This window comes from Monodelphis domestica, chromosome 4 (genome assembly GCF_027887165.1).
Source record: "Monodelphis domestica isolate mMonDom1 chromosome 4, mMonDom1.pri, whole genome shotgun sequence".
NCBI lineage: Eukaryota > Metazoa > Chordata > Mammalia > Didelphimorphia > Didelphidae > Monodelphis > Monodelphis domestica.
Window position 1 is genome coordinate 379267016 of NC_077230.1, and position 61478 is coordinate 379328493.

At 45.6% G+C, this 61478-nt stretch overlaps 3 protein-coding genes across 3 annotated transcripts; 2 read left to right on the top strand and 1 right to left on the bottom strand.

Moving 5' to 3' along the window:
• The first annotated feature begins 12805 nt into the window (after positions 1 to 12805).
• Positions 12806 to 26731, top strand: GPATCH3 (G-patch domain containing 3). Its single transcript, XM_007491380.3, has 7 exons — positions 12806 to 13304; positions 16717 to 17138; positions 19635 to 19809; positions 23899 to 23958; positions 24709 to 24830; positions 24934 to 25061; positions 26001 to 26731. The coding sequence occupies exons 1-7, from the start codon at positions 12839 to 12841 to the stop codon at positions 26224 to 26226; spliced, it is 1599 nt and encodes a 532-aa protein (XP_007491442.2). The 5' UTR covers positions 12806 to 12838; the 3' UTR covers positions 26227 to 26731.
• Positions 26732 to 27165: 434 nt separating this feature from the next.
• GPN2 (GPN-loop GTPase 2) lies at positions 27166 to 34206 on the top strand. The gene is made up of 5 exons (XM_001370353.4): positions 27166 to 28796; positions 30462 to 30618; positions 32416 to 32576; positions 33204 to 33334; positions 33805 to 34206. The coding sequence occupies exons 1-5, from the start codon at positions 28389 to 28391 to the stop codon at positions 33878 to 33880; spliced, it is 933 nt and encodes a 310-aa protein (XP_001370390.1). The 5' UTR covers positions 27166 to 28388; the 3' UTR covers positions 33881 to 34206.
• A 17709-nt stretch (positions 34207 to 51915) lies between these two features.
• SFN (stratifin) lies at positions 51916 to 53368 on the bottom strand. Its single transcript, XM_001363747.4, has one exon. It carries the CDS (start codon positions 53267 to 53269, stop codon positions 52499 to 52501), a length of 771 nt encoding a protein of 256 aa, XP_001363784.1. The 5' UTR covers positions 53270 to 53368; the 3' UTR covers positions 51916 to 52498.
• Positions 53369 to 61478: the final 8110 nt, after the last annotated feature.

The window sequence follows — 61478 nt, forward strand, 5'->3', positions numbered from 1 at the left end:
GTCATGGCTTCCTTGTTCTTTCACATGGGAGCCATTCTGATCTTCCAAAAGTCTAGCTGGCTTGGGCCCAAGCAGTAAACCCAGATGCATGGGGAACATATCCATCCATATAAGCTTTGATGTTGAACACTAACAGCAAGACTTGTAAAACAGGAGAGAGTGTAGTTTGATTCAAAGGATATAAATAAACAGTTTTCAGATGAAGAAATCAAAGCTATCAATAATCATATAAAAATGTTCTAAATCACTCTTGATTAGAGAAGTGCAAATTAAAACAACTCTGAGATATCACTTCACACCTATCAGACTCATTATGACAGTAAAGGAAAATGACAAATGTCGGAGGGGATGTGGCAAAATGGAGACACTAATGCTTTGCTGGTGGAGCTATGAACTGATCCAACCATCCTAGAGGCAATTTGGAATGATGCCCAAAGGGCTATAAAATAATGCATATACTCTTTGATCCAGTAATAATACCATTACTAGTTTCAATAATAATAATAATACCATTACTAGGTCTGGATCCCAGAGAGATTTTTTTTAAATGGAACTTGTACAAAAATATTCATAGCTGCTCTTTTTGTGATGGCAAAAAAATGGAAATTGAGGATACATCCATCATTTGGGGAATGGCTGAACAAATTGTGGTATACGATGAGGATGGAATACTATTATGCAATAAGAAATGATGAACAGGATGATTTCAGAAAGAGTTGGAAAGACCTACATGAACTAATGCAGAGTGAAATAAGCAGAACCAAGGAAAACATTGTACACAATAACAGCAATATTGTTGCAATACAATGATCCAGAACAATTGTGAGGGATTTATGACAAAGAACACCATCCACCTCCAGAGAAAGAACTGTTGGAGTCAGAATTCAGATGAAAGCATGTGATTTATAGGTATTAAATTTGTTAATAACAAATTTTCATATAAGTTTTCCAAATTCATATGATCCATATTGTTTCTCTCCCTTCTTCCCTCCTTGCTCCTGGACCTGACAAGCAATTCAATCTGGGTTATACATGTATTATCATGAAAAAATATAAAAAACATGCAATTTTTCAATAGTTTATTTGGGTTTTTATTTTAGGGTTTAGGTTTTATAAGATTATTCACTTACAAAAATGAACAATATGGAAATTTGTTTTGCATGGTAATACATGTACAACCCAGATCAAATTGCCTGCCAGCATCTGGAGGGGGAAGGGAAGGAAGTAACAGAGATAAGTTCAATCATGTAACTTAGGAAAGCTTATGTGGAAATTTGTTATTACATGTAATTTGTAAAAAATAAAAATGTTTTTTAAAAGGAATAGGGGGTCTGCAACTTGTTTGCCCAATTCAAGGCTGATATGTGTGTAGCTGGTGCTTGCTTGTGGATTGAGTTTGATAGGGTTTGGTGTGTGTATGACACTATCCCAAGGTGCATTCTACTCCTCATACCACCAATTAAGTGAAAGGTCAAAACCATAGCCTTTCTCAACAACAATTAAACTTGACTCTTCCATGTGGTTCTTGGGGCACTCCCGGCATCATTGATGCCAGGAAAAATGAGGCTAACCAATAAGGAAGATCACAGGGAAGCAAAGAGCTTTGCACACTAGAGTATCCCAAAAGAGAAAATCTGTTGCTATTGCTACTATCCCTACTATAGACCCACAGGGCCAAGGATTCCCTAAACATTTTCCTCCATCTAAAATTTTACCTGTCTCATTTTTGCATCTGGATCATTGACAGGTAGGGCCTGATCCATAACAAATGGCGCAAAGTTGTGAGCAATCATCACCTTCTGGATTCCCATGATGGGGCCTGGTTCTGGGAAAACAGGTATAATAAAGAGAGTAGGCAACAAACACAAATCCTAGAATGGCAGGGATACAGAAAGGAGCCCACTGCCCTGATGTAGTGGCACAGTAGGTAGAATTTGATACAATACTCTTCCTTCAAAAAAACATAGCTTGGTCTAGAACCAAGAGACAAAGGACACAGAACATAGGGAATTTATAAAATCTCTTCTTCGTTTTGTCTCCTCTTTGGAACTTAATGTGAGAGCAATAAATCCAAGAGCCTTTCCCTTTCACCTTAATAGCAGTCAGAGTTATCAGCAGTACCTGGAATGATTCCTCACAGGACAACTGAGTACCTTCAGTCCTGTGGAAATTTTTGATAATAGATGCTGTCACCTGCTGGAAATTGTCCAATGGTTCTAATTGAGTAGCAGGTCCATTTTCATGAAGCTCTTTTATTTGGCTTTGTAGGGTTCTGATATAGGTGGAAATGGAAAGATCTCCACCCAGCAGTGATGTGTAAACTAAGGAGAGTTTTGCAAAGGAAGGTGGGTGACCAAAAAGCATTTCAAAAGGTGACACATGTAATTCCTCTCTGGGTCTTGTACATAAGCAGAAGAGAGCCAGAGGGAGAACATCAGTCCTTTCAAGGCATATTTCAACACAAAATTTGTCAATCATAGTTTTAAGTTTCCTATTTTCTTCAACCTGATCCTGAGTTTTGGGAGTGATAAAGGGTATGACTGACAGGTTTCACACTGATATAGTAGTGAACTTGGGTGAGAATTGAGTCTGTAAAGTGAGTCCCTCTAGCTGAATTAATGAATGGTAGGGGTCTGAATCTGGGAGCAATTTCTTTATGGATGATTTTGGTTACAAAGGTTGCTGTGGCCCTAGAGAAAGAGAAGGTCTTGACCCATCTAGTAAGTCAGTCATACAAGAGCTTTATTCATACCCTTGAGTCCCTTTCCAGATGAATGCAAAGAGGGCCTGGGCCAAGTCACTTATTGGAATACTGAAAAAAGCTGAACATAAATCAATTACAGTAATACCTTAGTTTTCGTTGCTGTTGATTTTGTTGGTGTGCCTACTTGACCTTGATGCTAATTTTGTGAAAACAAAGGATGACCCACATTTTCTTCTGCTCAGTGTGAGCAATACATGTATTTAAAAGCAAACAAATCCATGTATCCATAGAGATAGCAAATGAAAATCTGATAAAGCATATAGAGGAGAATATATACCTGACAATACACAAAATGAATGAGCTCTCTCATTAGGAATGAGATATCTCATCTCAGTCAAGTAGAAATTCTCAGCTGAGAAGAAGGACATAATCAAGGTAACAACTCTTCTACATGTCAGCTTCTTTCCGAAGTCTTTCCAGAAAGTACCTTGATACCTAAGGTCCTTATAGAGGGGGATTCTCCTTCCAAACAATAGCCTGTCTCTCTCCCCTCTTTGCTGTCTTCCATACACCAAGAAGAGTCTTCAGAAAGGAAATGCCATGATAAATATTAATTATTCTTTACATAAGTCTTTTATATTCATTTTATATTATAACTGTGAAAATGTGGGTTTCAAGACTGTGAATTGCCAAAACTGTAAAGATAATTTTTAGTGTCTTGATTTAAATAACAAATAAGTGGTCACCATGGGAAAAATTCCCAAATATGAAAATGCCCAAGTCAGATGGGTTTTATGGAGATTTTAATTAATACAAATGAAGGAATTAAGGAAAGGGAGAGTTAGAGAGTAAATAGTATGAAGGGCCTGCTAGGCCTGTGACAAGGAAATCACTTTAAAAGACTGATATATATTAATTTAAGGTCGCCAAGGAATTCAGCTATGTAATTCCTAAATGAAAACTCAAGTCAGCCGTCAGCCTTTTGTAGAGTTTAATTACAAACAGGAGGAAGAAAGGAATTAGAGATAGAGAGAGAGAGAGAGAAAGGGGAGAGAAGGGAATAGGGCTTAAATACCCCCTCTGTTTAGGCTGGGCCAAAAGGCCCAAGCCCTTAGATAGCTGGGGCAAAGAAAGGAGATCAGTCCCTATTACTCACGTGACCAAAATGGAGAAACAGTCTCAGGGGCCTCCACCTCCAGCTTCCTTCAGAGCAAGCTTCTCAGAGCACCTCTCCAACCACTCAGAGCCAAAACTCTCCAACCCCTCTCTCTGTCCTCAGACCCCTCTATCTTTAAGGAAACCATCCACATTCCCTCCCCTCAGTTCTCACATCTATCAATCACTGTCCATCATTTTCCCTGTGCCAATGGTGGCTCTAGCTTAACCCAGGACCGCCCAGAGATCTGTGACTTTGCACATATCTGTTGGAGGTCATATTCTCAAATAATTAAATCTTGATCTTTTGCTACAGCCCTTCCTAAATCCTGTTACCCTGAGTAGGGTAGAGATTGGAATAATTAAATTTTGATCTATGCTGCAGCCCTTCCTAAATCCTGTTAGGACTGAGTAGGGTGGAGATTGCAATTTCCAAGACTTGGTTCTGTCATTCCAAGTATCTCCATTGTATCAATTCTAAAATCAATCATGACTCAAAGAAATTCCTGTTCTATGCTTAAGCATAGGTCAAAGTTCTTTCCATTGTTCAGCAAAAGGTTTCTGTCCTAAAGTAATCTTAAGAAGGGAGGAGGAGGAACCTCCCATGCCAATGGGGTTCACATTCCAATTGCCAAGACTCACTATCAATAGGAAATTTTTCAAGTATGAAATTTCCCAATGGTGAAATTTCCAACATTTATAAGTCTAAGAAATTTTAAGGTTTACAGGCCTGAGCCTTAAGAGAGACTAGTCAGTCTTTAATCACTCACCACAAGATTTGTCCCAAGCAAAACTCCAGTCCTTCACTAAAATCCTCAACTCCTGAACTGAGTTCAGAGATCCAGCTCCTCCAAACTAACTCCAAACTCCCCTAAGTTCAGAGAGCCAGCTCCTTTTAAAGAGAAATTTCTCTTATGTCACCTCCCCTAAATTTTCACATCTACCAATCACAGTAGACATTTTCCCCAGGACTGTTCATTCTTAGTTCACATCTTCTTTTGTTATCACCTTCTCTGATTAGATTATATCTTCTGAGTATTTCACATCTCTTTGCTAAGCTTGCCTTTTGTAAGTTGCTTGACCTTTTAGTGACTAATTTAACCTTTGTAGGTACTTAGTACCCTTTTGTATTAGATCTAAAAATAGACATAGCTTAGGGTTTTTGCTTCACTATAAGTATGAGTTGGGGACTTTTCATTGTTCAGTAAGGAGTTTACAACTTTATCTTCCCCTAAAGTATGCCTAAGTATGGGTGGAGTAATGTTAAAATTCCCAGTATGTTCCTAATCAAGTACCTCCATTGTTTAAAATGGGGAATGATTAACCAAATCTAAGGTATAATCTGAGCAATTTTAAGATTCACAATATTAATTTATTATTGTTTTTAGTATAATGGCTACCTTAGTAGTTCTGTGTTTTTCCAAGTTGACAGTATTAAACACTATATTTATTCTCTCTACAATGTTTTTTTTTGTATGTATTTTGGAGTGTCTAGAACAAATTAATTGTATTTACATCAATTCATGTGGAAATAATTGCCTCAATTTTCACTGGTTTCGAATTTCACTGATTGTTTTTGGAAGGATCATCAACGAAAACTGAGGTATCACTGTACTATGAAACATTTGGATGTATATGGAATGGTGGAGACAATATTCCAAGGATTAGAAACCACTGAATATCTGGGAATAGCATAAGAATTAATAGCATGAAGGTCTTATACAAATCAGTATACAGATTTACCATTTCGACTTGGCTTGGGTTTTCTTAACAGGGAGAATGAAAGTGTTATATGTTGATGTGCATAGAATTAAAATCCCTTGATCAATAATGCATTAATTATAAGCTGAATCCCTTCTATAGGTGCTTTGGAGAATGGATATTGTGGTTTGGAGGGAGGAGGACCACCCTTTACTTCAATAGTAAAAGGCATAGCTGATTTTTAAAAGTCCCACATCATTAGAGGATTTGGCCCAAACCAATTCAGGAATAGTGGATGGAATCTGCTTAGTAGCAACATGAGCAATGACAGCTTGTTCTGAGTGTAGTAACAGAAGAAGCCCAAGAAGAGAGTCTTCTGGAAGCTTTAGAGATAAAGACCCATTGGGTGAACATTCAATAGTAGCCTATAGTTTATACAGCAAGGCTCTTCCAGCAATGTTAATAGAACCTTGTGGCATGAACAGGAAAGAATGATCTATGGTCAAGAGTCCAACAGTAACTTGTTTGGGGACCAAAACATCTATATGTTGTGGTTTGCCAGTTATGCCAGTAATAAACTGGGAGCCAATGACATCAGGTAGATCCAGCAATGAGGTTAAAACAAGATGAGGGCAGCTGTGTATCTAGCAAGCAATCATAGACCATGTTATCTATTGTAACAGAGATATAAGGTTTGGAGGTGGGGGAAGGAGGGAGATAGAGACTGGGATGACAGATGCCATGAGGGGATCAGGGTCAAGGAAATCAAATTCATCTGTTTCTAGTTGTGACTCATCCTCCTCCCCGACCCTACCTTCATGCATCTATGAAAGGGAATTCTTTATTCTCTTTGTCTATTTTGAGTTAACACTTGGTTAACACTAACTTAAGTACCCCTACTTAGTACCTCACCAGACTGTGAAGTGTGAATCAGACTTTCTTTTAGTTTCCTTACTTAGTACCTCACCAGACACTAAATAAGAGTGTTCACAAGTCATTTGCTAAAGTGGGTAACAACTCAATCAGTCAGGAAATTTGAATCCTTTTGATAAGAGTTTACACCTCCAGAGGATGAGAAATGGATCCCTCAAGACATTGCCCTCCTGGGCAGTGCTAGACAATTTGAAAGCTGTGATTGGCCCTTGTGAAGAGGGGAAGGGACAAGAAGTCACTATAAAAGTCCTGAATTTCTGGAGCTAGAGGTCAGTTTCAGGAGTCATCCTCAACCAGTCGGTGTCTTCAACTCAAACTTCCTCTTTGAGGGAACTTGGGTGAGTGAATAGCTAGCTTTCCTTTCCTGATTTTTGTAGAGAGATTAATTCCTGTGGAGGGTTAACAAGTTGGACCAGGCTGAGTCGAGCATTGGAGCAATATTTAGTGTGAGAGGTTAAATATCTTCTCTATCCTCTTTTTGTATTTCTCAACTTTCACTCTCTCCACCTATTTTGTAAATAAAAACTTTTGAAAGTCATTTTGGCTTGAGCTATAATATTTTTAATTGGTAACCACCATATTATTTATAATTTTCATATATTTTAGTTAAACCCTTAATTTAATTCCTTACACATCATTTCTATGAGAATTGAAGCTCCTCTTTGCTGGCACTGGATCAGGTGAGGAGAATCTAACCCATCTTAGCAATTTCATTATCTTTGTTTCTTACAACATTGCTTAGTGAGGCAGCCCATTTCCCCTCAGTATTAACAATCAAGGGGTTTGCCTCTGTCTGCCATAGATTCAAGTGGCTATGCAACTACAAGGATGTATTAGAGTCCCGCTTATTCTTCCTCTTTTCTTCTTTTTTTCTTTTCTCTCTCAAAGACCTACAAAGTTATGACTTTAAGTTCCCCAATACTTTCCATGCCACCCAGGACAACTGTTCAAGTAATCCCTAATTTCTGAGGATGCTTGATTGACAAAAGCTATGTTCAGAATTCTATCATCTCTTGGGTTAATAGGGTCAAGCCTTGCACATCTTTTAGCTACTTTGCAAAAGTGGTCATAAAATTGATTGGGAATGGATTCTCTTTTTCCTCTTATTTAATTTCCTGAAACTTGCTAACATTTTTTGGCCTCACTACAAATACCTCCATACTTCTCTTGATTAGACAAGCCTACCTCTGTCTATCTCCAAATTAGGGTTCCAAAAGGGATCTGGGGTTAGCTAGTTTTGGCTCCGTATACCTGGAATAGCTCCAATCTATTTGTAGCTTCTATAACTGCAGCCTTTTCCCCAAGGGAAAATAATGTATCCAAAAGATCTGTAACATCCCCCCATAATGGATTGTACCCTTTAAAAATGGCTTGAAATTGCTGAGTAACAGTGGCAGGATCATCACTGAATCTAAGGGTCTGGGATTGTCAGGTCAACAAGTTAGAGGGTAGAAAGGGGTAATGGATAAAGACAAGGGTTAGTCCAGTATCTGTAGATACACTCTGTTCTTTTAGTGGAAAAACTCTTGCTGTCTCCTCTCTAAGATTGTATTCTAGAAAAGGTGGTATGCAGTAAAGGGCAGAAAGCAATTTTTTGCTTCTCTAAATCTGACTGATTCTTTTCTCTTGCTTTTCCTTATCTCAGCCTTGTAGTTCCTGGGGCCAATGTTTTAGCTAGCTCAATCCAATACCACCATTACTTCATTTGCCCTAGTTGTTATCTTGGAGAGCTAGTCTTAGGTCTTTTAAAGTTTGTGCTTTTAGGCTCCCAAATACTAACCAGAATAAATGATCTAAAGAACTATGGGCCAATTCAGACCAAATTTTAGAGAGCTTGGCTCCCTTTTTTTTTTGTCATGCCAGACTGATGTAAAAATTAAATTTAGTTTCTCTACTAAAAGTATTATATTTTTAGACATTTATTAAATATTATTAGAATTAATAAATACAAAATAAGAAAAGCATGGGTAACCTACTCACTATATTTTGCCTGCCTGGTAGAAAGACTCGTGAGCCTAGAAGTGGAAGCAGAGAGAGATCCCGCAATATAGTCAGTTTAAATACAAATTTTGTTCTCGGCCCCAGTGGGGATTTTGGTGAGATTATAGAGAATTCTGGGAACTGCCAAGGACTTCTGGGCATTGAAGTCTGGGATTCAAATCTCCATTTTTACACTGAACAGGAATTTTGCTCTGCCCCTATGCTTGCAGCATTTTCCAAGATGGGCTGTCAGCTGGAATGGAGCTAAGCTCACTTCCCATTTTCTTTTAAATATTATGAGAGGAAAAAATAACCTCACCAGCTATCTCTAGTAAATTTACAGCCTTTGTAACTAATCTAAGAATTTTTCTAGCATATAAAACAGAAGAAAGAAATAGTAAGTTCAGTATCCATAGATATAGATGTCTGTAAGTTTGGATATGACCTGAGGAGTCTAACTAACCCTGTATAAGTATATATAACCAGTGTTTATGACTTAGCAATCAAATTAATAATATTAAAAGCTTCTTTTGGAGCAGCATAGTTCATAAACTAAAACAGACCAAACACTGACAAGACTGAAACAACCACATGAGTGAAATTAGTCCTCCCTGCTGAAAAATTAGTCCCTTTCAGAGTAAGATTTACTCTTTTTTTGTCACTAATTCCTACATGAGAATAGCTTCCTTAAGGGGAAATTGTCCTCTGTATGAAGGATAGCCAAAATACCTATGAGTACATAACAACATACCTAGATTTTAACAAAGAGAAAAATGAAAAATCTATAAAATACAAATAAACCCCAAACCAGGACAAACATGAAACAGAACACATAATAGTAAAGGACCCATGAAAAAAAAAGAACAGGAAACTCCCAGAGGAAGAGGCTCACCTGGGTGGGACTCATGTCAGGAGTCCAGGTCCCAGTCCCTATAAGATGCCAGTTGAAAGAAAGGAGATTGGGAAACCCTTCTGGGAAAAGATCTGGTTTTATTGTGACCAAAAGAAAAATTGCAGAGTTCAAAGGTTTACAAGATCCCTATGAAGCCTGAGACTTCCAATTGTAAAATACACACTATTTTATAGTTTTATGTTTGCCCCAAACCTCTTTCTGTCTAAGAAATCCCCAATCCCCACAAGACCATTTCAAGTCTTTCTGGTCTCTGTGACCTCTCTGTGACCTCTTAGATGAATTTATTTAAGTAGATTCATACACTTGGGATTAACATAGTAACTCATCATTAATATCATTACATACTTAAGATTAATATAATAATTCACACATTTGAAATTATGACTCAGGTACTACCCTGGAACTACATTCTTAATCTGGTTACATACTGTGAATTTTAAAACTACTCTACCCTACTCAGGCTGTACTTTAGAAGATCTGATCTAGCTATTTCCTGATTAGTGCAATGGAGATACTTGGTTTAACAGAATCAAGTCTTGGGAACTATATATTTCTCCACCCTACTTAGTTTAACAAGGTCAGGAATGCCTGCACCATACTCAAAGATTTAATTATCTGAGGAAATGGCCTTCAACAGACATGTGCAGAAAAAGCAGACAGACCCCTGGGCTGTCCTAAGTCAAGCTAAGCTATCACTGGTACAGATGAGACACAGGAAAGTGATGTAAAACCATCTACACAAGGCACATCACTTGCTCTCTCTCTCTCTCTCTTTTCCCTGGAGAGGCGACTCTAGCTGGAAGCATGCTAAGCGTCCTGACATTTTGGTGTGGTGGCAGCTATTGTCTGGTTTTGGCGGAGGGTTTGACCTTGAGCTGATACAGATTCAGACATCTTGGCTGAGCCCTTAGGAGTTCAGGCTGATTCTTTCCTCCTTATTCTTCAAAATCTTATCTTCTTAGAGCCTTTGGTCTTCCTCCTGGCACTAGCCAGGTGGGAGAAATCCTACATTCTTTTCCTTCTTCCTTCTTCTTAATTTCTTTCCACTATATAAATTAAATCACCATAAATTTCCAGCTGACTTGGTTATATTTATTTTATATTTGGGATATCCATGGTGCTAAATAATTAAAATAGTTTAGGTCACAATGCTAAATTATCCTTTACAGTACACAGCCTTTTACCTGGGACTATATTCTTACTACAAATCAAACAGTAATATCTCATAGTTCTAAATTTATAATTTGATCATGCTCCAAGAATTGATGAAGCAATTGATTATTGATTTTTTTTAAACCCTTACCTTCCATCTTGGAGTCAATACTGTGTATTGGCTTCAAGGCAGAAGAGTGGTAAGGGATAGGCAATGGGGGTCAAGTGACTTGCCCAAGGTCACACAGTGGGAAGTGTCTGAGGCCAGATTTGAACCTAGGACCTCCCATCTCTAGGCCTGGCTCTCAATCCACTGAGCTACCCAGATTCCCCCTTGTTTTTTTTTTTAATATAAAAGAGGCCATCTAATTCAACTCCATTTCACAGGTGACTCACAGGTCCATAGAGGATAAGTGTCTTACCAAGGCCACAGAGGTAGTGTCACAAATGGTTGGGAACTCAAGATCTCCTTTAGTGTATTTTCTCCTGTACCTCAGTTATTTCAGATTTTAAGCTGGCTAACTTCAGAGCTACTATTTGTTCTAGTCTTGTATTTCCTAGGCATGTGTCACTCCTTAAAGATAAGCATCACTGACATTTGTTGCTTTCAGATTCTCAAAGCATTTTAGATACATTATCTAATTTGACCCTTCCAATCACCTTTTGAGGTTGCAAGTATTACTCTCATTTATGGATGAGAAAACTGATGCTGAAATCAGTTAAATGAGGACTATGATCAGGACCTTTTGAGTTCAAATTTGAATCTAGGTCTCCCTTGACTCTCAAATCTATCGATCTCTACTCCACCACCTATTTTTGTTTCTTTGGCGTATTTGCTGGTGGGTTGCAAACACTAGGAAAAGTATACCCCAACTCATGCACCCTAACCCCATGTCTCAAACCTTTTTTGTTACTTGTTTGGGCTACATGCTCCATTAAATATCTTTTGCTTATAATTAATGTCTTCCCTGGGCAGCCTACTCAATTCTGGTCTCCAATTTGCTTATCATTTCATTTGATTTCTGGGCTTCTTTTCCAAGTGGGAGATTCTGTCTTTTAAACTGTAATTTTACTTTTGAATTACTTGCATTTCTTTCTCCCATTTTTCTTCACATTGTTTAGCCATCTTTCTTACTTGGTTCTTAAATTCCAACTGGAGTTCCTGGAGATATTTTGGGGGGAAGGTTTAGATGTGTTTGTTTGTCACCCTCTGTAGACTGCTGTTTTTCAACCTAGAAGTTATCCAGGGTCAGAGTCTTTTTCTTTTTTGTTGGTTGTAGATTGGAGTTCTTAGGTGTTAGTGGCCATTGCTGTGTTAGTTTTTTCTTCCCTTCCCAGTCAGAAGTCTGAGTGAGGAGGGGAAACTCTGTGTATTGAGTTACAGAGCGGTTTTTGCTAAGGCTATTTTTCAGTCTCTGCCACATCTGCTGTGGGCAGCCCCTCTCTGTCCTCTTTCTGTACCCAAGTTCTGTGTTCCTCGGCCTCCTGGCGTCCCAAGTCTTGCTGCTCTCAGGGGTAAGTGTGGTGTCCTCAGCTAGCCCCTCAAGAACCTAGATTGTCCCAGCACTCTCTCTGACTCTGGTGTGGTAGGTGGTGAGGGAGAGGGGTGATCAGCTCACATTTTGGTAGGAGTAATTTTACCCCCTTATAGCGTAGAAATGCCCAAAACCTGTCCACCTTCAATGCTGTGCTCTAGGGTAGAGCCCCTTCTCTCATCTGATTTTGATTTTAGTCTTTTTGAGGTGCTTTATTTCCGTAAGTGGTTAGGGAAAAAAAGACCCTTGCTTCTACTCTGTAGCCATCTTAGCCTGGGAGTTGTTGCTATCTGGGCAGCCTGCTCAAAACAAACACATTGGTGGGGGCTCATAATCTCCTTAAAATTGTGCATGGTTGCTGACCCACAAAGGGCTTCAAACCTGGTCTCTCTTCCAAGAAGCCACATGCCAACTGTTCCCTGGGTGCTGGAGTAATAATGAGAATAACAAAACCAATGTGCCCTTTCCCAGTCTGGAGATCCCACTCTCCTGTCTGAAAGGTTTCTTGGTGGGGAGGTTGGGGGTTGCCACTTATGTCAGATTATGACCCTATAAGAGGAAGTTATTTTCCAGAAGTCACAGCACCGGCTCTTGCAATGGGTTTCTTTGACCTCCAGGCGGCGCTGCAATGCAGGCCTTGACCACTTCCAGGCCTGTTGGGGTATGGATCCTCAGAATCACTGGCCAAGAAAGTGACGTAACTGCATTCGCGCAGCTGCATCCTCTCGCGAGAGCTTGAACAGGTATGTCATGTGACCATCCAACATGGCAGCGCCCAGTGCGGCTGAAGTGGCTGACGAGATCGTATCTCCCGTATATCTGGTGGTAAGCGGGATCCCTTCGGGACTACGCTCGGCCCAACTGAGGAACTACTTCAGCCAGTTCCGGGAGCAGCGCGGCAGCGGCGACTCCGGCTTCCTCTGCTTCCACTATCGGCACCGGCCCGAGCGGGCCCTGGCCCCGGAACCAGCCGCGACCCCGATCCCAGTCCCCCAATCCCCGAGCGGAGCGGCTGTGCCCTCCAATCCGCCATCTGTGGCTCCAGCTCGGTCTCCATCTCCTACACCGGCCTCTCCTGCCACCTGCTGCTGCGTGATCTCTGTGCGAGGGCCAGCCCAGGCCCAGCGGCTCCTCCGCATGTACTCGGGCCGCCAGTGGCTCGATTCACAGGGGAACTGGCTGCCTGGGCGCTGCCGTATCCGCAGGCTCCGGCTCCCGGTTCAGGAGGCAGGTGAGGACATTCCCAGGGCTGGGACCTCGGCTCCCCGAATCTATCTATCGAATCTATTAGGAAACATTTGTTAAGCGCCCATTATGTGCCAGGCATTGTGCTACACTGTAGAAATACAAAAAGAGGCTACAGATGGTTCCTGCCCGTCAGGAGCTTACAATTCAATGGTAGATGCAACACATACAGAGCAAGCAATGTACAGGACAACTAGATGATTCAGTGGATAGATTGCTGAGCCTGGAGTCATGAAGACTTGGGTTCAAAAACTGCCTCCAACACTTACTAGCTTGGACAAATCATTTAACCTGTTTACCTAGGTGGCAGCTGGGTGCTCAGTGGATAGGGCATTGAGCCTGGAGTCAGGGAAGACTCTAGTTCAAATATGGCTTTAGATATTTCCTAATTAAATAACCCCTTGGCAAGTGATTTAACTCCTGTTTGCCTTAATCCACTGGAGAAGGAAATGGGAAACCACTCTGGTATCTTTAGCAAAAAAACTTCATGGGTAGTATGATCCACAGCCTTACAAAAAAAGTCAGACAACTGAATAACAACAAAGCTATATACAGGATAAATAGGAAATAATTAACAGAGGGAAGAATTGAGGGTTTGGGAAAGGTTTCCAGTGAAAGATGGAATCTTAGTTGAGAATTAAAGAAATCCAGGGGAGGTCAGAGCAGAGGAAGGAGAACATTCCAGGCATGAGGGATCACCAGAAGTGGGGCTTTCCCCTGAAAGAGGAAGAGGAGAGAAAAATGGAGTCATGGGATCACAGGACCAAGACCTGGCAGGTGGGACTTCAGCTGTCATCTAATGTCATTACTCACATCTCACAGTTAAGGAAATTGAGGTGCAAGGAGAGGGGAAAGGTTCCTACCCAAATGATAAGGGCTAAGCACAATGTGCTTGTTGGTTGGTTGACTACTAAGTGTCCAAGATGAGATTTAACCTTTGGTTTAAAACCCAGTGTTCTGGAGGCAGCTGGGTGGCTCAGTAGATTGAGAGCCAGGACTAGAGCCAGGAGGTCCTGGGTTCAAATTTGACCTCACACTTCATTGCTGTATAACCCTGGACAAGTCACTTCACCCCTATTGCCTAACCCTTATGGCTCTTCTGCCTTAGAACCAATACTTAGTATTGATTCTAAGACAGAAGGTAAGGGTTTAAAAAAACCCAACAACCCAGTGTTCTTCCAACTACAACATACTCCGAAGAAGAACTTTGTGAAGTTGTTAGGTGCCTCCAAAGAACTGCCTAAATACTGACCAGAACCAAAGGCTGAACTGAGATGCTCCATTTGTGTAAATAATTCAACCCTATGTTCCTGGAAACTTAATATCATGGAAGAGAACCAGACCTTGGCACACCAAGAACTAGAGATAAGGAGACAAATTGGACATAAATCTGGTAACCCAATATAGTGCTTATCACTTCTCTAATACCGTAACTAGGGGAAGGGCCAGGAAGAAATGGGGGCTTTATTTGCCACCACTACCCCCAATTTTGATGGGAAAACAGAATTCTAAAGCACTACTAAAAAATGGACTTGCAGGGGGCAGTTAGGTGGCTCAATAGATAGTCAGGCCTAGAGATGAGAGGTCCTGGGTTCAAATCAGATCTCTGATACTTCCTAGATGCATGACCACTTAACCCCTATTACCTAGCCCTTACCACTCCTTTGTCTTGAACCAATACACAATATTGATTCTAAGATGGAAGGTAAGGGTTTTAATTTTTTTAAAAGGGGGAAAAAAAGAGTAACTGACAGAGCTCAAACCTGTTGATGAGTTAGGGAGGTGTCTCACTCAGGCATGTGAAGACTTCCCCAGATGAATGGGGTGATTGAGAACAATTTGTTCTAATATCCATAAAGTCAATGGAAGTGGGCATTGTGAAGCACCTAGAGCTTGATTAGACATTGTAGATGCCAAGGTCATCCACTGCATCCCAGGTCATCACCAGTTCTGACTTTTGTCTGGCTTTTGATGAACTTTGATGACTCCAGAAGAGAGAATGAGGCTGATAACTTTGTACACCTCTCTGCCTCACTTAAATCCAATTTATGCTTGAGTCAAAAGGCATCACCAGCAGTATCATTTTGGTCCTTCTCGAGTTAGGGGTATTTCAGTTACTTTTTTTTTCTTTAATTAAAATCCTTATCTTCCATCTTAGAATCAATTCCATCTTATATTGGTTCCAAGGTAGAAAAGTGTTAAGGCTAGGCATTGGGGGTTAGGTGACTTTCCCAGGGTCATACAACTAGGAAGTGTCTGAGGTCATATTTGAACCAGGACCATCAATTCACTGAACCACCCAGCTGCCCTCCTCTCTCAGCTACTCAACCTGGTTTAGCCCACCCACACAGACAGTTTTCCTGGGGTGCATGCTACAGCCTCTTGGAGCCACAGGTGCTAATCTTTCCTGAATGCCCTGATTGGTAAAGTCAAGCACAGTAACTCCATTCTTCCCACTGAACAGTGCTAGGTAGAAGTACAGAGTCAACTCCAGGCATGAGGATAATTTTAATCCTGGTTTCTTCCTGGCCAAATTAAACCTACTTTATTTTGTATCTCCATGATACATTTACATATGTTTTGTACCACAGGTATCTAGCTCAGTTCTCTTTCTATTCAATAATGGGTTTGATCCAATTTTTGTCTTGTGAGAAAAGTTTATTCAATTGGGAGAACCGAGAAAAAAACTTTTTTACATCATTTGAATCCAGCCTTGTGTGGCTGGGAAGCTGGATTACTTCTACCAGTTTCTTAGAGATTCTTAACTAAGGACTTAGATTATGCTGACTAGAAACCCAATTAGACCCTAAAATTGATGGGAAGAGTGATCTCAAGCAACCCGTATATCTCATCTGAAAACTAGCCTCATACTGGTCAATTCGTTATTGTTTCCATGCTCCTTTGATTATCAAAAGACACCTGGGGGAATGGGACTCTTCTTTTTCTAATTTCAAGGAACTGCACATGTTCACTCTCCTGTCCATTTGGAGAGTCCTTAATTTTTCCTCCACTTAGAAATTAGATTGATGTATCCTAGTTGAGTATTGTTTCCTTTTAATTAATTGGTCTTATTTGATTGTCTTTATTTTATAAAAGTGTGTCCTTTCTTGTGTTCAGGGTCCAGCCCTAAACTGAAGAAAGGGCCTAGTCCCTATCTGTTATGCAGTTGGTTATATATTGCTTGATAAATCAAAGAGCTCAAACATTTGTTTCTCAGTTATTTAATCTTCTACCTGAAACACTTATGACAGCATATTACTTGTAGAGAGAATCTGGCTGAGGTGTTTAAAATCAGTCTATGTTCTATGAACTATGGGGTTATAAACTATTTCTGTCCTGTCCATACATGATTATTGAACATATTCTATTTCAAGATTTTTTTCTTATCTTTTTTAAAGGTGTAGATCCCTTTCCCTTCAAGACCCGGAAGGAGCTGCATAGGAAGAAGGCCTTGAGTGAAGCATTCACCCTAACTGACCTTAGGCAGTTGCCAGAACTGAATCCTCCAGCCCTGATGCCCAATGGGAATGTGGGTACCCCAATGCATATCTTCTTAGAGTTGATCCGAACCTGTCGGCTCCCCCCTCGGATCATTACCCAGCTGCAGCTACAGTTCCCCAAAACAGGCTCCTCCCGTCGATATGGCAATGTGCCCTTTGAGTATGAAGACTCAGAGATTATCGAGCAGGAAGAACTTGTCTACACAGCCCAGGGGGAAGAGATCCCAGAAACACCTCGAGGAGCTTTTCCCACAACTATCCCAACTGGAATCCAAGAAGAGCTGAAAGAAGACAAAGAGGAAGAGTCTCATTCAGATGATGTGAGTTCAATGTCATTGTTATGTTTGGCCTTAACACTAAGAGGCTTGGTCATTTATTATTATTAGTTGTTGATGTTCAGTCATTCATTTGTGTCCAACTCTTCATGGCCCTATGAACCATAGCTATCCATGGGGTTTTCTTGGCAAGAACACTGGAGTGATTTGCCATTTCCTTCTCCAGTATATCCAGTGAATCCTTTTGTTAGGTAATCAGAGGTTAAGTGACTTGCCAGTCATACAGCTAGAAAGTATCTGAAAGTATTTGAACATCAAAATATCAAAGGTATTTGAACTCAGGTCTTTCTGATTCCAGGCCTGGTTCTCTCTGCACTGAGCCACCTACTTGCTGCCTTTATCATTAGTTACTGTTATTAATAATAGTATTTTGTTCTGTTGTAGCACTTTGTAAAGTACAAAGTGCTTTCATATATGTTCTCTGATTTAAGCTTCACAGCTGTCCTGGATCAACAGTACAAGCAAAAATATTCTAATTTTATGTTGGTGGAGCCAGGCCTTTGAATTCCCAAAAGATCTTCCTACTATAACAAGTTGCCCAACCTATCACGGTTCTGGATTTCTAGTAATAATAATAGGTGATATGCACATAGCACTTTTAAGATTTGAGCCTTCCAACAATCCTCTGAAGTAGTTACTACAATATTATCAGTTCCATATTACTAATGAAGGAATTTAGGCCCTAGGAGGTTGTGAATTTCCTCTTGTAACCTAGGCTGTAAGTGCCAGAGGTAGGTAGGGATTTGAATCCAGCTTTCCTGACTACCAAGCCCCTTTTCTTCTATACCACACTATCCTTCAAGATTCCTGTCTTTTCTTCCACCATACTTTACTTTTCCAGAAGGAGAGTAAAGGGAAACTGATTTTAATTTGGTGACTCAAGAAAAGATAAAAGAACCATGAACTTCTAGTCTACCTGATGAGACAGAACCAGCATATAGGAAGCAGAGACCAATTACTGTCTTTGTTTGAACCTATCCTCCAAAGAGACCTTGAAAAGAAAAATAAATATAGGAAACACTAAAAAATAATGTCCATTATAGGCTGGATTGTTCATATTCACATCACAGAACTGGAAGGGAAGGGCTCAGAGGTCGGAGAGGTACTTGGATCATGATTTATCAGTTATAGCAGAACCATTCCCAGGGCAGCTGGGTAGCTCAGTGGATTGAGAGCCAGGCCTAGAGATGGGAGGTCCTAGGTTCAAATCTGGCCTCAGACACTTCACAGCTATATGACCCTGGGCAAGTCACTTGACCCCCATTGCCTAGCTCTTACCACTCTTCTGCCTTGGAACCAATACACAGTATTGATTCCAAGATGGAAGATAAGGGTTAAAAAAAAAAAGAACCATTCCCAGGGACAAGACATATACTTCTGCTTGAAAATTCCAGTAATAGATAATAGATTGGGAACTTTCTACTTCCAGAGATAGTATATTTCCGTTTGAAACAAATTCTGATTGTTGGGAAGCTTTCCCTGGCAACAAACCTAAATTTGCCCCTTTATAGCACCATCCATTGCTCCTAGGTCTGCCCCTGGGGTCAAGCAGAACAAGGCTGATTGACGTCTCTTCTGAGTGATAATAAAGATAACAGTCACATATTCCCCAAGGCTGATTTGGGCAAGCATTCCAGGTTTGGTCCAGTGTTCCATTTATAGTAATAGTGAGTTTGGGCACAAGGAAACCAGGGAGAGTTCAGAGTAGACTAGCATGCTGAAGGAAGGAAGGCTTTAGCTCAGAGAAGAGGAGGCAGGTGGTATCTCAGAGGCTTTCAAAGGAGAAAATGTGTTGGAAGCACATGGCAAAATTTAAAATTAAACTTAAATTTAAACAAAATTAAAATTAAAGCATATATATATGCTTTAAATATAAATATACATATATAGTCATTTCATGTCAGGCATGATTATGATTTAAAAAGGTTGGGGAAGAATTAAATAAGGGAAGGGAGAAATAAATAAATAACCTAAACAATGACCTGGAAGTGAGAATGAGATTGGTATGTGTAGGAAATAGTATAAGGCCAGCCTGGCCAAAATGGGAGAATTAATAATAATAATAGTATATCTGTAGCACTGTAAGGTTCACAAAATATACTCTTCATAATCACCTGTAAGGTGGGTAATATAAATACTATGGTCCTTGACAGAGAAAGAAACTGAAACTGAGTAGTTAAATGACTTATCTAAGGTAATATAGTTATTAATGTTAGAACCAGGATTTGAAGCCAAATCTTTTGATTCTGAGGCCATCACTCTTTCTGCTTTACTGTATTGCCTCCCTCAGGTAACTCACAGGTATCAAGAGGGACAGGGTAGTCAGATATTCCTACCTCCTGAGCAGTTGTCCCTCTTGAGAGAAGCTTAGGGGTGTGGGACCAGCCTTTCATGGCCTTGGTCTGTTTTTCCTACTGTTGGGGGGGGGGGGTGCCCTATGGCCAGAAGAGCAGTTCTACCCTCCCTTTGCCTCTTTTACAGGACAATGACACGTGTGAGGAGTGGGAGCGGCACGAAGCATTACATGAGGACGTAACAGGCCAGGAGCGCACATCGGAGCGACTCTTTGAGGAGGAGATAGAGCTCAAATGGGAGAAGGGTGGCTCTGGGCTCGTGTTTTACACAGATGCTCAGTATTGGCAGGAAGAGGAAGGAGGTAATGAAGATCACAGCTTACATTTCTTTAGTGCTTTGGAGTTTGCAGAGGGGCTCGATGTCCATTCCCTCATCTGACTCTCATACTACCACTTTTGTGGGGAAAGCAGAGCAAATGTGATCATTCCTGTTGCCCAGGTGAGGGAATGGGGGAATCTGCAGAGGAGCAGTCCATGGTCACATAACTATGAAGTAGAGTGGGTCTGAAACACAAGGTTTCTGGCCACAGAGATAGTGTTCTTTCTCTGTGCACGGGATGTAATTACACCTAGGGTTAGGGTGGCAGAGGAATGTGTCTATGGGACACCCATGAGCATAAGCTTTACTACCTAATTCTCCCTGGGATTCTGTTTCACACATTTCCATCACACTTTCAACTACCAGGTGAGATTGGTTATTTTTGTTTTACTGTGCTAGGATTAAAATTCTTTGGAGACCATGAAATGATTTATAATTATTGATTAAATAGTGAAAGTAGGTTGGAGAAAGAAAAGGCATATAATCACATGGCCAGTCAGTCACCTAGCTAATGTGAGGTTGCTGCTCACCTATGTCCTGTTCACTACTGCTGCTTCCTAGCAGAAACTGCAAACTTCCTTGATCCATAATTTATAACCCCAGTGAAGTCACTTTTCTTGGGTCTCCTTGGTTGGACAGACTTGACCTTAGTCTGGGTCAGACGCCAGTCTTCTGGACACCAGGAGTTGTGTGGGAAAAGAGGCAAGTGTCTTCCTTATACAGACAAGCCTCAGGCCTTGTTCCCAACCTAGTCAAAGAGTGAGGGTTAGACCAAAATGGATTTTCAGAACTTTCCCTTCAGAAAGGAAAAAGGGATACAGATATATGTTAAAATTCACACGTTTTAAATTTTGTTTTGACATGGTATGATAGTCTTGAATACCACTAAACAAAAGTTTAAAATTCCATTTTGGATATCACTTATATGGGCAAACTCCCTTCATTAGTGCAAATAGGCATCTCTTTGGTAACATATTCTTTCAAAAGTGGGGGAGGGGGAGACATTCTGAGGGCCTCTTTCTCATTTAATTCTCTCTATGACCTCTAATAACATAAGAGTTCTGAGGCAACACTTAATATTACTGTGAAAAGGATTTTTTTATTCCCTTTGTCCATTTTAAGTTAATCATTCAAGAACTTAAAGTACCCCTACTTAGTAAGAGCCTTTTACTAGAAAAAAGTTCACACCCCCAAAGACCATAAGCACTACCCCCTGGGCAGTACCAGGCAAATTGGGAGGCTGTGATTGGTTCCTGTGTAGTGGGAGAGAGAGGAAGTGATGTGGAGGAACTGTTCATAAAAAGCCAACCTAAGGCCTCCTGAAGATGCATTTTCAGGAGGAATTTGGCAGAAAAGTAGGCTTTTTCTTCAAGAGGCACTTTACAAAGATCCATTCTTTGGCATTGGTGAGTCAGGCTGAAGAAGCATTCTGTGCTACATAGATTCGGTGTTATGATTCGAACTGAAGGAGAGGCTTACTATAGTGAGATCCTTGTTGAAGAGGCTAGGACTTCCATGTGGAGATCAGAACTTTGTTGGGGAGTGAGCTGAATTTCTTCAGATAGGAGCTCTAAGGTGGTAAGCTAGGAAATGTTTTCTACTTCCTTCATACATTTCCCTCCTTTTACTATATTTATATTAAATTATTAAAAGCTACTAATAGTCTACTGACTCATAGTTTAATTTTAACTTTTAGAAATGGCAACCACAATAATTATTTTTAACTCATAAATTTAGACAAACCATTTTAACCCTTACACCACCTTTCTTATTAGGCTGCAAACACTTGATCTTTGCTGTCCCTTCAGATTTCTCACCCTCATTTGCCTTTTTATGTTTTTCTTGGCTCTTATGTTTCTATGAAGCTCTGGTCTTTTTAGGAATTCTTGGAAGTCTTCTATGTCATTAAAGATTCACTTTTTCCCCCGTAGGATTATATGCAATTTTTATGGGCAAATTATTCTTGGTTGTAAACTGTTATTTTTTGCCTTTCAGAACACCTTATTCCAAGATCTCTACTTCATTATAGAGGTAGCTGCTAAGTCTTGTGTGATTCTGATTGTAGGTCCTTGATACTTGAGGCCACTAGCAGTATTTTTATTTTGATCTGGAAACTGGATTTTAACTATGATGTTCCTGGAAATTTTCCTATGGGGGTTTTCTTTCAGAAGACAGTTTTATTTTTATTTTGCTCTTTGGTTCTAATAGATCTGGGCAGTTTTCTTTCATGATTTCTTGAAGATTATATCCAGAATGTTAGGGAGTCACAGTTTTGTGATAGTCCAGTGATTCCTAAATTCTCTCTTGATCTGCTTCCAGGTAGATTGTTATTGATATGAATTAAACGCCTTACATTTTCTTCTATTTTTTTCAGTCTTTTGACTTTAATATTTCTTATTGTCCCAGGGAGTCATCAACTTCTCTTTGGTTCATTCTAATTTTCAAGAAGTCTGTTACTTGAATGAGGTTTTATACCTCTTGGACTAAGAAGTTAATTCCCCTTTTAAGTATTTCTTCTTTCATTCCTCTTCCATTTCTTTCCTCTAGTATTTTTTCATTTCATTTGTAGAATCATTTTATTTCTTCAGGGAAAAAAAAAACAACTCATCTCATTTCTCAGAAGAATTCTAATTCATCTTGTACCTGGACTTTTTTCTTTGAGATTCTGCTTGTAGATGTTTTGGGGCCTTCTCCTTCTGGGTTTATGTTTTGGACATCTCTGTCTCCATTATAGCTCCTTAATGTGGAAATCTTTTTTGTTTGTTTATTAACCTTATTTGCTGAATTGAGAGTTTGTAGCAAGGCCTTGGTCTTTGAGGGGATGAAGGGAATGTCTAAGCCAGATATGGAGTTAGCTTTGTATTTTCAGATCCTGGTGCTGCATTCTATGAATATTGAGGGTTAGCTCCCCAATACTCTTAGGGTCAGCTAAGTACAAGGACCTCTCTATCCACTATACTACACTGCAACCTTTTAACTATAATTTGTTATCTGTGCTCTGGCTTTAACAAATTAGTATCAATATTGCCCTCTAGATTTGACCAACATTTTGTTGCCATTTTAATGATGTTTTTTAATTTCCATTGTCACATAAGCATTTCTATTCTCTTGGTCCTGCTTTTGTCTTTCTGTATCACTTGCCTATTCTCAAATTGTTGAGCATGGGGGCAGCTGGGTAGCTCAGTGGATTGAGAGCCAGGCCTAGAGATGGGAGGTCCTAGATTCAAATCTGGCCTCAGACACTTCCCAGCTGTGTGACCCTGGGCAAGTCATTTGACCCCTATTGCCTAGCCCTTACCACTCTTCTGCCTTGGAGCAGACAGAAGGTAAGGGTTTTAAAAAAAGAAAAAAAAATCAAATTGTTGAGCATGTGATTTGTCTTCAATTTTTTGCAAAAAGGAAAAAAATGCCAACTTGCAAAAATCAAATGAAAAATGCTTCAAGTCTATAATAATAAGAGAAATACAAATTAAAACAGCCTTTTGGTTTCAACTCGTGCCCATCAGATTGGCAACAATGACAGAAAACAAAACAAGAAAATGTTGGAGGGGCTTATAGGAAGCTAGGCACAGTGTTGATAGAACTGAATTGTTTCTGTTTTCCAACCATTCTGGAAAACCATTGAAAGTTATTTGAGAAGTCACTAAAGTCTTTGATTCAGCAATTCTACTTCTAGGCATATACCCCAAGAAAGGCAAAGACAGAAGAAAAGGCCCCATAGATACCAAAATATTCACAACAGCTCTTTTGTGTAACAAAGTAAAAATCAACTGAATTCCTTCAGTTGAGGAATGTCAGAACAAATCTTAGTGCATGGATATAATGCATCATTATTGCTCTGTGAAAACAAGAAATATGAAGGCCTGGGTTCAAAATGAAGCAAGTAGAACCAGGAAAGCAATGTGCATTCCCCACAGTATATAACTTACATCAGGGCAACTGGTAGTCTTGACTCCAGAGGACCAGTCGGGAAACATGCTTCCCTTTCTTTGGTAGAGAGGTAATTGGCTGAAGGTGTGGAATGAGGTATATGCTCCTGGACATATTATTAATCTGTTTCTTGTCCCTACAGATTTTGATGAACAAACAGCAGATGATTGGGATGTGGATATGAGCATATACTATGATCGAGGTAATTGACCAGGTAGAGGTCTGGGGTACAAATGGCCTACATTCTTGGGTGACCTAAAGTCCTTCTTGCCCTCCTCCCCCCCATCCAATTTCCTGCTCTATGTAGTGTGGGATGGGACCAGGGAGAGAGTAATAGAATGAGTCTGGACCTGGAAACTGTCCCTTTCCTTCCATGGTTTGATGAATAATGTAGCGAGGGTTCTCTTTTTTTCTGATTTACTTGGTTCTTAATCTTTCTGTTTCTAAACAGAAGGAAGAGAAATGGTACCCAAATTTCAGTCTGATAGTGTAGCAATTATCCCATCTTTAGGAATTACCCTAGATTGAGGATTAGACACAATCCTTCCCCTAAAAAAGCCCTTAGTTTGATAGAGCCATTCCCCTGCTGGTACATTCTGATCTAGTCACAGATATAGTCACTCCCTTAAGGGAGGCCAAGTCTTATAGAAAAACACAACTTCTATTCTTAGGAAGCCCATATAGTTTAAGACGTATACATAACCCGTTATTTTGTATAGCCTGGGCTGAAAGGGAAAGAAGTAAGGGATTTCCTGTACTCGGGAACCCCCTGGAGCAATAGAAACCAAGACAAGAAAATCCTGGCCCTGACCAATTGCTATTGAAGCCCTCAGGGGCTTGTCTTGTGTGCCCTTGTTGACAATATTTGCCTTTTCTGAGCTGAACTGAATATACCCTTCACTAGAACTTTAGCCTATTCCTAAACTGGGCTCTGGCTTCTCTGGCTTCTCAGATTGTGGAGACAAGGATGCACGTGATTCAGTCCAGATGCGCTTGGAAAGGAGACTCCGTGATGGTCTGGAGGATGTCTCTGTGGTCAGCCACCACGTTGGCACCTTTGAACGTCACACAAAGGTGAACCTGATGTTTAGCACACAACTTAAGCCCCTCCTTCACTTTCCACTTCCCCATTTATGGCTGGGAATCCCATACTTGACTCCTGTTCATTTCTCTCCAGGGTATTGGAAGGAAGGTGATGGAGCGACAAGGCTGGGCTGAGGGGCAGGGCCTGGGCAGTAGTTGCTCAGGAGTAGCTGAGGCCCTGGACAATGATGGGCAGAACCCCAGGTGTAAACGTGGATTAGGGTAAGTATGGGCCCTTCTTTGCAGCAAAGCCAGCTTCCAGCCTTCATAGCTGTGAGAATTCCCCCTCTTCCCATCAAGCTTTTCTGGGGAATCATGGCCCTGATTTGGGAGCTAGGAAGCTAAATAGCTAGTGGGCTTCCTTGTCTAGAAGGGTTCCTATAGTTTCTAGATAGATTTGAAAAGATAAAGATAAGCAATTATAGTGTCAGGGTGAATGTATGGATGCTCTCAAACATTGGCTGTGGTCCTGGCACAAAGGGTCACCTTGCTACCTCCATCCTGGTCCAGGCAGAGGCCCTGGGCCTAAGGGGCTTTAGGGAGGAAAGGACCAGAGGCCCCTTTGCTCCCTTTAAGCCCTCTCTAATGAGCTCGTCATGATGGCAGCAGGTCCTCATTCAATTAGGGAATAAGAGGCCATAGTGAAAACACCACTAAACTTGGAGTCACTTGACCTAGACTTGAGTTCTGGCTCTTTGACCTCCTGGAAGTCAACTTCTCAAGGTCTATTTTCTCATTTGTAAAATACTTGCTTTGCCTGCCTTGTAGAGAAAATTGTGGAGAAAATAGAAATGTGTACTCTTATTTTTATCAATTCATCTTTTTTGAGGCAGTTCAGTTTTAGGGAGAAAGTCCTGGGATCAAGTTATGTTGCTGCTTTTCTTTACTATTTCATGTTCTAGAGGCTACTGTGGTATTGCCTTTTGTAAGGGAATACAAGTGTGGGAATATTGGCTTATCTTGTATGATCTCACTGACAGCCCCTTCAGGGAACTGTCAGGAGCACAGATGACAAAGATTTGTCCACATGATTTTGATTTATTCTGTTATACTGTTGACTTTAAGTCAAATGTTGGGGGTTCTTCCCACATCCCTCTACTTAGAAACTACCATATTCTCTAGTTTCATGATAACAGACCCAAGGATCTCCATCTTTCTTAGATACCATGGAGAGAAACTGCAGTCTTTTGGACAGCCAAAAAGACCACGTGGGACCAGCCTGGGACTCATCTCCACCATCTATGATGAACCCCTTGTTCAGGACCAGGGTGACCTCCTGCTTCGACGCCAGCCACCTACTAGTCTGAAATTCCGGGCAGATATGGCCTTTGTGAGAGGCACAGACACAGACAGCTTTTCCTGCCAGAACTCACCAGAGCCTGAGTGATAAAGATAGGAACTCCTTGTATGGGTTTGGGGGATCATAAGATTTCCCTAACCTTTTGTTCTAGGAGCCAAAGTGGGTGGCTGGCTTTAGGACTCAGACTTTCCTAGAGAAGAAAATTGCCTAGAGACCTGGGGCCACTCAGTTCTCTCACTTCTCTTTCTTCCCATATTCTACCTCAGGACCAGCAATGTATGTCATTTGGGCCTGGTGGGCTCTATTTATTGATTTCAAACTTATTTATCTCAAGACCATATTATTTTGGCCTTGGCTCTTCCCTAGAACGTTGGTGTCAGTTTTTGCCTTGTCCCTAACATGGCCCTCTGAAGCACAGCCTCATTGGCCAAGAGCAGGCCATCTTCTCCCTTGAGATTTCCTGCACAGCAACACCTGTGCTGGCCAGCTAACAGGGGAGAGGATCTAGAAGAGCAGCCCAAGCCCAGTCCACTTGCTCCCTTCTGTGAAGGGCAGACAGACCCATAACAGAATAAAGTTTTTGTTTATATAACCAAGTTGTTTTTCATCCTTGAAAAGGAACTTATCAATCTTCTCCTCCTCCACACACCTGTGCAAGATGGGGGAAGAGACCCCTCTGAAAACTGGCTGAAGGAACAGGGAAGGTCTAGCCTGGAAAAGATGGGGTGGGTTACACATGGGAGCCATTTTCAAGCATCTGTCACATTTTTTCTACTTCAGGGCAACTGAGCTACTGAGCACTAATAGTGACATAAGGATTCAAACTTCACATAGGAAAAGCTTCCAATTAAGTGTGGTTTAAATGGCACACCTCTCCTTGAAGGTCTTCAAACAGAAAATGCATAAATACTGGTCAGGGACATGGTGGGGGAAGAAGAGGGACAGTTATGGTTGGGTTAAGACTTGATTCATTCCGTACCCAGCAAAATGAATTTCAAGTAAGACTGCATTTGGCCTATAGTCTGAATACTGAAAACATGCCCCTTTATTTTTACTGATAATTAATATTGACAATCACTTCCCAAGGAATAATTTCCTCCACAATAGTTCTTGACAAAAATTGTTTAAGTAAAACTATCTAACACTGGCTAGGACAAACCATTCCTATTTGTTATTTAAAATATGCCAATTCACTTCTCTTTGATTCCTATTCTTGAGTCTCACTTGGGAAAATATCCCAAAACTATTCCCTAGTAGTCTCTAAATTGTTAATAATTCTCCTTATTGGTATAACTCCTTACTAATTACTTAATAAAGGTTTTGTTAAAGCTTGGCAGAAATACATTCGAGGACAAACATTTCTAGAAATGAGTGATGGACCAATCTAAGGGCAGGGAGACGACTAAGTGGCACAATTGATAGAACCCCAGGCCTGGGAGTCAAGAGGGAATGGGTTCAAATGTGACCTCAGACTTCCTAGCTGTTTGACCCTGGGTTAGTCGCTTAACTTTGTTTACTTCAAGTTTCTTCATGTGTAAAACAAGCTGGAGAAGGAAATGGCAGGCCACTTAGCTATCTCTGCCAAGAAAACCCCAACTGAGGTCAACAGTCAGGCATCAATGAAAAACTTAACTACCTCAGTCAGTGTACTGGGGGTGTGTAGCCAAGCCTATCCATGCTCTAAAGTAACTTCAATAACACCTGTTCCTGGTCAAGGAACCTGCCCAATATTCAAACACTTTAATGTGGTGTAGCCTGAAGGAGTATTGGATTTTTGAGACCTAGATTTAAATCCCACCCGGGGCCACCACTTGTGAGGTTTCCGAGCTGGTCACCTGACCTCTGAGCGTCGAGGTAATTTCCTACACTTCCTACCTCATGGCTGACGAAAAGATGACAAAGCGGAAACACGCAAATACGCCTCCCCCTCCAAACCCAAGCTAGGTGATTCGAGAAGACTTCCCCCAAAGCCTGGGGGACCTCCAGGCTGAAATCAGCGCCGACCAGCCAGAACACCTACTCTCAGCTGGTTTCCGGGGCGGAGCCCGAGTTCATAGCCACCCGTCCGCGCGCTTCTCTTTTAAAATGTGTCGAGTGTAAGCGCGCCACAAAGCGTCACCGGAGAAGGCGGGACTTCCGGGAGGCGCGCCACCAATGCGGCCTGCGATCGACCAGTCTAGCTCAGACGTAGCTGTCTGAGGGGACAGGTCTCAAGCTGTCGGGTAGGGCTAGACCCCGCGATCACAGCCATGGCCACGGCCGCCCCCACCACGTTTGGACAGGCGGTGATCGGGCCTCCAGGCTCTGGGAAGACCACGTACTGCCTGGGAATGAGCACCTTCCTGGCCGGGCTGGGCCGGCAAGTAGCTGTGGTCAACCTAGACCCCGCCAATGAAGGCACGCCGTACGCATGCGCCGTGGACATCGGCGAACTGGTGACACTACCCGATGTGATGGAGGCACTCAAGCTGGGGCCCAACGGCGGCCTCGTGTACTGCATGGAGTACTTGGAAGCCAACCTGGACTGGCTACACGACCGCCTGGCGCCGCTCCGCGGCCACTACCTGCTCTTCGACTGCCCCGGCCAGGTGGAGCTGTGCACGCACCACGGCGCTCTGCGCAGCGTCTTCGCGCAGCTAGCTCGGTGGGGTTTCCGGGTGAGCCCCGCCCCTCCCCGGAAGAATGGCTCATTTTCAGGAAGAGCACGTGCAACCTAGCAGCTGACCTGGGAGCTTCCCTTCCTTTCCGAGACAGATGAGACTTAGATTCGAACCACTTAGTTTCCACGTGTACCTGCGCGCACTATTCAGGCACCGTTGAGCCCCAGTTTATTCTATAAAATGAATTAGTTGGACTAAAAGACCTCATAAGTCCCCTTCCACCTCTGAGTCTGCCTAAATTATTGTTTGTATTATTATTATTAGCAGCAGCAACAGCTAGGGGGCCTCTCCAGCTTCTGACAGTTCAGTATTATATATAAGGCATCTTAAGAACTAATGTCTCTTTTACCCCTAATGAGTAGTGAGTTTATGAAATCAGACTCAGGAGGCTGGGTGTTCTCTCTCTTAGCATTTCGTTGGAAACTTCCTCTGATCCTGGAATCTATACTCTCCAAATCTCTCATCTCCAAAATTCCAAGTTATCTTCAATGTTCAGTTCATATAACCCCCAAAGTGAGGATTTTGCAGATTCTCTGACCTCCCCCAACTGTTCCTCTTCCCCAAACTCTTGTATTTACTTTGAACTTTTAAAAGTTACTTATAGATAGAACGTAAATTTTCTCAAGAGTACAGGGACCATTTCAATTTATCCTTGTATCTCTAGCACCTAGTGCAGTACAAGGCACGTGCCACTTAATAAATAAATGCTTGCTTAATTGACTAAAATTTTCCTGTTGGGAATGAGGAGGCCTGATTTGAGGTAAGATTAGGAAGTAGAAGGAAATTCAGCAGACTCAATTCATATTAGAACCGGAAGGTCCTTTAGAGATCATATAAATCAAGCAGCTTGTTTTAACCAAGGTAGGAACAAAACAAAAAGGAAAGTGATTTCTCCTGGTTATGTGGCTTAGATATGAGTGGGGACTTAAATCCTTGCTTCTTTAAGACAGCTAGGTGTCGCCATAGTGCACAGAGTGTTGGATCTAGACCTCAGATTTACTAGCTATGTGACCCCTATCAAGTCGCTAAACCGCTCTGCTAGTTTTCTTATCTGTAAAATGAGGGTAATAATAGCACCCACCTCCCAAAGTTGTGAGAATCAGATGAGATATTTGTAAAGTACTTTGTGCAAACTTTAAAGTGCTATGTAATTGCTAGCTGTTACTATTACCAAATCCTAGGCTCTTTTAAATATGCCCTAGCCTACTCTCAGGCAGCTTCAATCTGATAGATTAGACAAAGTCTTAGCCTTTAGGATTCCTGTGATTTAATGATTCAGACAAACTTCGGGACTTTTCTGCTTCATATGAGAATGAGAAGTCAGAAAGCATTCTAAATTCTTGGTAGTCCTGGGACAGCTAGGTAGCTCAGCAAGTAGAATGTTATATCTGGGGTCAGGAAAACCCAGGTTCAAATTTGATCTCAGACATTTCCTAGCTTTGTGACCTTAGGCAAATCATTTAACCCCAGTTGCCTAGAATTCTTCTGCCTTGGAACCAATACTTGTATCAATTCTAAGACAGAATGTAAGGTTTTTTTAAAAAAATCTTGATAGCCCTTATTTCTGGAAAGGGATGGGAGCCCCATGCTGATAATTAATGTCCTTTTTTAGCACAGACAGGCCCAGAATTGTGACCTTTCTGCTTTGCCTTGTTCTCTCAGCTGACTGCTGCCCACCTTGTGGATTCTCACTACTGTACAGACCCGGCCAAATTCATCTCTGTGCTGTGCACCTCTTTGTCCACCATGTTGCATGTTGAGCTGCCCCATGTCAACATCCTCTCCAAGATGGACCTCATTGAGCAGTTTGGGAAGCTGGGTAAGGAAGGGTTCATGGAAGTTTTAAATTTGGCAAACAAGAGTAGAGCTTAGTGGTAGGAGAATGATAACCAGTTCCAGCTAGTTTTCAGGTAGAACTGGAGCATAGAAAACCAAGTGTGTGCTGCATTGGGGTGATATGATGAGGAGGTGTCTGGAGAGCCTAACATACAATTAGATTAATCTAGAAGGGATCTTAGAGGTCAGTCCAACCCCCTCATTTTACAGGGAAGGACACCAAGGCCCAGACAGGGTGAGCACCTTGACCAAATTCTCATTGGCAGAAAGCAGAGCCAGGATTCACTCAGAACCCAAATGCAGTGATCTTTCTAGTGTCCCAGAGGGTTCCACAGACTGTTTCTAGGCATGTTAGCAAATTCCTGAATTACCAGACCCTGGATGTAGTCCTCATTGTTTAAAGGAAGGAAGGTAGAAGGGTACAGAGCACAAAGCCAGGACTAAAGAATTCCAGACTCTAGTTGGCTTTGGATAGGTCACTTCCCTTTTCTGACCTTAAGTTTCCTCATTCTAAAATGAAGATATTTTTTTTATAGATATCTCTTTTATCTTTAAGTTTTCTTCCATTTCTCAATTGTAGGCTCCTTGAGCTTGGAAATACTCTGGGAGTTGTACTACCTTGACTAAAAGCTATAGAATGAGACCAAATAAACATGGCCTAATGTTAGACCCCATCTGAAGTTTCTGATGCTGACATGGCTACTGCTTTTAAGCAAATCATACCAGGATTTGACCATAATTTGAATCCTATGAGTGGTTATAGTTCTGTCCCTCAAGACAAACAAGATGGAGAAGGTCCCGAAAAAAGCAGTTTAGATGATCAAAAGGATGGGGAGGAGGCATAAGGGAATTGACCACCATATGAGGGCAGGCTCAAAAGATCAGGGAACTTGAGTTCAGAACAAATGATGGCCAGTATAAGATGTGGTTGAAATCTATAAAAGTAGAGAGGGTGACTCCAGGTTTAGTCACCAAATCCCACATACTTGAACCGGAGACCTTCTTTTGAAGGTTAAAAGATGCACATATAGAACAAAGGATGGGATTTGTTGTTGTTCAGTTGTGTCCGACTCTTTGTGGCTTCATTTGGGGTTTTCTTGGCAAAGATACTGGAATGACTTGCCATTTCCTTCTCTAGCTCATTTGACACATGAAGAAATGGAAGGAAACAGGGTGAGGTGATTTGTCCAGGATCTCACAACTAGTGTCTGAGGTTGAATATGAACTCGGGTCTTCCTGACTCCAGTCCCAGTGTTATCGCCTGTACCACCAACTGCCCTAGTATGGAATTAGTTACTGTCTTACCTTCTGCTAGAAGTTTCTAATCATAGAGTAGAATAGAAGTGTGTTATCTGGGAGCAATCATAGGCTATGGGGTATCAGAGCTGGGAGTGACCTTAGTGGCTATTCAATGCAACCCTTCAAACTTCTGAAAGAACTTCCTTAGCCAAGAAAGTAAGAGTTTAGTATTAGCGGTATTTTCAGCCATTCATGGAATACCTGCATCTTCCATTAAAGTATAAGCTCTTTGAGGGCAGAGACTGGTTTTGCTTTTTCTCTGCCTCCCCAGTGCTTAGCTTGGTGCCTTGCATATTGGTCAGTCATATTTGTTGGAGCTAAAGCACCTTCTAGCTTTAAATCCTTGAATGCAATATTTTTTAAGGTAGGAATTCCTGGATTCCACCATGGCCTATGAAGACATAGGACTGGGATCTCTGGGATGAACTTTTACCTAGGTCTCTCTACCATGCTTCTTTTAAGCATTGTCCTTTCTCCACAGCCTTCAACCTGGATTACTACACTGAAGTCCTAGACCTCACCTATCTGCTTGACCACCTGGCCTCAGACCCCTTCTTCCGTCATTACCGACAGCTCAATGAGAAGCTGGTGCAGCTGATTGAAGACTATAGCCTGGTCTCTTTCATCCCTCTCAATATCCAGGTACATAGGCCTTCCTGCCCGTTGGGTCCCTCACATGCAGAGCCCCCACTGGCCCAGGATTGTCCCTGTCATCCTGTAAAGTGAGGAAATAGCCGTAACAATAGAATTTTCTGTCCCAACCAGGCCAGATCCCTGCATCCCTCCATTACCAGGAAAACTCTCTGTTGACAATCAGAATCCTGATTCAGGATAAATGGAGCCTAGGACTAGAGCCAGCTCTGGATCTCCTCAGTTAAAGCTGGAAGAGACCTTCCAGAAGCACTTGAGTCCAGCCCTTTCATTTGGCAGAAGAGGAGAGGGGCCCAGAGAGGGTTGATGCTTTGGCCAACATTACACAGCCAAGAAGGGTTGAGACTGAAGCTCAGACCTAGGCCTCTTAACTGCTAGGCCAGGGAGAAACTAAGTGTCATACACAGCAGTAGTCCCCATGCTTTCCTGAGCTGTATCTAGGTTCCCTAACCAGGGGGACCAGGCCCTTTGGGAGTGGGTGAACCACAATGGCCTAGGATGAGATGAGACGGGGCATGGGAATGAGAGGCTGTTCCAGCAGCATCTTCTGTCAAGGGGGAAGTTGTTGTGATTTTCAATCTTTGCTTCCCCACCTTCTCTCTCCTTCCCCTGTTCCAGGACAAGGAAAGTGTCCAGCGGGTGCTGCAGGCAGTAGACAAGGCCAATGGCTACTGCTTTGGTGTGGCTGAGCAGCGGAGTCTGGAGGCCATGATGTCTGCTGCCGTGGGAGCCGACTTCCACTTCACCTCGTATCCTTGCTCATCCCTGCCAGCGCTCTGGGGTCAGGACCAGATTAGATGGCCCTGAGCAGATTGTGTGGTTACAGACCACCCAGGTAGAGACTCCATTGGGGTGTAGAGGGGCTCCCAGGTGAGGACAAGAGGGGGAGAGGCCTATTGGCACAGAGAGATGGCTAGGACCCGCAGGGGATGGGCCCAGGGATCCCTGTCCTCTTGGTGATCTTTACCAGCACCCAACATACATCTCTCTGTTCTCCTGAGTAGAGCACGGGCCCATTTGGTAGCTTGGTTTTTCTGAAGGCCTCTGATTTTTCAGCCTCAGCCCAAAGGGGTAGAGGTTGGGACGGTTGTGGGCAGGGGACTTCTCCATGCGCTGTGAGGTTTTGTACATGGGTGGACAGGAGCCCGACCCTGCATGTCCCTCTGGTTTGTTCCCCACACCTTTGCCAGGCTTACTCCCCTTGACTCTGGCCTCTTAGCACACTGGGAATCCAGGAGAAGTACCTTCAGACCCCAGAAGAAGAATCAGTGGGACCAGAAGACATGCGTTTGTAGGGGTGAAAGCAAGAGCAGCACCCCTGGATCCAGAAAATGGTGGATCATGGCAAGCAGGCCCTGGAGCAGGGCCAGAAACACAGCCTCAGCGATCCGGAGCCGGGACCTACAGTGGCCCAGCCAAGGACTCCGAAGCCCCAACGGGGATGCTCTGAGGTAGACTGCAGGCCATGACCAAGCGGGCAGAGGTGGGCATCTGGCCTCTCTGCCGTGGGTTGGCCTTGGCACACCCACCGTGGGGAACAAAGCGCCCTGACCCCCCCCCCCTCCCCCCGGGCAGCTTCACTTACTGCGAAAGCTCCTTTAAATACACGGGATTTATCAGCTTCTGTCTCCCAAGCGTCTTTTGGTGACATCTCCTGGGGATATTTCCCATTCTGTAGCACCCTTAGGTCACAAAGGGATTCCTCAAAGCATTCCCCTAAGGACAGTCAGGCAGATTTTTGTAATCAGGTCTGTCTCCTCCACATCCAGGGAGAGAATCCCTTTATCAGTACAGAACTGGCTTACTCTGCCAGGGCAGGTGCGGCCTGGAGCTCCTCCGACCCCAGAGGCCAGCCTGATCCTGCCTTCGTGTGCATCGTAGCGCTCCCATTCTACAGCTGGGGAAGCTGAGCCTCAGAGAGGAGACGTGAGGACTCTTGTCACGCTCAGGGCCCCGGGAGGATGAGGCCACCTTGGGCCAGGCGCTTCCTCTCTGAACATCACTTTCCTTTTCATTCCCTTAACTCCTCGGAGTCTTGGAGTTCTGTGGGTCAAGGAGCCTTGGCTCAGGATCTCCACAGCGGAGGCCACAGGATGGAGGTTCAGAGTCAGGGCCAGGAGACCGACTTTAAACATCTGGACTCTAAGGTCCGCCGCAGCTTGAAACCCAGTGACCCTAGCTGACTAGGATAGCCCCCTGGATGCCTCCATCAGATCCAAGAAAGCCCCTGTGGGCTCCCCCCTTCCTGCAGCCCAGCAGCCATAGGGGCTGTGAGGGAGACACTTCACAGTGGCAGCCAGCAGGGGGCAGGCCAGAACCACTCGATGGAGGAGGCTTTAAAGGCCTTTGAAGCTGAGGGGAAAGGGTTGAGTTGAGTAGAGCCCCCGGATTCCAGCCCCTTCTCGGCCACTGCCTTGTCTCAGGCAGAGACTCCCCTTCCCTGACCTCTGCGTCTGTGAAATGGCTGAGCTACACACAGTAGGAGCTTCGTACGTGCTCATTGACTGATATAAGCCCTTTTTTCACTTACTGAAGTCTTTGAGCCTGCTCCTAACTATTAAAGACAGACCCGTTCTCTGCCTTAAAGGAACTCTGGCCCTGCCCGTAGAGAAGCCATAGCTGAGGAAGACCCGGAAATAACTGCGGAAATGTTATAGGGTTGGGGTGGAGGGAGGCCCTCTCAATGTTCTCTGGGAAGGAAGCCTGCAGGAGGAAGCAGGAGCCCCCCCCCCCCATCTTTCAAGAGGATTTAGAGTAGATGGAAATAGCTTATGGGGGTCTTGGACAGCCAGCACAGAAGGGGGAATTTGGGGGGCCAAGACTTGGCCACTGGGGCTGAAGTTTCCCCAGAGCATCCCCACACCCCTATTCTGCGGGGGATAATAACTGGGTGCCTCCCTCCCTGGCCCCTTTCATCTGGGGAGTTCAAAGTATCTCGCCTCTATTAACTTGGCCCAGTAGGTGGTGAGTATCATCTCAGTAGCCCAGCAGCCCGTGGCCCAAGCTCCGGCCTGTGAGTCACCCTCAGGCCTGAATATTCCGGTCTCCAATGCCTCACCTGTTGACCAGCCCCCTCCTCAGCCCGTGTCCAAGAGACGGGAAGTTAGGAGTGACAAAAGGTGATGCTGTGTCTAGAGGCTGGCTGGCATCCCGTCCCTTCTGCGTGAGGCCTCTTCCAGGCTGCTGGGCTTCTGCAGTTATAGAGGGGAACACAGGCATGAATAATTCAAGTCCTTTATCCCAGGTTCTTAAATCCACCTTGGGGGTCACCACATCCAAAACCCTTTGATTACGGATGAGGAAACTGAGACTCAGGGTAAATGATTAGCCCAGCACCACTCAGCTAATGCCAGAGGTGGGATTTGAACTCAGTCCCCACTGACTCTTCAACCCAGAGGCCTCTCCAGTGCACCGTAATTATGGAATCAGAGAGTGTTAAGAGATGGAAGGAATCTTAGATAGGGAGGTGAAGAAACCAATTAAAAGGGGAGCCTAACAGATCTGGTGAAAAGGAACAAAGGCCCGAACTCGGAGGTGATTCTGAGCAAAGAAAAGGGGTGTAGAGAAGAGAGTTTGTGGAGCTAGAAGCAATGAGATCTGGCAACTGATCCAGTCTATGTGGAGGGATCGAAGTGTCAAGGAGGACCTGGGAGACGTCAGCAGAAATGGGGACGTTATCACATGTGTAAGCAAAGTCCTACTGCCAGGGATGGGAGGGGCGGAGGAGGGAGAGGATCTGGAACTCAGCGTTCTGTTAAAAAATGTGCATGTAGTTGGGAAATAAAAAATTCTAAGGGGCAGCTAGGTAGCCCCGTGGATTGAGAGTCAGGCCCAGAGATGGGATGGGTAGCCGCATGCCCCTGGGAAAGTCGCTTAACCCCAGTTGCCTAGTAGCCCTTACTGCTCTCCTGCCTTGGAACTGATTCTTAATATTGATTCTCAGAAGGTCAGGGTTTTATATATGTGTGTGTATTTTTTTTAAAGGAAAAGTGAAGTTAGAAAAAGAAGTGGGTTGTGGGAAAGAAGGGCAAATGAATTTTGTTTTGGATATGTTGGATTTGTGAGGCCTACCATATAGCTGGTTCAAAATGAACGCTGGCCCCTTAGTGATAGTCTTCCAAATAGAGAGAAAAGAGGGCCCTAAGCGTATCCGCAGTGATCAACGCTGCCGAAGAGCAGACGGACAAGAGAAGAGGGAAGGGAGAGCAGCGCCATCAAAACCCGGAGAGGAGACAGCACCCGGGAGAAGGAACCCGACCGTGTCAAAGGCGGCACAAGGCCCAGAAGGCTGAGGTAAGGAATGTGGTGATGAAGAAAGAAATCAGCATAACTTTGCAGAGAGTAGTTTCGGGTGAATGGAGGGAAGCACATTGCAGAGATTTGACTTGATTCTGTATGGTTAAGATATTTTACCAATTATGTGGCATAACAAATTTCCACAATGAGTTTTCCAAAGTTCTGTGATCCAAATGGTCTCTCTCCCCCTCCCAGAGCTGGCAAGCAATCCGATCTGATTTTATTATCAAAACATTTCCCTGTTGTTCATTTTTGTAATAGAATAATCCTATAAAGCCAAAACCCCCAATAAACTAAAGGGGAAAATCGCCCGCCTTGAACACTGCAAGCTTTTAGAAGAGGAGAAAGCAGGCCCCCAAAGGAGGCTTTTCCAAAGAAAAGAGGACACTCGCTAGTGAAGGGGGGATTTGGACATGTTTGCAGGTTCACAGGGAAGGAACTGGAAGGAAAAGAGATGCCGAAGATTGGAGACGGGGCTTGAAAGGGGGCCGTCTGCTGCCGAGGGGGAGAGTTAGGATCAAGGGCTGGCCTTGGCTAGAAGCTGGGCCTGGAGCAAAGGAGGACATTGGAGACCGATGTCAGGAAGAGATAAGAAGGGAAGAAGAGAAAGCTCAGAGGAAATGGCCTGGATTTTGTGTGAAGAGCTGTGGGGATGGGGGCTGGGTGCCACGGAGGCCTCGGAGAGAGCACTCAGAACGGTCATCGGGCAGGGCAAGGGAGAGGAGAGTCAAAGAAGCCGACAGCCGCCCTCGGGGGATGGGGCGGTCCTTTTGCAGGGTCCTTCCGTCTCTCTGGGAAGGGGGAAATAAGAAGGGACTGCCTGTGTACTGGCCCCCGGGGGAAGAGTCCAAGCAGAGGATCAGCAGCTGTGAGGAGCTGCCCTGGATTCGATGCTGGGCTATTCCATTCCTCCCTCAGACAACCTCCTAGCAGTGTGACCCTGAGCAAGTCCCTTAACCTGTCTCCATTTCCTCATCTGTAAAATGGGAATAAGGATAGCACCTAACTCCTCACCCCCACCCCTGGTTGGGAGGAATATTTGTAGAGTGCTTTGCAAAACCCTAAAGCAGTAGGTGACTGTGAGCTAGTCAGGAGAAGGTCGAGGGTCTCCGGCTCAGTCTCGATGCCCAGCACTGATGGCAGCGCCTCAGGGGCTTCCATTCCACCGAAGGGAGGTGGATGAGGCCGAAGGAGGCCAGCTAAGTTCACAGCGACTAGGGAGACGGCCCTGGGCTGAACCCCAGCGATGGAACAGGATGGCTAATGCTACGCCCAGGAAGCCAGTCTGGAGCGGAGAGCGCATGAGGGGAGTTGTGTGGGATCAGCCTGGAAAGAAAGGCTGTCCTCAAGGCACTGGGGAGCTACTGACGTTTCCTGAACAGGGGTGTGACGGATCATGGCTGCACCGTGGAGCACTGCAGTCTCTCTTATCCTGTCCAACCCCCTCAGCCCAGGTTTTATGGCCCCAGCCCTGCCCCCACCAAGTTCGTCTTCTGGCTGGCTCTGGCTAATAAAAGGAGTTTATAGCCTTCAACTGGTGGGCTGAGGGGAGGCCAGGCTGAGAGGGAAGGGGGGAGAGCAGGACACTGGAGATCCTGAATTTCTGCTAAGTGCTTTGCAGATCTTAAAGCACTTATAAAGGTCCACGGTGATTATTCATAGTAATAACAACTTATTCGAGATAAAGATTCAGCTTGTATGGTGGGAAAAGCAATATCGCTGGACTCAGAGGATCTGGGTTCAAGTCCCATTCCTGTCATTTACCAGCCGTGTGATCTTAGGTTAATCATTTTACTCCCCAACATGATTTTCCAAAAAGCACGAGTCTGAGCTTATAAATGCCAGGGGTGCCCCTGCTACATTAAAATCAAATAGAAGCTTCTCTGTTTGACAGTTAAGTGTCTTCACAACATGGCCCCTCCCTTTCCTCTTCCCAACCTGCCCAGTCTTTCCCCACTTGCCCAGTCCTCTAACTCTTCCATCATCTTGGCCTCCTCCTTGTTCTACATACATGGTGCTCCATCTGGTTGTTGTTGTTTTCATCTGTACCTTCTGTCTCAAGAACCACACTAGGAAGGGCAAGGACTAGGCAAATGGGGTTAAATGACCTGCCCAGGGTCACCCAGCTAGGAAGTGTCTGAGGCCAGATTTGAACCCAGGACCTCCTGACTCCAGGTCTGGTGCTCTCTCCACTAAGCCTCCCAGTCACCCCTGCCCGTGCCTTTTCCCTGGCTGTCCCCCGTGCCTGGAATGCTTTCCTCTCTTCCCTTTTGGAAATGTTTCCCACTCCCTTCCACTGCCAGGGCTGCCCCTCCCCAGCTCCCTGACTCATTGGGGGACAGCGGCGTCTCGGTCTGTCTTGGGGCAGGGCTGGCCAGGCTCCGCACAGACCCCTGGTCTCCCTGAGCACAAGGACTCAGCCCAGTGATAGCCCATAGGAAGAACTTCATCCATGCAGGCCGATTGGCGGGTCGCCTGAATCATTCGTCCTCCGTCCAATGGAGAAATCGGGCTGGGTGGCCCATGAGATCCCCTGGGGATGCTGGGATCCACACTTGCTCTGGGGAGAGCCAGCCCAGAAGAGCTGTGGGCCAAGGGAAAGAAGATAACTGGGGGAACCTTCTCTTTCTGCGCTGGAGCTGGAGGGCAGGGAGGGGAATAGGGAGGGCCTTGGGAGCACAGCCCCAAAGTTGTTCTGGGCCCACCCAGCTTGGGAGCGTTCTGGGGAGGTCCCGCTTCCCCTGGGCCCTGGGGGGAGAATGCTCTGAGCTGCAAAATCTCACTGGCTGACACACACCCCCCCCCATTCCTCAACCCCCTTCCCTTCCTGAAACAGCTGCTGCGATTGCCCCTGGCTGCCGGGCCTTCAGCCAGGCTCTGTCTGGACTTGAGGAACTTCAGGCAGCACATTCCCAGGCCCCACTTCCTAAGAATGAGGCCATGGGGGGGGGGGGGGCAAGCAGTCTAGGGGCTCTGCTTTCAGCAAAGGTGAGCAGCAGGCCCCTGTCCACCCACTCAGACTGAGGCTGAAGTTGCTGGATGAGAGGGATGTCCTCAACAGCCAGGGCCTAGGGGGAAGAGTTCTGGATGCCAGAGCGTACCTAGAGCTTCTATATCCATCCGACTGGGAGATGCCCTGCACCACACCTCAAACCAAGGCGGGACGGGCTCATGAAAAGCCATGGGTTCAAATCTAAACCTACCACCTCTTTCCTGTGTGGCACCAGACAAGACAACTAACTTTGAGGCCCATCTTCAACAATAAAGTGAGATCATTGGCTGAATTGTTCCCTAAAGATCCCTTTAAGCTCTAATTCCAGTGATCCTGTTTTCTCTACAACATGAGAGATGGAGACACCCCAAGCCCAGGGAGGTGATATGATTTATCCTGGCTGTCACATCTAAAACTTCAAAACCACCTTAGAAGAAACAGACAAGAGACAACTAGGTAGCTCAGTGATAGAGAGCCAGGCCTGGAGTTGGGAAGATCTGAGTTCAAGTGTGACCTCAGACACTTTCTGGCTATATGACCCTGGGCAAGTCACTTAAGCATGACTGCCTAGCTCTTGCCTTTTTGTCTTAGAGTTTTTACTAAGAAAGCAAGGGGAACAGAAGGAAGAGAGAGAGAGAGAGAGAGAGAGAGAGAGAGAGAGAGAGAGAGAGAGGAAGGAAGGAAGGAAGGAAAGAAAGGGAGGAAAGAATGGAGGGAGGAAGAAAGGGAGGAGGAACAAAAAAGAAAGGGAAAGAGTTAAAGAGAAAGGATGGAAGGAAGACAATAAGAAAGGGAGGAAAGAAGAGAGGGAAGGGAGGAAATAAGGAATGGAGGGAGGAAGAAAGGGAGGAGGAAAGAAAAAGGAAGGTCTTTCTACAAGAAAAAGAGAAAGGATGGAAGGAAGAGAGAGAGAGAAAGGAAGAAACAAGAAGGGAAGCAGGAGGCTGCAAGAAGTACTATGTTGTCATGACAAGAGTCCTAGATTTTCAAGGTAGAGAGTATAGATTTGAAGCCCGTTTCTGTCCCCTCCCCTTTGTATGACAGTGGACAAATCACTTCTCTCCAAGAGCCAGACTAGGGTCTCTAAAGTGCATTCTAGTTCTAATCCTGTGATTGTGATCAAGACAGACCTTTAAATCACACCAAGGGTCAGTGTGAGCCAAAAACATGCACAAGAGGATAGGGAATTTCAGGCCTGTTTTCTGCTAAGTCAAAAAAACTAATGTCAAATGCCTTCAGGTCTGACAAATCCTGGGCTGGACTGGAGAAGGTGAACTGGATTACCCCTACCCCTGGCCTCTCCAGGCCCTGAGGCTTTGTCCTTTTATGTCTGTGGCAGGTAAATTGTTAAATTTCCCAGGGAGAAGGGAGAGGGGTGGAGAAGGGAGATGAATCAGACTCAGAAGTCCCAGTGACATACCTGTCTGCAGCCCCCACACACATTCCTGACTCCTGACTCAGAGAGTAGGTGGGGCTGGAGGGGAGAGAAGACTCTGGGGTCCAGGGAACCTCAGCCCTGCCCCAGCGCCCCCTCCACAGTTAGAGCAGGAGGCAGTGGGGCAGGAGGCCATGTGGGGAGAGCATTTGGAAGGAGAAAAGCAAGAAAACAAAGCTCTCAGGCAGTCTGGATCAGGTGAGAGTGAGTGGGGAGATGGGGAGATAACAGACCTGTCTGCCTGGTCAGGGGAATTCCTCCTTTCCTGGACCCAAAGGTGGAGCTAAAAATCGAGTCAGCTTCAGAAGGAAACGGTCTTGGTGTGTTAGAGGTAGGATGGCTTGGTGCTGGGTCACTGAAGAGAAGGTCCATCCATGCCAATCCAGGCCACCTTATTTTACACATGGGAAAACTGAGCCTGGAGGAGGTGAAGTCATTTGCTCAACTTCACACTAGGAAAAGGAAAGAGTGCCAGGCCTGAAGTCAGGAAGACCTCACTTTCCAGAGTACTGGAATTTGGGAATTCCCAACCCTCAGTCATGGCTGCCATGTCTTAGAGGTTTTGCCACTATCTCTCCATGGCTCCCATCTCTGGCACTGAATGGGGTGTATATGGAAGAGCAGGCTTCACCACCACCACCTCTAGGGTCCCAAGTCTGCTCTCAAGTGTGCTCAGGTCTCTTTAGATCTGGGGTCTGTTTGTTTTTATAGACCTAAGTCAAAGGGTTCAGCGTAGTTCACAGATCATAGGTTTAGACTTAGAAGGGAACTTAGGGGCCAGCAAGTCCTATGAGGCACAATGAGATTGAGTGTCTTAGTTGGGAACATGAAGCTAGTCAGTGTCTGAGGTGAAATTTGAACCCAGATTTTCTTGACTCCAAGGCCCTCAGGGGACCTTATCTTAATCAGACCATTTCCAGTGCTAAGACATAACCACACACCGGGATGTTCTGACCCAACAAAGAGGCACAGCCAGAATTCTTCACCATTAACCAGAATCCCAAACAACAGCCTCATCCCTTCACCTCATCAAGTAGACCAACCCTCCATGTTGACTTTGCCTCTTTGGATCCACACAGTGGCCCTAAAAGGCAGGCAGTACAGGTACCATCTCTACCTTACATATGAGGAAACTGAGGCTCAGAGCAGGTGAAGAAACATTCTCCATAGTTAAATAACTTGTGCCAGAGCTGGAATTAGCTCCTTCATCTTCCTGTCTTCCTTAATGGTAAAGCCTTCGCTCTGATTTCACCTCCAAATCATCCTATCTGTATCTTGTTTGGACATAGTAAGTTGCATGTGGTCTTCCTCATTAATGAACAGGGATTCTCCTTCATTTTTCTTTGTATCCTCAGCCTGGCACATAGTACATGCTTAATAAATTCTTGATGACTTAATGACTCCCGGGCTCCTCTCAATACTTCTTTAGCTATTTGTGTCTTTAGCTATTTTGCTATTAGCTATTTTTTACCCACAGAAGATGTCCCCTCTTCTTCCCAAGCACTTTGAGTAGATGTTCTCTGGAAGAGAGAGGGCATGGGCTAGAATAGCCTAAAATGAGGTGCGGCCAGGCTATGATCTTTACCAGCAGAAGGTGTAATCTTGTCGATGAGATCACAGATAAATGAATGAATGGAAGAATGAATGAGAACACCTTTATTAAGCATATACTATGAGCCAAACATTGTGCAAAGCACTGTAGATACAGATACAAAAGCAATACAATGCCTACCCTCAAGGGGTTGTAGTCTCTCCCTTTTTTTTTTCTATAACCCTTACCTTCTCTCTTAGAAACAATACTAAGAATTGGTTCCAAGGCAGAATAGTAAGGGGTAGACAAGTGACTTGCCCAGGGCAACACAGCTAAGAAATGTCTGAGGTCAGATCTGAACCCAGGCCTCCCATCTCCAGGCTTGACACTTTATCTACTGAGTCACCTAGCTCTGATCTAGTCTTTTTTTTAATTATTTTACCAATTACATGTAATAACAAATTTCCATATAAGTTTCCCAAAGTTATATGATAAATTGTCTCCCTTCTTCCCTTCCCTCCCCACTCCTGGAGCTGGCAAGCAATTCAATCTATATTATACATGTATTATCATGCAAAACATACTTCCATATTGTTCATTTTTGTAAGTAAATAATCATATAAAACCACAACCCAAATAAGCAATTGAAGAAAAATCATATGCTTTCATCTGCATTTCTGCTCCTACTGTTCTTTCTCTGGAAGATGACAGCATTCTTTTTCATAAGTTCCTCAGAATTATCCTGGATCGTTGTATTGCTGTTAGTAGCAAAGTCTTATCACATTTGAGCATCCCACAATATTGCAGTTACCTTATATAATGTTCTCCTGGTTCTGTTTATTTCATGCTGCATCAGTTCATGCAGGTCTTTGCAGATCTTTCTGAAATCCTCCTGTTCTTCATTCCTCATAGCATAATAGTATTCCATCACCAATATGTGCCACAATTTGTTCAGCCTTTCCCCAACTGATGAATATCCCCTCAGTTTTCAATTCTTTGCCATCACAAATAAGAGCTGCTATAAATATTTTTGTACAAGTAGGTCCTTTCCTCTTTTTTTTTTAATCTCTTTCCAAAATAGACCTCCCTGATCTAGTTTTTAAGGCCTGATTTTCTGCTATAATCTTTTGAATTTCCTTTTCAGATTGGTCTATCCTGCTTTTCATGGCTTCCACCTGTTTCTCCAATTAGGAGTTTTGGTCCTTTAAACTGTTATTTTCTCTTTGAACTATTTCCCACTTTTCTTGCCAGAAGGCTTCCATCTTTTTGATATGCTCCAATTTAAATTCTTCAAGAGCTTGTGGACAATTTCCATTTTTTTTTTGGAAGGTTTTGGCGTTGTTTGAATTTCCTCTTCTATTTCCTCTGTAGCCTGGGTTTTTCTTCCGTAAAAATTTTCGAGGGTCAATGCCTTCTTTTTGTTTTTCTTGGAGGGTGGTTGTAGCTCCTGGGCACAATTTGCCATCACTGTGGAGGTTTTTCCTTCCCTTTTTAGTCAGAAATCTGAGTGAGATGGCCAGGCTCTCTGTGTACAGAGTTAAGGAACAAGGATTTTGCCTAAGGCAAGCTCTCAAATCTCTGCAGCCTCAGCTGTTCACTGCCCTTCTCTGCGCCACCTTCCTGAGAGTGCCCAAGGTCTGCGCTCCCCAGCCTGCCAGGGTTTCAGGTGTAGCTACTCTCAGGGGTAGGTCTTTGGTGGTCTTAGTCAGCTTCCAAGGACCTAGAGGTGCCCCTCGTTCACTTGCTGATTCTGGTGCGTCCTAGCTCTGACTCTGGCTCTGTAGGTGGGGTGGGGGAGATAGATCAGCTCACATTTGGGTGGGAGCTTTTTCACCCCCTTATAGTGTGGAAATGCTCAAATCCCACATACCTTCAATGCTGCACCCTACTGTAGAGTTCCTTCATTCTTATGAATTTGGGTTTTTTGGGCTTTTGAGGTAGTCTATATCGGTGGGTGCTGAGGAGAGGAAGAGTCCTGAGACTAGACTTCCACCATGCTTACCCAGAAGTCTCTTCCCTGATCTAGTCTTGAAAGAAATCAGTAGCTAGAAGCAAGGAGAGCATTTCAGTCATGGAAGGACAAGCCAGTGCAAAAGCACAGAAAATGGAGTGTTGAGTGAGAGGAATAGCAAGAAGGCAGGTGATGGTAATCCAGAGCAGAGTGGATGGAAAGGAGTCAAGTGGAAGAAGCCTGGAAAAGTTAGGAAGGGTCTAGATCAGTGGTTCTCAACCTTTCTAATGCTGTGACCCCACAATACAGTTCCTCATATTTCAGTGACCCCAAACCAAAAAATTATTTTGGTGGCTACTTCAAAACTGTAATTTTGCTACAGTTATGATTCGGAATGTAAATACCTGATATGCATTTTGTATTCTCATTGCTACAAATTGAGAGGTTGAGAACCGCTGGTCTAGATGGTGAAAGGTTCTAAATGCCACACAGAGCATGTTATAGGTCCCTTCTGGTTCTGAGACATTGAAATTGCATAAATGTCCAAAAACTGTGCCTAAGCATTGGGGAGCTGCTAGAATAAATTGAGTACCCAGAAGTGGACGGGAAATGGAGGAGCCTGGAGCACAAGGGTGGGCAAATGTGGTGGATTCATCAGATTAAGTTCCCTGAAAAAGGATGTTTGAAGGAAGGAATGAACACGTTCAGGTGGAGATCAATGGCATCTTTCCTCTGGGGGCACAGAAGCCTGTGACGATGCAAGTTTCTCAGGGGTGTGAGCATTTCTTGCCTACTTTGCCCTCTGGGGTTGGCATCCACTGAATGCCAACCCTATGCCAGAAGAAACAGGGTGACATCACCTTGAGCAACAGCAGGAAAGCCTTGAATTTCCACCAGCCCCAGATATCTCAGAATCATATAAGGTTAAAGCCTTAAGAGGACATAGAGCTTGACCAGTCCAGTCCTCATTCTTCAAGAGAAACCAACCCAAAGAGGTGATGACTTGTCTAAAGTCATACAGCCACCTACTAGCAGAGCTGAAACTTTTTTGGGGGGGACCCAAATCTAGGATTCTTCATTCTACCCCAGCCTCCACTAATGTACTACACTCCTCTATCCTAGCCTTAGGAGAATAAACATTAAGGTTCATAATTGAAAGAGATTACAGGGATTTTCTGTCAGAGCAATCAACTAATCACCAGCTCCTATTCTTGAGTCTTCTCAAGGGAGATTATCCTCAGGGAGTCTCCCAAGACCCTAGGTTCTCAGTTCAGCAGGAGCCCTCACTCTTCCCCAACTATGGAAGGAAAAATGTATAGGCCACTGAACTAGAGGAGGGAAGTGATCTGGAAGATTTCTGTATTAACTGGGAGGACCTCAATGAACTGATGCAGAATGAAATGAGCAGAACAAAAGAACATTGTACACAGAAAGTGAGACATTGTGGAACAGTCCAGTGTAATGACTGTGCTACTAGTAGCAATGCAACAAGCCTGGACACTCCTGAAGGAACTATGGGAAAGATGCTATCCACATTGAGAGAAAGAACTTTGGGAGTAGAGATGCAAACGCAAAACATGACATCACTTATCACATGTCTATACGGGGATGTGATTTGGAGTTTAGGCTTTAAAAGCTCGCTCTATAGCAAAAATGAACAATCTGGAGATAGGTATCAAGTAATAACATTTGTACAACCCAGTAGAATTGCTTGTCAGCTCTGGGAGGGAGGAGGGAAAGAAAATGAATCATGGAAGCATGGGAAAACATTTGAAAATAAAAATTAATTTAAAAATAGCAACTCTAGGACCATCCATTATAACCATTGAGATATTTCCATAACATCTTAAAAGCAAGAATAAATTTCATTTTACTATTACCCTCTTCCTTACTTCTATGTTTTATTATTTCTTTCATTTAAAAAAAATTAGGTAATAAGTTCTCTGATTCCAAACACAACAGAATGTAAATAAATAATGCCTTTAGTGATAATAATTCAGCATTTACTTGTATTAATAAACTTAACCATAGAGATAATGTGACAGAGATGGGGATGGCAGGTGGAACCATGAAATTAGGAATCATTCCTAATGCTGTGAATTCAGTGTGGGACTTTATTTACCTTCTGAGCCCCAGTTTCAACGTCTGTAAAATGAAGTGGTAGGTACCCTCTGAAGGCCTTTTCAGCTCAAAGTTTGTATGATGGGAAGGGAGGAGGCAATAGCCTTCTTGTTCCCAGGATCTGCCCCACTAACAGAAAGCTGTTGGACAGGTTCAGTGAGAGGAACCAGGTCACCCCCTAGAAAGAGAGGCTGAACCAGAATCATTTGCTCCAAGCCTAATCCAGGGGCTCTGCCCAGTTCCAAGAGCTTTTAAAATTGAAGAGGTAGTGTGGTAGAGGAGGAAGGAGTCAAAAAAACTGGGACTGAATCCTGGCTGTTACTACTTACTGGGACAAGTCACTCAAGCTCCCATGGGACCCAGTTTTCCCTGCATTCTCTTCCAGCTCTAAATCAATAATTTTATGGTCTTAGGATCTGAGAATCTCTTTTTTTTCTCATTAGGGCTCAGTTTCTCCTTCTGTAAAATAGAAGGGTTGCCCTAAAATCAGGGGTTCTTAACCTGGGGTCCATGAACTTTAAAAAATAAATGTGATAAAAAACTGAATTGAATATTATTGGTTTCCTTGTAATCTGGTGTAAAGATCTGTTTCCTTTCTTTGGTCAATCAGTTAACAAGCATGAAGAAAAAGGAAGTGATAAAAAGAAAGCAAGCAAGAAAAGAAGGAAGGAAGGAAAGGAGAGAAGAAGGAAAGAGAAAGGAAGGAAGGAAGGAAGGAAGGAAGGAAGGAAGGAAGGAAGGAAGGAAGGAAGGAAGGAAGGAAGGAAGGAAGGAAGGAAGGAAGGACAAAGAAACAGAAAGAGGGAAGGAGAGAGGGGAAGGGAGAGAGAAGGAAAGAAGGAAAGAAAGAAGGAGGGAAGGAGAAAGAGGAAGGAAGGAAGAATGAAAGAGAAGGAAAGAAAGGAAAGGAAGGAAAGGAAGAAGAAAGGAAGAACAAGGAAACAGAAGGAGGGAGGGAGAGAGGAAATAAGAAAGAAGGAAAGAAAGAGGGAGGGAAGGAGAAAGAGAGAAAGCAGAAGGGAGGAAGAATGAAAGAAAGAATAAAGAAATAGGGTGCAGAGAGAGTTAGGAAGGAAAGAAGAGAGAGAAATAAGGAAAGAGGAAGGAAGGAAGGAAAAAAAGAGGGAAGGAAGGATGAGAGAGAGGGGGAGAGAAGGAGAAACAAAGAGAGGGGTACAGGAAGGAAGGAAGGATGGAAGGTCCAAAGTCTCAAGAAGCTCACAGTCTAGTGGGGAAATCAATAGGCAAACAACTGTGCAAACAAGCTGTGTAAAGATAGACATATAAATTGGAGCTAACCTACAGAGGGGAGGCACTAGCACTTAAGGGAGACAGAGGAAGGCTTCTTGCAGTGAAATCTCAGCTGAGATTTGAAGGAAGCCTGGAAGGCCATGAGACAGAGATGAAACAAGAGAGCATTGCAGACATGGAGGGCAGCCATTGCAAATGCCCTGAGTCGGGAGTGTCTTTGTCAAAGATCAGCAAGGAGGCCAGTCACTGGATGGAAAGCAAGTTGAAAGGAGTAAGGTATAAGGAGCCTAGAAAGGTAGGAGGAAGGCAGGTTATGAAAAGGTTTTAAAAGTCAAATGGAAGACTTTGCTATAAGTGGTAGAGAGCAACTGGCATTTGTTGACTAGGGGAATGACGTGGTCACCCTTTGGGGTTTTTTCTTTCCCTTTTATTTATTTTCATTTCGTCCTTTGATTTAGCTGGATGAGTTTGCTGGCTGAGAGAAGGAAGGGCTGGAGTAGGGAGACATCTGAGGCAGGGAGACCAACCAATGGGCTATTGGAACAGTCCAGATATGAGGTGATGAGGACCTGGGCCAGGATAGTCCTTATGTAAGAGGAGAGAAGAGAGCACATACCCGAGAGCTGAAGAAAGTCTAATCTATAGGATTTGGCCGAGGCTCATACTTAGAGTGAGAATGAGGAATTGAGAATGACACACCCAGGTTACCAACCCGGAAGCCTGGGAGAGCGGTGGTACTCTCTGGGCACAGTAAAAGGGAAGCCAGCCATTTCAGTACAATGATCCATCACAGTTCCAAAGAACTCCTCATTTAAAATGCTCTGGGCCTCCAGAGAGAGAACTGCTGGACTCTGAGAAGACATTGAAGCGTTCTTTCCCACTTTCTTTATTTTTCTTGCTCCCCCCCCAACATGATGAATATAGAAATGTGACTTACCTGACTTCACATGTAAGATGAGTATCAAATTGCTTGCTTGCTCAATGGATGGGGGAGAGGGGCTGGAGAAAGAATTTAGACCTCCATTTAAAAAAAATTAATGCTTAAAAATCAATAAACTGGCGTGTGTTCAGAAGAGGGGAGAGCTTAGATGGGGGAGGGAGAGAATAAGTTCCATTTGGGACATGTTATTTAAAAGAGCTAAGGTATATCCAATTGGAGATGTCTAATAAATAGTTAGATATGGGAAACTGGATGTTAGGAAAGAGATTGGGGCTAGATAACTGTTTCATTGTCTATTTCCCCTACCGTAAACGAATTCTGACTAGGAGTAGGGGCAGCTAGGTGACTCAGTGAATTGAGAGACAGCAGGTCCTGGGTTCAAATCTTTCTAGCTATGTGACCCTGGGCAAGTTGCTTAACCCCTATTGATGGAAGGTAACGGTTTTTTTTATTTAAAATGTGTATTTTTAAACAACCCCAGAGGATTTAGCGGTGGGAGGGTCCTCAGAACATTAAGTATCCGAGCTGGAAGGGGCCTTCGAACTTCGAATGTCAGAGGTGGGACGAACTCCTGGAAGTATGTTCACAACCACATCACAGGGGCTGGGGGTGGGGGTGGGAGGCAGTGGGTTCCTTCCTTCCCGATATTCCTCCTGGACCTGTGGGTGGGCATTGTTAACTCGACCCTACTGTGGAGCTGAGCGCTGACTCAGAGGGCTCGGGCTGGGGCCGCGTTCCCTTCCCCTGCGCGGGGAGCTGGGGAGAGAAGCTGAGAGGAACTTGCTGGGTCCAGGACGGGTGGAGACTTGTCTGAGTGAAACCGGGACAGCGCCTCCAGCATCTCATCTTCCCCCTCCTTCCTCCCCGCGTCTCGCCTTCCCCCCGCCGGCCCGCCCGCCCGCCCGTCTCTCCCCGCTCTCACCGCCCTAGAGCTCTGCAGAGCCGGGGGCTACGACCGCTTCTCTCCTCGGGGGCCGGCCAAGGGCCGGGAGGGATTTCCAAACGCGGGCCGGTGCCCAGGATTGGACTAGCTTCCATCAGTGCCACGCCCCTGGGCTGCGCAGAACCGCGGGGGGGGGGGGGGGGGGGGGGGAAGGGGCGGTGGAAATGCGGGCCCCTGGAAAGGGTCTTCTAGGCGGTTTGGAAACAGGAGGGAAGGGGGACCCAGGTGTCAGGATAGTTTAAGAAGGGCGCCAGTGAAGAGGACGGGAAGGGTGAGGGGTGTCCCGGGATAGAGGATGCCTGGGGTGGGGGGAGGATAAGGGACTGAAGGATGCTTGTGCCTCGTTGGGGGGCGAGGGAGGAAAGGGGCGGGGTGCCATCGAGTTGGAGGATCATGAGAAGGGAGGTGAGCCGGAGAGGGGAGGGAGAGGTTCAAGTGGGGAAGAAGACGGTATTTTGGATGGGGGACAGTAAAGGAGAGATGCCTAGGGTAGAAAGAAGGGATAATGCAGGCCCTGGCCTGTGCCAGGAGAGAGGGGTGGAGCAGAGGGATGGGAGGTGGGGCTGGACTTGATCGAAGTTTTCGATTCTTGCCTTCTTTGGTGACCCACCCTGAAGAGAGAACAATCGTTCTCACGTACTACCACCTCTTCCCCCTTCCTGGTCCCTTTCTGCTTCAGCCCTGGGAGATCACATCCTTGCTCCCTCAGACCTGGAATGTCTAATCCCTTGGTATGAGCTGTCCCAGCCATCATCGCCTCAGGTCTTCAAACTTGGGATGTCCAATTCAGTTCAGAGGCGAGCTGTCACCTCTCCTCTCCCCAACCCTACCCCAGGGCATTCAGCAGATCAGAGCTGGTCCAGCCTTTCCCTGTGCTTCCTGGCCCCCAGTCATACTCAGAGTACCTCATCACCACCTTAGATCTTGGGCATTTGCCTGGGGTTGGTGGAGTCTCATTCCCTCTCAAATCTGAGCTATATGGACTCTCACCTCTTTTCTCTCAGAACCTGAGCAGCTGGTCCACCTTATCCTCAGACCTAAGGCACTTCCTTCCCATCTCCTTGGGTCCTGAGGGAGGTCCCCTGGCCTGGGGTGTTTCAATAGGGCCCTCCCACTTGAGCTGTCCCACTTTTTGCCTCTCCCTCCTCAGAAATGACTTGACTCCCATTTCTTCTCACCCTGTCCCAGCCTCCCCTTTCCCCCCATCCCCAGAGCTGGCTTTCTCAAGTCCAGCTTTCCTCCCACTTCAGTCTCAGGGCTGTTTTTTCTGAATCCTGGACCCAGGACCTTGGGCAGAGCAAGTAGTCCTCAGACCTGGTCAGCTGCTCTATGAACATTGAATTATCTCTCTGAGATGCAGGATTAATCAGTCTCTGAGTGGCTCAGTGAAATGAGATAGGCCCAGGGAAGGGAGGTCCTGGGTTCAAAGGTGGCCTCAAATACTTCCCAGCTGTGTGACCCTGGGCAAGTCACTTCACCCCCATTGCCTAGCCCTTACCACTCTTCTGCTTTAGAACCAATACACAGTATTGATTCCTAGGAGGAAGGTGAGGGTTTAAAAAAAATCGATCCCTGACCTTGCAGTCTGTGATTGGGACAAAACCCCGCCCCGCCCCGCCCTTCGACCCCACCTTCCTCTGAGGTAATCTTCCCCAAATCCCTTCTGGCGGTTTCCTGTAATAGGCCAGCTCCCCTGGGGAGGGAAGGGGAGAAGGGGGGAGGGAAGGGGAGAAGGGGGGAGGACCAAGTAATGTTTCGGGAACCAGGAGGAAGCCCGGGCCCAGAACACCACCACCAACACGATGTGAGCAGAGAACCCTCCCAAACTTCCCCACTTCCCCCACCGCCACAGATTGCAAATAGCCAGGAATGAGTGTCAGGGAAACTTTTTATTGAGAGGGCACTTTGTCCCGCACTCCGACACACATGCTCTCTGACAGTCGTAGATCCACACTCGCTCGCCAGCGCGCCAGCGCACGCTGTCACTCCAACCCATGCACACACTCCCCCTTCCTCCGGCACAGTCTCCCAGCCTCTGGGCTCCCCAGTCCGGCCCCTCGCCAGCCCCTAAGAGCCAGGCGCTTCCCAGTTCCTAAGATCCGCAGGGGACGGAGAACGGGGTGCAGCTCAGAGTCAGGAATTGTGAGCCAGCCGTGGGGGCTCCCGCCACCAACCACCGTCCCTAATGGCCTGGGCTTACAAGGAGAGACTCCCGCAGCTCCACGTCTAGCCGCCCTAGCTTTCGGGTCGAAGAGTCGCTCCCGGACTGGGGCGCGCGGTAGTGGGGGGCGGGGAGGGCGGCGGGCGAGGAGAAGCGGGGAGATAAGGTAGAGCTCCGGGAGTGAGAGGGGTCCAGGGGCCCGCCCCACACACGAGTCCTCTCCCCCGAGGGGGCCAGGCCGGGGCGGGGGAGGGGGAACGGAAGGGGCCGTCGGGGCACCCAGGAACCGAGCTCAGCTCTGAGGCTGCTCCTCGGGGGGCGGCGCTTCGCCGCCCTCCTCCCCGGCGCAGTCGGCCGTCCAGAGGGTCAGGTTGTCCCGCAGCAGCTGCATGATGAGGGTGCTGTCCTTGTAGGAGTCCTCACTCAGGGTGTGCAGGTCGGCCATGGCCTCGTCGAAGGTGGTCTTGGCCAGGGAGATGGCCTCCTCGGGGCTGTTGGCGATCTCGTAGTGGAAGACAGAGAAGTTGAGCGCCAGGCCCAGGCGGATGGGGTTGGTGGGCAGCATCTCCTTCTTGCTGATGTCCATGGCCTCCTGATAGGCGGCGCGGGCCGAGTCGATGGTGCGCTTCTTGTCGTCGCCAGTGGCCACCTCGGCCAGATAGCGGAAATAGTCGCCCTTCATCTTCAGGTAGAAGACACGACTCTCGGCGTCGCCCGCGTCCCGGATGAGGTGCGAGTCGAGCAGGTTGAGCACCGTGCCGCAGACAGCGCGCAGCTCGGTCTCCACCTTCTCACGGTACTCGCGCACCTCGGGGCCCCTCTCCTTGTCCTCCGCGGAGGCAGCTTCCTCGTCGGCGCCCTTCTGCTCGATGCTGGACAGCACCCTCCAGGCGGCCCGCTGGCCGCCCACCACGTTCTTGTAGGCCACCGAGAGCAAGTTGCGCTCCTCGCAGGAGAGCTCGTCGCCCTTCTCCACGGCGCCCTTCATGAACTCGGCCATATCCTCGTAGCGCTCGGCCTGCTCGGCCAGCTTGGCCTTCTGGATCAGGCTGCCTCTCTCCATGGCTCAGCGGGCTCGGGCTGGGGGCTGGGATCGGGGCTGTGCTGAATGCCGGCACCTGGGGGCTACTCTGCTCGGCCTCTCCCTCCCAGGCCGCCTTTTTGGCTGGGGCGGGGAGGGGCCGGGCTGGGCAGGGGGCGGGGCGGGCCGAGGCTCCTGCCTCCCCAGCCCTGCACCCTTCTTTTTTTTTCCTTTCTTTCCTGGCTGCTCCTTAAAGGTAAAGGGGCCATTAGTCATCCTGGGAACAGTCAGCAAGGAGAAAGGCAGGCGTGGGCCCCACCTATGGCAGCTGCCACCCACAGGGCCTGGGGCTCCCACAGGGTCGGCGGTGGTCGGCTCCCACTTACAGTTGACTGTAATGGCCATCTTCGCCACCACCATCCGGGTGCCAGGAAGTGTGAGGGCTAGAAATGTCTGACCCTGGCTGGGGACGGAGCTGGCCTTCTAGGAAACAGGAGCCATGAGGCCCTGGGGTGCTGGGGAGAGCCCGGAGCCCCCAGGCCCCTTACCCACTGGTTGGGGGGCCAGGGAGCATGTGGATGGTTCAGTGAAAGGATGTCCTCACCCTGGGGCGCACGTGTGCCAGAACCAAGTCCCCTCTTAACTCTAAAGCCAGTCAAGTACAGCAGGAAGCTTCCCAACAAGCCCTGCCTCTCTCCAGGGGCTAGAGCTGCTGGACAGGCACCCTGTGGACTCAGCCTGGCAGCTTCCCATAAGGCAGTGTGCTCCCAGTTCTAATTTGTCTACATGGGGAATGGGCAGTGCTTGGGGAATGGATCCTGCTTATTTAACTCCTTGGGGCCTCTTTCTGCCCTGGGCAGCCTCCTATTATCTGAGAAGCCCTCTCAGAGCTAAGTAAAGTCTCTCTGGCCCTGCTCCCTAAATCTCCTCCCCCTCCCCGTCCCCCCACTCCCAGGGTGTTGAGGTGGCATCTTCATGTGCCACTTAAAGAGGAGTTTAACAAGCGAGGACGCTCTAGGCCCAGCCTTTGTAATTAGCCACTCCACTTGGGCCCAATACCATCCCCATTACCCTGCAATTTTCCCTTTCAACTCAGCAGCTAGTTCCCACTGACTGGAGGACTTTCCCCAGGGACATTGCTTCAGCTGGGCTCCTTGCCCAGCATGCTTAGGTGGCTGGCAGCTCCCTCCCAAGCCATAGAGTATCAGGGAGGCTCATGTGGGCGCCCTGGCGAGGGTGGGGTCACAGACTTCATCACCTGCCCCACTTTCCTCTCTGACTCACCTCTGACCTAGTGCCAGGATCCACTGATTTGTCTGGGAGGCAGACAAACAGGACACCTGGGTTCTGAGCCCGGTTTGGTCCCTCTGGTGGACGCTGGCTCTCGGGGGAGGGACTTGAGCCTTACGAGACATCAGTGACTCAATGGATGGCCATCATCTCATTTGATGAGGATGCGGTCACTTCCAATCTACTTCAGACTCTGCTCATGGCTCCCTGGCTCAGGGTGCAAGTAGCAGCATTCCCTCTCTGTGCCCTCAGGCCTCTCTGGATCACACCTTCCTTCCAGATGGGGCTCAGCTCCACCTCAATGCAGAGCCACACCTAAGGGAGTTGGCAAAGTGCCCATGGGGTGGGGGTGGCCATTGAACAGCAAGGGGTTCCTGCTTATCTAGCCCCACCCCACAGCTCTGCAGAGTGGGCCTAGTGTTGGGGGGGGGGCGGGTTCTTGCTGTGGGAATCAGTCTGGGCTTGTCCCATCCAGCCCCTCTGATGGCCCCTGTGCAAGAGCTACTGAGATGATCCTGGCTCCTCCTATTCCTGCCCACCTGGGGGCAGCCACTGCCCAGCTCTGTTGGATGCCCCACAAGGTGCTATCCTTCCCTGGTCAGGACAGCAGCCCCCCAGCTCCTGAGGAAAACCAGTCATACCTAGCCAGAGGGGAAAAGCTCCCCGTGAATCAGGAGAGATTTTGGTTAAAAGTGAGAAAGCCCTTGCTCATGGGGAGGAATCCACCCTGGTGTAGCCAAAGTTTCTGGGATGACTCCAGTCCATGTGGTGTCTTCTGTAATGGGATGATCCCCAAACCCAGGTTCTTCTCCTTCCACCATTGGGAGATTCCAAACCAGGTTAGCCTCAATGTGGAAGGAAAGGGTGCAAGGTTTGTCCCCAGCGTTTCTTCAGAGATTTTGGTGTAGGTAAGAGACCACTGGGCTTGTAGTCAAAGGACCCAGGTGTGAATCTCGGCAAGACCGTTTACCCTCACTAGATTTTAGTGTCCTCAGCTATTGAAAAAAGTAGCTAGATTAAATAATCTCTAAATACCCACCCAGGGATGACAATCTATATTCTAAGGCTCCTAGAAGCTCTGATATTCTGGTTTCTAAGATTCCTCCCAGCTCCAACATTTTGGGTTCTAAGATTCCTCCCATTTTTCTAATATTCTGGGTTCTAAGACTCCTCCCAATTGCAACATTTTGGGTTCTAAGACTCCTCCCATTTTTCTAATATTTTGGGTTCTAAGATTCCTCCCAGTTCTTTCATTCTGGGTTACAAGATTCCTCCCAGTTCTAATATTCTGGGTTCTAAGATACCTCCCAGTTCTGCCATTCTGGGTTCTAAGACTCCTCCCAATTGCAACATTTTGGGTTCTAAGATTCCTCCCATTTTTCCAATAGTCTGGGTTCCAAGATTCCTCCCAGTTCTAATATTCTGGGTTCCAAGATACCTCCCAGTTCTGCCATTCTGGGTTCTAAGACTCCTCCCAACTGCAACATTTTGGGTTCTAAGATTCCTCCCATTTTTCCAATAGTCTGGGTTCCAAGATTCCTCCCAGTTCTAATATTCTGGGTTCTAAGATACCTCCCAGTTCTGCCATTCTGGGTTCTAAGATGCCTCCCAACTCCAACATTTTGGGTTCTAATATTCCTCCCATTTTTCTAATATTCTGGGTTCCAAGATTCCTCCCAGCTCTTTCATTCTGGGTTACAAGATTCCTCCCAGTTCTAATTCTGGGTTCTAAGATACCTCCCAGTTCAGCCATTCTGGGTTCTAAGATGCCTCCCAACTCCAACATTTTGGGTTCTAATATTCCTCCCATTTTTCTAAGATTCTGGGTTCTAAGATTCCTCCCAGCTCTTTCATTCTGGGTTGCAAGATTCCTCCCAGTTCTAATATTCTGGGTTCTAAGATTCTTCCCAGTTCTGCCATTCTGGGTTCTAAGATGTCTCCCAACTCCAACATTTTGGGTTCTAATATTCCTCCCACTTTTCTAATATTCTGAGTTCTAAGATTCCTCCCAGCTCTTTCATTCTGGGTTGCAAGATTCCTCCCAGTTCTAATATTCTGGGTTCTAAGATACCTCCCAGTTCTGCCATTCTGGGTTCTAAGATGCCTCCCAACTCCAACATTTTGGGTTCTAATATTCCTCCCACTTTTCTAATATTCTGAGTTCTAAGATTCCTCCCAGCTCTTTCATTCTGGGTTACAAGATTCCTCCCATTTTTCTAATATTCTGGGTTCTAAGATTCTTCCCAGCACTGACATTCTGGGTTCTATGGCCCCTCCCAGCTCTAGAGCCTTTGATTCTGGGATCAGTTCTTCCCCTCCCACACCCCATTCCCTGGGCCTAGATTGGCTCTAAACCTCCCAGGTACCTTTCTGGAGTGCCAGTCACTCAATCTCAGCTTCTCCCTCTCAGGACACAGCAGTGCCAAAGGAGGGCAAGGCTGGCCCTAGGGATTCGGAAACCTGGGCTCTCACTGCACTTTCCCAGGTCACTTATCCTATTACATCCCAGACCAAGGAGGGGATTGCATGCTGCAGGGCATGCTGCAGCCTTTCTAAGTCCTCATTAGTCTTCATGCATTTCCTCGGAGATTCAGACCCTGTTTGTATGGAGCTCTTTGCCTCCTGCCATCCCATTAGCCTGTGGGCTCCACAAGAGCAGGGAGTGGTGTGTTTGTTTTTGTTTTTTGCCTTTTTTTGGCTCCCTGGCAGTTTCAGTCATTTCCAACCCTTCCTGACCCCATTTGGGGTTTTCTTGGCAAAGCTACTGAAGTGTTTGTCATTTCCTTCTCCAGCTCACTTTACAGAAGAGGAAACTAAGGCAAAGGGTGTTAGATGACTCATCCAAGCTGAGGACAGATTTGAATTCTTGCCTTCTCAGCTCCAAGCCTGGTGCTCTGTGCCTCATGGCACCACCTCGCTGCTGGCCTGGAACCTAGGATTCATGGATTCTCAGTCCTGAGGTGGGGCCTCTGTTCTTGACTCTGTCACTGTCTCTTTGAGTGCCCGAATCCCTTTCCTTCTCCGGGGTCATTCGATGTCCCTCTCACAGTCAATACTGTGAATATAGGTCTGGAAGGAGCCATTGGCTGAAGTCCTTCCTTTTTTTCTAGGCCCAACTCAGGATCATCTTCATGAAACTTTCCTTGACCTCTCCTACCCCCAGTGAAGGGGATTTTCTCTCATTTGACAGAGACAAGTTAGAACATAGACAGAGCTCCGGTTCTGGAGGCAGGAAGACCCGAGTTCAAAGCCTGCCTCAGATGATGAATTTCAGTTTCCTTATCTGTAAAATAAAGGGGCTGGACTTGACAGCCTCTCAGGTCCTTCCCAGTCCTAGTACCATTATCTTTTGTCACTTCAAATCTCAGAGACTCGATTTCCCCATCTATAAAATGTAGGGACTAGATGGGATAGTCTTTAAGATTCCTTTTTTTTAAAAATTAACTCATTTTATGTCTTAGAATCAATACTAAGGAAGAAGAGCAGTAAGGGCTAGGCAATGGGAGTCAAATGACTTGCCCAGGGTCACACAGCCAGGAAGTGTCTGAGGCTAGATTGGAACCCAGGACCTCCCACCTCTAGACCTTCCTCTCCACCCAGCTGCCCCCCACTCCTCTTCTTGCTTTTATTCTGAAGTAGCATCTGGTATGAGGCCCGAAGGAGGTTAAAAGGCTCCGTATTAAGCGAACCTCTAGCTCGAGAGGCCCTGGGCAGCCCTCCTCCTCGGTTTGCCTTGGATTCAGGATGCCTGGATTCTGCACCTCCCTGACTTCTGACTCAGTTCCTGTCTCAGGGACCTCCCTTCGCCTCCAGGCCTCCATTTACCATCGAAGAGGCAGCAGGCCCAGGCCTGGGTGAGCCTCTCCCAGCAGAGCTCCCTTCCGTGCCCTGAGTCAGCAGAAAGAGCCGCTTTCCCCATCCTGCCTCCCCTCCCCTGCTCAGAGCATCCCCTTTGGGAGCCCAGGGCCCAAACCTTCTGTGCCACATGGCTACCCGGTAATTACTGACAGATAATAGCAGCCTTGCTTTGACACTCAGGGCTCTGCAGGCCCTCACAGAACCAGCTGTGAGAGGGAAAGATTTAGGTCAACAACCAGGAAGGAGAGTTCTTGAGACTGGGATGGCCAAATGGACTCCCATCCACACTCCAGCCTAAGGATGCCTTTTTTATTAAGCCTTCCCCGGGCATCTTAGAATCAACAGGAAGTATCCCTTCCCAGGCAGAAGAGAGGTAAGGGCTAGGCAATGGGGGTCAAGTGACTTGCCCAGGGTCACCCAGCTAGGAAATGTCCAAGGCTGCATTTGAACCCAGGACCTCCCATCTCCAGGTCTGACTCTCCATCCACTGAATTTTTCTTTATTACCCAAAATTGACTCTGGGCCTGGGAAGGGTCTACTTGTAGTGAGTTCTAACAGGTCCTACAGATTCAAAAAGGCTTCCAGTAGGAGCTCATCCCCACAGCACCCAGCTGGGCACCAGGATGGGCCTTTTTTGAGTGACTCATAATGACGGTCTCCTGATGTGTGCAGGAGCTATGGTCTAGGGGAGTGGGAAAGTGTTTAGAGAATCTTGTGAGGCGGTGCAGTGGATAGAGAGCCAGGCCTAGAGATGGGAGATCCTGAGTTCAAATGCAGCCTTGGACATGTCCTAGCTGGGTGACCCTGGGCAAGTCACTTAACTCCAATTGTCTAACTCTCACTGCTCTTCTGCCTCAGAACCAATATCTAGTAGTGATTCTAAGGCAGAAGGGAAGAGTTAATATATATGTAAAAAGAAAAATATACATGAAGATAAATATGTAGAAAAAGAAAATAAATCTACATAAAGATAAACACATAGAAAAAGAAAATAAATATAGGTAAAGATAAATATATAAAAAAATAAAATAAATATACATGAAGATAAATATATAGAAAAAGAATCTACATAAAGATAAACACATAGAAAAAGAAAATAAACATATAGAAAAAAAGAAAATAAATATGCATAAAGATAAATATGTAGAAAAAGAAAATAAATCCACATAAAGATAAACACACAGAAAAAGAAAATAAATATATAGAAAAAAGAAAATAAATCTACATAAAGATAAACATAGAAAAAGAAAATAAATATATATAAAATGAAAATAAATACACATAAATATAAATATATAAAAAATAAATATACATAAAGATAAATATATATAAAAAGAAAAAATATATAAAGATAAATATATAGGGGGCAGCTGGGTGGCTCAGTGGATTGAGAGTCAGGCCTAGAAATGGGAGATCCTAAATTCAAAGGTGGCCTCAGGCACTTCCTGGCAGTATGACCCTGGGCAAGTCACTTATCTCCTCATTGCCTTGTTCTTACTACTCTTCTGCCTTGGAACTGATACCCAGTATTGATTCTAAGATGGAAGGTCAAGGTTTAAAAATAAATAAATATCTAGAAAAAGAAAGTATACATAAAGATAAATATGTAAAGAAAATAAATATAAAATTACACAAGATAAATATTAAAAATAATAAAAATATACATATACAAAGAGCTTTCCCTGAAGCCTGGTGGGATGCATAGAAGTGCTAGGCTTGCAGTCAGGAGGACCTGAATTCAAATCCTGCCTCTCCAGCTTAGTAAGAATATGACCCAGAGCAAGTCTTTTTATCTCTTCTTGGCTTCCTCTTCATCATTTGTAAAATGGGACTTAATAATTGAGCTCACCTCCCAGGGTTCTTTTGAGGCTCAGATGAGATCCGGCAAAGTGTTTGGCTGAACTGTTGTCAGGAAAACCTGAGCTCGAATTCAGCCTTGGGCATTTATTAGCTGTGTGACCCTGGGCAAGTCACTTTACCTGTGTCGCCTGTGTCTCTGTAACTGTAAGGTGGCGCTGATACCAGCACTCCCTCCCAGGTTGTGAGGATCGGAGGTAATATTTGTCAAGCGCTAGGCACACATTGAGTGTCTAACAAGGGGCTGTTTCCTCCCTTCCTCAGTACCCAGGGGGGATCCCCCTGCCCCCAGCCCCCTGGCAAAGTACCCCTCAGACAAAAACAACAAAAGAAAGGAGCTTGGAAAGAGCAGGCCACAGGGAAGGGATGGGGATGGCCCGGCTGCATCTTCCGGCTGGGGTGGGTGGATAAAGAGCTGGCCTTGGAGTGGAGAAGATCCGAGTTCAAGTCTAGCCTCTGACACACACCTGGCTCAGGGCCTCCGGGCGCTTGCCCAGATCTTGGGAGGGAGTTTGCTGGCGACGAGATCACAGTCCAGGGGGGCAGGCAGGCAGGCTCTGCTCTCCCAGGCCTGAGAGAAATGTCAGGGCCGCCCCCCTGCTCCTCGGGTCCATCCCATTTTACGAGGAGGAGACGGAGGCCGAGTGGTGGGGATCCACACTGGCAGCGTATCAGATCAGAGCTCCCCTTCAGGTCCCGGCTCAAGGCCTCCCCAGGGAGGGCCGGGAGAGGAGGAGTGAGGACCCCCTCCCCAGCCTGAGCCCCTCGGGGGTCCCTCTGCCCACAGACAATCCAGGATGGTCTCTCAGCAAAATGAGGGTGACTGGGTGGCTTCTGGGAAACCTTCCTCTCTCGGACCATCTCCAGCTCCGGGGAACGCAGCGAGGGCTCCTCTCCCGCCTGGGGTGTTCTTCGGGCTCCCCCTGGCTTATCTGCCTCCGAGGATCAGGGACTCGAACTCCCCCCCCCCCCAGGCCGCCGGGGCCCATGAGTAAGGGAGGGAGGGCTGCTCGGCCTGCCGTGTCCCCCCACCGGCCCTCTGCCTTCTGGGACGCCTTCCTAGCCGGAGGCCAGCCTCGGCTCCTGTTAGGGACAGGGAATGGAGGCTCCGGAGGGGAACGAGGCCAAGGGGAGGGAGGCTGAGGAAAACATCCTCTGACCGTGCCAGGCGCTCTCCCCACCACTACGAGAGGGCCAGGAGGCTGCCCTCCCAGGTGAGGAAATGCCTGGCCGTCTGTCAGCGGAC

Coding starts and splice junctions, on each gene's coding strand:
- GPATCH3 (XM_007491380.3), top strand. CDS start 12,839: ATGGCAGCGCCCAGTGCGGCTGAAGTGGCTGACGAGATCGTATCTCCC. Junction 19,810..23,898: donor TTGGCAGGAAGAGGAAGGAG/GTAATGAAGATC, acceptor TTGTCCCTACAG/ATTTTGATGAACAAACAGCA. Junction 25,062..26,000: donor AGGTGTAAACGTGGATTAGG/GTAAGTATGGGC, acceptor CATCTTTCTTAG/ATACCATGGAGAGAAACTGC.
- GPN2 (XM_001370353.4), top strand. CDS start 28,389: ATGGCCACGGCCGCCCCCACCACGTTTGGACAGGCGGTGATCGGGCCT. Junction 30,619..32,415: donor TGAGCAGTTTGGGAAGCTGG/GTAAGGAAGGGT, acceptor CTTTCTCCACAG/CCTTCAACCTGGATTACTAC. Junction 33,335..33,804: donor GCCGACTTCCACTTCACCTC/GTATCCTTGCTC, acceptor CTGGCCTCTTAG/CACACTGGGAATCCAGGAGA.
- SFN (XM_001363747.4), bottom strand. CDS start 53,269: ATGGAGAGAGGCAGCCTGATCCAGAAGGCCAAGCTGGCCGAGCAGGCC.